Source organism: Polistes canadensis, unplaced genomic scaffold (genome assembly GCF_001313835.1).
Source record: "Polistes canadensis isolate GaletaPanama2010 unplaced genomic scaffold, ASM131383v1 scaffold_20, whole genome shotgun sequence".
In the NCBI taxonomy this organism is placed as follows: Eukaryota; Metazoa; Arthropoda; class Insecta; order Hymenoptera; family Vespidae; genus Polistes; species Polistes canadensis.
This window is the reverse complement of record NW_014569567.1, coordinates 773,305-845,393: the sequence shown is the minus strand read 5'-3', so window position 1 is coordinate 845,393 and position 72,089 is coordinate 773,305. Positions and strand designations below refer to the sequence as shown.

At 30.6% G+C, this 72,089-nt stretch overlaps 6 protein-coding genes across 10 annotated transcripts; 2 read left to right on the top strand and 4 right to left on the bottom strand.

The window, feature by feature from the left end:
* Positions 1-923: 923 nt before the first annotated feature.
* On the bottom strand, positions 924-5,917 carry LOC106793915 (sex peptide receptor-like). Of its 2 annotated transcripts, XM_014761206.1 has the most exons (5): positions 4,484-5,917; positions 3,447-3,476; positions 2,119-2,230; positions 1,819-2,003; positions 924-1,544 (listed from the first exon to the last, which is right to left on the bottom strand). In XM_014761206.1, exons 1-5 carry the CDS (start codon positions 5,056-5,058, stop codon positions 1,130-1,132), a joined length of 1,317 nt encoding a protein of 438 aa, XP_014616692.1. In that variant the 5' UTR covers positions 5,059-5,917; the 3' UTR covers positions 924-1,129. The 2 variants fall into 2 exon arrangements, with proteins under 2 accessions (XP_014616692.1, XP_014616693.1); XM_014761207.1 differs by lacking the exon at positions 3,447-3,476.
* Positions 5,918-32,052: 26,135 nt separating this feature from the next.
* On the top strand, positions 32,053-34,219 carry LOC106793903. Its single transcript, XM_014761185.1, has 2 exons — positions 32,053-32,342; positions 32,514-34,219. Exons 1-2 carry the CDS (start codon positions 32,288-32,290, stop codon positions 33,668-33,670), a joined length of 1,212 nt encoding a protein of 403 aa, XP_014616671.1. The 5' UTR covers positions 32,053-32,287; the 3' UTR covers positions 33,671-34,219.
* On the bottom strand, positions 33,851-37,011 carry LOC106793906 (guanylate kinase). 3 transcript variants are annotated; one of them, XM_014761188.1, is made up of 5 exons: positions 36,936-37,011; positions 36,746-36,793; positions 35,777-36,044; positions 35,468-35,691; positions 33,851-35,360 (listed from the first exon to the last, which is right to left on the bottom strand). In XM_014761188.1, exons 3-5 carry the CDS (start codon positions 36,031-36,033, stop codon positions 35,254-35,256), a joined length of 588 nt encoding a protein of 195 aa, XP_014616674.1. In that variant the 5' UTR covers positions 36,034-36,044; positions 36,746-36,793; positions 36,936-37,011; the 3' UTR covers positions 33,851-35,253. The 3 variants fall into 3 exon arrangements, with proteins under 3 accessions (XP_014616674.1, XP_014616675.1, XP_014616673.1); XM_014761189.1 differs by lacking the exons at positions 36,746-36,793; positions 36,936-37,011 and adding an exon at positions 36,526-36,601; XM_014761187.1 differs by lacking the exons at positions 36,746-36,793; positions 36,936-37,011 and adding an exon at positions 36,180-36,400.
* Positions 37,012-38,966: 1,955 nt separating this feature from the next.
* Positions 38,967-43,047, bottom strand: LOC106793902 (ribosomal protein S6 kinase 2 beta). The gene is made up of 13 exons (XM_014761184.1): positions 42,643-43,047; positions 42,280-42,477; positions 42,118-42,199; positions 41,880-42,040; positions 41,563-41,669; positions 41,289-41,466; positions 41,042-41,207; positions 40,793-40,948; positions 40,409-40,668; positions 40,080-40,328; positions 39,762-40,000; positions 39,418-39,679; positions 38,967-39,314 (listed from the first exon to the last, which is right to left on the bottom strand). The coding sequence occupies exons 1-13, from the start codon at positions 42,694-42,696 to the stop codon at positions 39,189-39,191; spliced, it is 2,238 nt and encodes a 745-aa protein (XP_014616670.1). The 5' UTR covers positions 42,697-43,047; the 3' UTR covers positions 38,967-39,188.
* Positions 43,048-43,641: 594 nt separating this feature from the next.
* LOC106793904 (tumor suppressor candidate 3) lies at positions 43,642-46,153 on the bottom strand. Its single transcript, XM_014761186.1, has 8 exons — positions 45,959-46,153; positions 45,523-45,701; positions 45,343-45,460; positions 45,126-45,266; positions 44,922-45,062; positions 44,700-44,850; positions 44,457-44,622; positions 43,642-44,275 (listed from the first exon to the last, which is right to left on the bottom strand). Exons 1-8 carry the CDS (start codon positions 46,040-46,042, stop codon positions 44,260-44,262), a joined length of 996 nt encoding a protein of 331 aa, XP_014616672.1. The 5' UTR covers positions 46,043-46,153; the 3' UTR covers positions 43,642-44,259.
* A 536-nt stretch (positions 46,154-46,689) lies between these two features.
* Positions 46,690-52,659, top strand: LOC106793901 (hyaluronan mediated motility receptor-like). 2 transcript variants are annotated; one of them, XM_014761182.1, is made up of 14 exons: positions 46,690-46,899; positions 47,915-48,093; positions 48,182-48,481; positions 48,587-48,811; positions 48,898-49,374; positions 49,467-49,649; positions 49,732-49,932; positions 50,159-50,353; positions 50,428-50,561; positions 50,655-51,015; positions 51,102-51,323; positions 51,509-51,615; positions 51,688-51,841; positions 52,148-52,659. In XM_014761182.1, exons 1-14 carry the CDS (start codon positions 46,854-46,856, stop codon positions 52,343-52,345), a joined length of 2,982 nt encoding a protein of 993 aa, XP_014616668.1. In that variant the 5' UTR covers positions 46,690-46,853; the 3' UTR covers positions 52,346-52,659. The 2 variants fall into 2 exon arrangements, with proteins under 2 accessions (XP_014616668.1, XP_014616667.1); XM_014761181.1 differs by lacking the exon at positions 46,690-46,899 and adding an exon at positions 47,398-47,526.
* Positions 52,660-72,089: the final 19,430 nt, after the last annotated feature.

Genomic DNA, 72,089 nt, shown 5'->3' with positions numbered 1-72,089 from the left:
ATATTTATCTTTATATAGAAATCTTGATAATTAGCGAATTAATGAGATTGTTTAGTTTCCGATAGCAAATGCAACGTGTTATAAACATTGAATCTTATCACATTGGATTTTTTTACTCTCGTCGTAAGTTGTCACACACAAATCGATTAGGTTTGAATCTACACACATATACATATACGTATATATTTATATTTAATTTAAATTGAAATAAAAGAAGAAGGAAGATAATTATTGCTTGCAAGTTTATATCGTTAATATCGCGATGGACGTATTTTAATATAATAAGTTGATATTAATGATAAAAGTCTCTTATTTTAACGAGCGATTATATTATATACGTTATATTATCTTGGCAAAAGAAATATTCTTTCATCTTATTTATCTTATTATAGTTTAAACTAACCATGCAGGAAATTTTAATAGATACTTAATTGACTTTACATCCTACTCTTTAAAACTTACTTAGCATTTTAATTTATGTCAATTTTACGCCCCTTTTTCTTTCTTTCTCTTTTTTCATCAAGAACTATCCCGTGTAAACTATTTTGTTAGATTTCATTAAATTTCTTGGACTTGATGCCAAAGTCCAATAAAAATTTAGGAATTAAGTTATCGTAGATAAACAAAAAAATATTTATTTATTATGTTACGATTTGATAACGTTCCTATCTGGAAGAACGATATAAAGAGTATCCCAGAATTCGCTTTAACTAACTGAAAAGTTATAAGTTTATTATCTATTAAAGTTTCCATGTATTGGATGCTTTCGTTTTACAGATTATCGTTAGAATTCTTTTTTCTCGGTAAAATGATATTTGATGTTGATATATTTCGATGTATATATCTCAATAAGAGACATAAGTATATGAGATATAAATGTAGTTCAAATATAGCATTTATATTTATATATATATACGCGACAAATTAAAATTATTAAAAAATACTTACTTCGGAAGAAAACAATTGGCATTTACTTAATTTATCTATTCGGCACATTTGAAATTTTGTTTTTATTTTTAATACATGTCATCGATTTTAAAAAATTTTTATCGAGTCATAATTGATGTCCCGTAATGTAATTATTAAAAATAATTCAGAAACAAGTATCTTTTAAAGGTGGTAATTTACATCATACGTAAGTACTTTGTACGTCGGTTTGTTGAGTAGTCGGTTGCAACTTTTTCATGATTTTTGGTTTAAAAAGTTGTCTGAACGATGTTCGAAATTGTCGAGACATTAAACAATAAAGTATAAAATTAATAGCACCATTTAATAAAGCTAAAATGTCCATTATCTCGCCAAAATTATGATAGCAATTACGGAAGAAGCAATCGCCTAGAATTCCAGACAGAAGGCCTAAAACCCCCTGCGGTATTTCTGTAATTAAAAAAAGGAATAAAACGGCAACGAGCATTCTTGTTGTTCTGTCAGCATGTTTTTCATTCTTGCTTGGCTTTCGTGGTATCACCGAACCATTACTTATCGGTAGGTTCTTCATTAAAGGTTGATTGTAATTCTTTAAAGCCTTTTTCCGATCTTTCGTCCTGAATATTAATTTAAAATTGAACACATTTGTTTAATTAAAGAGATAACAAAAATTCAACTCAAATACGAGATATATAAGATTTTCAAGAAAATGATTATATGTACGCGGGTGATATTATTAAAAATAGAAAAAGAAACAAACAAATTGATATTTAAATAATCAAATTATTTATATTGTAAAATATATATTATTAAAATACAAAATTTGAAAATCTCTCCATTGTCTCATATTTTAAAATTATTATTACTATCAAGTATACTATATGCATATACCTGCAAAGTGTTTTAATTAACCAACATATAATAATGGTAAGTATGACACAGGGCATAAGTTTAACGACAACTCCAAGTATCCAAAAATTAAGTTGGTAGATAAATCCTTTGTCTCGTGAATAATTGGTATCCACATGATACAAGATTTCCTTAGTTCCATTTTCACAAACAATTTGATCCCTTATCTAAGTATCACGTAGTAAAATGATTTGTTAGATATCCTTTGATTTAGATTTCGAAAGCTATGAATCAATGAGAAGTCTATTATAGCTGTATCGATTGTTATGAAAATCTACTCACGCCAAAGACGAAATAGCTTGGTGCACAGGCGATCAGTGGTGCCAAAACGCAACACCATAGAGCTATCTTGCAACGAGTAGGTGTGCACCATGCGTGGTTGTATTGCAGAAACCTGAAACACGTATCAACGGATGATGCATTGTAACAATGAATTTCGAACAATACACGAATTCTCTTCCTCATCCTTATTCTCGTTTCGAGAAATACACGTTTTGTTTTCTCTTTTCAAACGTATAATATAATATAATAAATTTCTCTAGGAAGATCACAATAGATGGATAAAGAAAAAAAAGTTTATTTATTAATATTTCTTTTTAATTTTTTTTTTTTTTATATATTTTTCTCATGAAATTTCATCTCCTTTCTCAATTATTACGCTTCTATATACTGCGAAGCTTTAATAATTAAATTAGAAAAAAATGTTAAAAGAAAGAAAGCAAGAAAGAAAGTAAGAAAGAAAGAAATTTCAAGAGAAGGTCGAGTACGAATTTATATTTCTTTACAATTCCGAGATTTCTTTGCAACACCCATAAGAATCTTATGTCGAGACATATATATATACATACAATAAGTATGTTGCTACAATAAAACGTACATATAACGAGTGTAATTTTTTGATGTTTCTTTATGGTCAAAGCGGAAACATTTTGTTTCCCTTAAGTATACTTCTACTATTTAATAAAAAGGAATTATAAATTACGTATAAAACGAAATGTAATTTGTTATCTCGTTAACAAAGTTTTATCTTTTTATAATATATATTTTTTCTCTTGAAATATTCTACTATTATTTGTACTTTAATTCAAACATTTATTTTTAAATACGTATTAACTACGTGCCAGCCGGATGTAAATTAATTAACATTGTTTAATAACTTCTCATTAGCTGTTTATTGGCTAACAATTTTTCATAGATCTACGTTTCCATTTGACGTTTTCATTTTCTTTTATATATTTTATGCAAAAAATACGTGTAATTACAAGTGTGCGAAAAAAAAGAAACATCATTTATATAATATAATTGTGTATTTTCTGTTGGCAAATAATGTAATAGAAAATCCATAAATATTATTAGTTGTTTCAGACGTCCAAAAATAATAGTAAAAAATAACAACGGATTGCAAGAAGAAAATACTTGTTGGTAAAATATATATTGTTGGCAATACTGTTGCGTAATAAAGTTAACATTTAAGTTGTTACATTCAATTATATTTCAATCGCGAAACACTAATAATAAGTTTGTATCAATTAATAGTCTCTCTCATATGATTCGAGTGATGTATAACAATAAAAGGGTTGACAAGAAACGTGTAGTACCTATTTACTTACATTGGGTTAAATTTTGCTCCCGGAGAATTTCTATATGAACAAAAATAAAGTTCAATGAGTCAAGGCAATATCTTCGAAAGATAGTACGGGCTCTCGTCGTTTCTCTATTATCTTAGAAAATATTTCAAAGTAATTTGACCAAGTAACGTTTATGAAGAATATTTTTCTACGAGGCTCTATAAATTATTCTTATATATATATATATTATAATTTTTTTATTTATTAATTTATATAAAATGACGCATTATAAGAATAAAAAAAAATTAATATGATTTATAAAAATGTTCTCACTTATATACGAGATTACGTTTAATTACAAAATTTGATAACTTTCGATAGCTTAAAGTTTTAAAGTTTAGAGAAATTTCTAACTAAATTGTGACGTGAGTTATTCAGGTAAAAATAAAAGTATTTAAAAAGTTGTCAATGTCGAGAACTTCGAAAGGAAGGTAAAAGAAGATTTATGTGACAGAAGCTTGACAATAATATATTCAAACTTAGAAAGAAGACAAGGGGATGGAATGAGGAGCAAGAACGAAAGAACGAACGAAAGAACGGACGAAAGAACGAATGAACGAACGAACGAAAAAAAAAAAAGAAAAAAAACGTACGGAGATTGTTACAAAGCAATTTATAAGCCGAATCGCGAAAGAAATCCAGATTATGTTCTTAGAAAAAAGAAGCTTATGCAGATTTATATATAATACAAAGGGTACACGCGCGTTATTAGATATTACTTTGCGTCGTCCTAAGAAAACACAATTTTGTATCTCGGTCAGTAGCCGAACGTGCTTTTGAAGTTTTCATCTTACCTTTTATAACTCTTACCCTCTTACCATCTTCAACGTATCTTAACCGTCATAAAGTTGTATTTTTAACATCATTCTATATCGAATAATATTTGTACATACGTTCAAGAGAATTCGAGTTTTAAATATATTTTATTTATACTTTTTTATATATTTACGTTTATATAATTAATCATACATATTAACCCTACGGCAATAAAAAAGTAAAATTATTTGAAATAAATTTACCTCAAAGCGATATATCTCCAAACAGCCAGTGTTAGAGTTAATGCGATGCTGATGGTATGAATGACCTGTGTAAAGTGCATGTGAAATAAAACGAAGACAGCCCATCCGTAAGGGTAGATCTGACGTTTTGGTAGAACGAAATAAACGTAAACGGCAAAGGGTATGTATTCCAACATCACCAACATGTCAGCAAATGCTAATCCCGTTAATATTTTGTTTATCGGTGTTATCATCATATCTTTATGGGTTAGCACAACGATGTTCAACATATTGGCAAAGGTACCAAATATGCATACTATTATTGCTACGTAACCATGATATATTCTATAGCTCATAGCCCAATTTCTGATGGAACCGTTGCAATAACAAAACGTCGTCGATGTTTCCGGAGGAAGACTGAAGTTGTTTACGTAATCAATATCATCTTTCGTAATATTAAATCGAGTAAATATATCGGTGTAATTTGGATGCCAATACATGCTCGATATATTTCGTAGGAGTAACTTTAATTGCAGCAACGAAGAGTTCAAGTATCCTTTGTAATACAAATCCTCACGATTCCAGTGACATAACATCGCATTTTCCACAAAGTCAAAGATTATATCCTTTTATCGATCCAAGTAAATTCTTAGATTTTTTATTCTTATATAATTGATTCTCCAACGAGAGAAATTGTTCTGTTTTCTTAAAATTGTAAATTGACGTTGGTAAAAACATTCGCTTTCGTAGAAAATGTTTGTTAGATTCAACTTGCCAATGTTATTACAGTTGTTGCTGGTGCGGTCTTATTTTCGAAAGAAAATTCGATTCACTCGGGGAAATATCATTTCCACTAATTTACGACGAATTATCGTAGTAAACTTTTCGATGGGTTGAACAATCTTGTTTACGAGAAAGTTCGATGAGGTAATGGCTTTTTTCTTTTTTCTTTTTTATTTTTAAATCTTTAACCAAAATCCCGAAACACTAATTGAATTTAGATTTGTATTATCGTAAAGATAATAGAACAATTAATTCTGATTTTCCTTTAAGAAAGTTAGTAGCCATTAGTCTTTCATTTTAGTATGCTTATTTCACTGCGGTCTTAACTTTATCTAATTCCTAATGAATTCCGCATTTGCAGTTGATTCAGTTTTAAACCGGGTAAAACTCGAAGACAAATATACGATTGTCCAGAACAGGTACTATTTTCTTAAGAAAAGGGGGAAAGTGATGAATTGTTTAGCTGATTGCAAAAGACGTTTTGTTTGTAGAAAAAAAGTTCAATTTAATCGGTTGGAAAATGACGTCTTATATTTCTTTTCCCATTAGATGGAATCGTATAAATGGATGAACTGATTTTTTGACTTTCCCCAATAGATCATCGAATTTAATAATTGCTTGTTGTTTTCTTTTTTTCGACTTTTTTCGAAATTATACATTGTATAATTTTATTCGTTTCTTTTTGGATACAGGATTTCTGAAAAGAAAGAATTGTATTTTGTTAGTGCGAGGTATCAATTGTATTTTCTATGAACAAAATGTATATACATACGTACGTACATATCTATGCGAGATGGATAAAGTATGAAAGAATTGTGTACGTACGTAAAGAATAGAGATAAAAAAAAAAGAAAAACAAAGAAAAAAATGTACGGAAAAATAAATATAACTTTGCGAAGCGCATGATCGAAACGTAAAAAACATTTTGGTGAAATAAAATACAGGAAAATAATACTAGTGAAGCTAAACGGGCTAAATTGTTTATTTGAAACGTGAATAGAATATCAACAACTAGGAATGTTTTGTATGAAGTGAATAACCACACGTATAAACTTGACCTAAAAGATAAACATTTAATTTAGCTAATACGCTTTTTGATTTAACAAAGTGAACTTCGATTCGATAGAACGACGATTATTGATTAGGATTTTATCTTAACCAACCGAATTTTCGAAATATTTATCGAGGAAGAAAGAAATATTACGAGAGTGAAGTTTTGTAATATAAAATAGAAAACAAGAAAGAAAAAAAAAACACATTTTTCCAATGTTTTTTTTTTTATTTTTCTACTACCTTGAGATTCAATCGTAAAAGATATATTTTCTATTTATTGGAGCTTATAGAATATTTTTTGCAAAAAATATATTTACCGCCGTATTACCAAACGTTTTATTTCTTTTCTTTTTCTTTATTATTCATTTATTTATTTAGTTTTATCCTTAAAATGTTTAAATCGCTTATTGATAAATTACGACTTCAACTATTAAGTTCATTTCGAAAAAAAATGAATGTGAAATATAAATTTATTATTTCAACATTATCACATGAAATAAAATCATCCTCCATATATTATATATATAAATGATATTTATTTTCTAAAGAAGAAGTAAGAATTTATTACGTTCACTAGAATTCAGCAAATTCTTCTCGTTGCAGCTTCAAAGAATGCACATTTCTTTATTATTATTTCACGTTATTTGAAACAAACTGATTGTTTTGTGAATTCAATTTGTGAGATTCTGTAAATGTAAACTGAATTACAATTATTATATTAATGAGATATTAAATTGTGCAAATTAGATTGATATATATCAGATATGCATAATAAAAAAATACAAAAGAAAACAAAAAAAAAAGAAAAAGAACAAATAGAAAAAGAGAAAGAGAGAAAAAAGAGATTCTGAAAAATTGTTGTCGTCAAATTAAAGCACATTATTTACACATTCCTATTTTTTGACTTGGAAACATATAATACGTGAAACTCGACAAATGTGTTAGAAGAATTATAAAACAGGATGTTATTTGTCGCGGACGATTTAACATGGCTGTATTTGAAATTTGAATAGATCGTAATACCCCTACTTGAGAAAAAGTGAGAGGGAAAAAGAGAGAGAGAGAGAAAAAAGAGAATAAAAAGAGAAAAGTTTTTAAATGAATAATTTAGTCTAGGATTTCGAAGCGGAATATTTTTTCTCGCAGTTATATTGCAAAAGTCATTTGTATCATTTGGTATAGTTTCGTTCTTGCAAGTAGTAAAAAACAAGAATTAGTCGAACAATCATGTCATCTCATTTTTGTGTGTGTAACATCCTATCAATAGATATTTAAATTAATAAGAATTCTCACGAATGGAGGATTTTTCGATTTACAAGAAATTCCTAACTAAGCAGATTACTCTTCAATAATGAGAGAGAAAGAGAGAGAGAGAGAGAAAAAGCAGAATATAACAAAGAACAAGTCTATATGCATTTTGATAAAAATGTAAAGCTCAACAGTTAACTTATTGATAACCGAATTATGCATGCATATACAAGGCATGTCCAATTATAGGGTTTCTTACTTATAATTACTGTTTTTTGAAAGCTCTTTATTGATCATTTAAATATCATTATTTTAGTATTCTATTAATAAATATAATTAAACGGCGATCATTAAAATTCAATGAGCGTATGCATAAATTGCAGACTACATGCATAATAATATTTGAAATGTTTCATTCCGAATATAGAAGAATATTCAAATAATTTTCCTTGTTTGTTTTTTATTTACGCAGAGATTTTATAAATTTGTTTTTTCTTTTTGCTTTTTCTATTTTTTGCGATACGTCAATCTGCCATTGTTCATATACGTTCAACGAGTTTTCAATCGACACTTTGACGTCATTGTAAAAATGTAAGCATTGATATTGAAATAATGAAAGTTTGTTATGTATCGTTTTAATAAATATAAATATTCGTAAAAAGCTTTGTCACGTACAATTGATAAAATGCGTATCTCGTTATTAAAGAATAAATTTCACTTAATTTCAATGATTTACATTATTACTGTAAAATTATAATGATACTTTCGATGCGTATCGATATATAAAGTTACAGTATGAATATATTATTAAATAAAGTTTTCATTCAACAAGGGAGAACTTTCAGTTTGTTAAAGTAAAGACAAAATACACAGAAGTATCATGAAATGTATTTTATCTCACGGTGATTTTATAATATTAGTGAAAACAATTAATCAAGTCTGATGTACTACTGAAATGGAGCTTACAAAAATGCGAAAACGAATTTTTCTGTTTAAAAACTAAATAATAAGAGCGTAAAGAATGCTCATACTGTATTTCGTTTGAAAATAGATAGTCAACAGGATTGAAGGAAAACTCGTAAAAGTGACGTTAACTCACTTTCACTGTTAAAATTGGCTTACTGGCTGGATAATTTGACGTGAAATGAAATTGTCGAATTTTACTTTTCAATAAATAAAAAACTTGACATAATGTTTTATCCAGAATTTGAACAATACGAAATTCGACAGCTTGTTTCTAAGGATCAAGCTACTTGGTACATATATAGTACAAATTTATTGTATTTTCACTGATAAGTATAATGCATAAAGCAGGTTTATTGGATACTATAATAAATAATAGTAGATTAAAAAGAAACGATTTCTTTTTTGTACTCAAAAATTTCTAATATTTTTCCAACGAATTTTTCTCAAAGATCGAGATTTTCAAGAATCCTTCTTCTACCTTTTTCTACCTTTATAGTTGGCCTTTTTATTTTTCCTTCTCTATGGGTGAATAAGAAAAATATAATATTTTTCTAATGTACGTTTTCCAGATAAAAGAGTTTTTTCTTCGTATTTCGAAGAACATTTACGACATTCACGAGATATACTATTTGCATTTACATCAATAAAATTTAAAATTAGACATGTCAGAGTCATATGCTCCATTTAGTATCTTAATAAACTTGATGGAACGTTCGTATCGTTAAACTCGACATGGGAGAAGTGTCACCGGTCTATAGAAAACTGAATAAATGTTAAAGTTAACTGCATGAACGAATGAAAAATATATTATCGCTATGTTGGATCTTAAAGATCTTTTAAAGAAAAATCAATAAACATTTATATAGCGATTTAGTTATGATCGTTCTGATCATTTCATGGAACTCGTTAAAAAAAGAAGAAAAGAAAAATAAGAAAAATAAAATATAAAAATAAGAAAAATAAAAAAAATAATTCTCGATACTAAAACATTCATTTTCATAGATTTAATCATTGTATTTTTAATTAATTTGCTTATATACTTAAATACCAGTATATTCTTCTGCGGAATTTCCAATAAAAAAAAACGTGAACACGTTAAAAGATTATCACATTATCTTTTATTATATGTATAATATATATATATATATATATTTTATAATTCACATACGTTTAATAATTTAAATAATCGTATAAGTGATTTAATATGTAACAATTACAAAATAGAATCCTAACAAAAACAAGAAATATAAGTTATATATAATAAAAGTAATACGATTTTGATTAAAGTTAATCAATCATATTATTAATAGCACGGATCGTTTCCACGTTAATCGCAAACGTAGAAATGAACATATGTGGTTGCGCATTACATCGATTATAATTTACGCATCGATAAATACACAATCGTGAATTGAATATAACCAAATCCTTTATACTTCTTGTATTCGATAGAAATGATTTCTTTGATCTCTTGATTTCATAGCAATTATATTAAGAAGAAAAACTTTTCCATTTCTGTATATACGTACGCGTAACTTGTAATATCGATGTTATTTTTAACTTAGAGAAAAAACTTTTTAATGGTTATTACCTTTTTTAAAAATGATTTGACATCGGAGTTTTAGAATTTTATGAAAGATCGAAAAAAAAAAAGAACAAATATAAAACAGTTTACCAAAAAGTATTTTGTTTTTTATTTAATAATCGAACGCGTAAAATTGCAAATGTTATTTGGTTAAAAAGTGTATTTTTAAAATCAAATAGAATGGAATAAGAGAATTAGAAAAAGAACAAAATTAACATGACGCATGTTGGTAACTCGATATCCTATGTTCAGTATCGATCACATTTTCCTAATACTAACAGACAATCCGTTGGATGGCAGTGTTAACAATTGTAAGTTAAATACAAGTTAACTAATGAATATTCACGGTTGTTACATATGGTGAGCTATTATTATATAGATACTACTCAAATCTCTCGTCAATTTCCGAGTTATGGAATAACAAATTGAGAATAATCATAACCATATGTAGTAAATATAATCCTTTACGTGGGTATATGCGTTTTTACCTCATACATATTGATGCATACACAAGCAAAGAAAAACTCTTTCTGATCTTAATCTTTCTTTTTTTAAGAAATTACGTTTCGAACGTTAAAATGACTAATTTTTGTAATACCACTTTATTCCTAATGCAAAAATATTAACTGGAAAATTGAGCCGAGGGTCTTTCGTGAAAAATAAAATTAACCGTAAAAAAATATCTTTCCTTCTGCCATCAAGATTAGAGATTTATTAAACACTATGTTTACTACATCGTTCATTAATTCTTGCTTCTTCCTTAGAAAGATTTTTATCGCCGATAATATTCAAACACTATCAACTACTACCACCACTAACCATAAACACCGCTAACACTACTACACATTCTCTATCTTTAATAAAAAAAGTGTCATATTGGAAAATATTACTTTAGAATTTTCTTAAGATAAAAACGAGCATAATAAATAAATGAGAAAGTTCACGTGTAATTAATTTTTTTTTCGTATTTGTTGTAACATAACACGACATACGTTATTCCAATAAATTCACGTATTATAAACCAAAAAATAAAAATATAGAAATAAAAATCGTAGCCCGAATATGAACAACGAATAAGAATATGTGAATAATTAATTAGATTTCCTTTCAAAAGATACATATTTCTAACATAATACGAATATGATTATCTTATACTATTATTCTATATTACATAAAATATATTCATAATTAATATATATATATATATATGTAAATATAATTAAAATTGTAAATATAACGTACCCAGATGCATGGCATAACAAGTAACGTTGATTATTCCTTTTAAGAAACAAATAACGTACAACGTAAATTAAAAATAAAATACGTTGATGCGTTGTTGATCATTGACCCCGATCATCAATAATTCGTTTAATGTTTGTTTCTTGATTTGTTTGTTTGTTATTTTAGAAAATAATCAATATATAAATTCGATCGATACAACGAATAATTAAATAATGATGAAAAGCCAGTTGTTTTTTTTTAGGGCTACGATAAAAATGATTATTATATACGCGACGCGCACGTTAATGAGGGAAATATTTTAGTTGAAATAGCAATTTCCCTAATATATGATATATATTAATTATCAGGTCAACATATGTTACATCTTATAATTCGATAAGATGATTATCATCAACATCATCATTATCATCATTATCATCAATATGATAGACACTGATCAACGTATGATGAACTTTAGTTGCGGGTAGTCGCGGCGGTACTACTGTTGAAAATTCACGAGGATCTCCACCTCACTCCCTCTTTTCCTAGTTTTCCTCTCTTCTCTTGCTACCAAGGAGTCTGCGCGACATTCAAGGAAGATCCACGACGAAAACAGGAAAAATCTTTCTCTCTCTCTCTCTCTCTCTCTCTCTCTCTCTGTCTGTCTTTCTCTTTGTCTCTCTCTCTCTCTCTTCAAGTTGTTTCTTCTCTGATATTTTTTATAAAACAAAAATTTCATACTCCGTATGCACGCAGAGCGGAGTTTCTTTCCCTTCTTTTTTTTTTACATTTCGATTAATGCACGTAATTTTTTTTAAATATATGACAGAATCATCTATCCGATGATTCTATCTTTTTTTTCTTTTTTTTTTAAAGTTATTCTTCTTTTACGTTTCATTTTTCCACTTGTTAACGAGTTTAATAGAGATGAAATTCAATGGATGAAATTAATTAAGTTAGAATTTACTTGAGACTTTTTGTTTAGATTTCTTTTTATTTTATTATTTTACTTTCTTTTCTCCCTTTCTTTTTCCCTTTTCCCTTTTTTTTTTTTTATTTTTTACATTTTGTCCCGCATTTTACGTCGTCCGTGCTAAGAATTCCAGGGTTATAAATGAAATACGATGAAAATTATGCAATGATCTTTCTCCCATAGGTAGTCAAAGGAAAGATGAACCTTTATTCCACAGAGATGCTATTTCCTTCACGCTTTCATCTCTTTCTATAATGCTTTGACATGTTCATGTAAAACGTATATGTATTATATATACACATATGTGCATATAACATCTTTGCAGGTACATTATTTTCCTTTTTTTCCTCCTCCTCGCAAATTTACAAAATCCGAATAGATAGGTATCAGTGAGTGCTCTTTTGTGAACACATTTTCCCATGATATATGATATTCCCTGACATTTAGCGTGAAAACGACTAAATAAAATCATTTATATTCATTTTCGAAACCATTAAATTCATTTTTCTTCCTGTCACCTTGTTTCTTTGCTTTTCTTTGTCACTGATAGATAAACCAGAAAATTGTCTTTTTGTCTTCTTTATGTACACATCTCTCTCTCTCCCTCTCTCTCATTAACATATTTTTTTTCCCTTTTTTTTTCTATCTAGGCGAATATTTTAACCGAATGAAATGGTTACAAATTGCATTTGTAAATCGTATCGTAGAAGTTGGCACAACAATATATTGTAAAACCGTACGAAGATATATATGTGCAAATAGAGAACAAAAAGAAAAAAAAAAGAAAAGAAAAGAAAAAAGAAGAGAGAGAGAGAGAGAGAGAGAGAGAGAAATAGAATAAAATAGTGGAACGTGGTTGAAAGTGAAGGAGTGAGAAAAAGTGAAAAAGGGTAGGGGTGTATAAACTACCCTTCGCATTCAGAGCCGCAAAAGGGGTGACTTTGCTTCACGTAAACTTCCAGATGGCGAGTAGAACCTTTATCACGTCGCTAGGAAACGTAATTTGAGGAGACCCTTAGGTATAACCGATAATAGCAACACGTTGTATGCCGTAATAAACATCGCATAGGAACAGGAATAGAAAACAGGAGAGAGAGAGAGAGAGAGAGAGAGAGAGAGAGAAAGAGATAGGAAGGCTTACCAGTTAAATCAAATTTTGTTTTTTCTTTTTCTTTTGTGATAACACGTGCCTCCGGTATTTACCTTGATACATCCTCAAATCATTTTTTATTACATTACTTATCTTTCTCAGATTTTCATATAAATTCTAAATATTACCTTTTTGTTCACGATTGTTTCTTGTAAATTATATAAAACTTTCGTATACTCTGTATACGTTTAATTAATTAATATTTAATTATATCGTTAAAATACGTGATGAATATTTGAATTCGTTGAAAATATCGTAGGATGCAAATATACGGCATTTTCATCTAATTATCGTATATCATAATTGAGATACGATAAAAATTTAAAAAGAAATTTGTGTCTTATGGATAGTGATTATCTTTTTTAACGCTAAATTTTTCTCGACATTTCTTGTATACCTATTCTTATCGTGTACTGTCAAAATGACCGATCCTTTAAAAAAAATTATTGCATTTGTAATTAAAACGTAGATGAATATATGTTATTAAATGAATTAATAACTTCTATCATTGATTTAACTTGGATTAATTATCGTTATAATGTTACAAATAAGCTTTGTTTCTTTGTTTTTGATTGTTGAAAAATGATCTTCTTTTCGTATTAATTTATTTTCGTATTATTTTTTGATTTATTTTCATTTTCTTTTTTTTTTTTCCTTTTTTATAACTCGCAACAAAATCAATAATTGATATATACATAAAGCAAGTAAAACGTTCAACTTCATGTCATTTCATTTGATCAAACAAAATGATAGCGAACTGTTCGAAAACAACCGAATTTAATTACACGTATAGAAAAAAGTATATTTGTAAATTCGTGTTTAAATTAAAAACGACTTTATCGTTACGAAAATTTACTTTCCACATACATTGAATCATAAAAAAATGTAATATATTTCGTTTAAAAAGAGATATTGTATTTAATATACGAATGTACAATATATGATACTTTCATTTTTCATATATTAAATCTATATATTTAATTTTAGAAAAGTTAGAACAAAATATAATCATGAATAAATGCGTATAAAATATTGTTTAACGAATTAAAATTTTAACATGAGACACTATATGTATTTAATATATCAATTAGATAAAAAATATTAATGATTAAATCATTCATAGAGTTGAAAATTGTTTTCTTAAAACTTTACCTTTGTTCGTTAGTTCGTGTCGGTGAATTTAAAATCGATCAATCATTTTCACAGTTTTGTTTGTACTTTCTTAGTAAACGGAGAGATAGCAAGGAAAGGAGTAAACATTACGCTTAATTAGAATTTACTCATGGAATAAGTCGAAAGTGTTTTATTAGAAACTCAAGTCGATTAAATTAATATTATTTTTATAATAAAAAAATGGACTTTTTATCACAATAATCAAACAATCTCTTTTGCCGCTTATAGTATTATTGTATATTACCTTTTATATATTTTCTTATTATTTTTTTTTACATTCTTATTATATATCCTTTTTAATTAAATAATTTTATCGTAATATACAGATAATTACTACAGTTTCGCTCGTATTTATATAGATAATTGATATCTTTTTTTCGCAAAAGCAAAATCGAACGCAAATGCATATTGAAGTATCGAGTTAACTGTAATATTTATACCAATTTACCTTAACCATAAAATCTCGATATTTATTTAATTAATACTATCGTATGCGGGACTAAAAAGAATATCAAAAGGTTTATTTTTATTATTTAAAAAAAGGAGAAAAAAGAAAACAGAGAAATGAATATACGATATTTAGCAATTATGTGGGTTGATGGAATAATCTGACACAGGATATTTCATTTAATAAAAATTTAAATGATATATTTTTTGTAAGATTTTTCCTAGAAATTAATGTATACAAAAGAAAATAATTTTAAGGTACGGTTTTTTTTTAAAAACCCAGTTAAATTAATATTTCCATGAATTATTTATGTCATATATGTTCTAGTATAAAATTATAGAGAATTATATGCTTATAATAAATGTAATAAATTTTCTTCTACAAAAAGAGATTAAGTTTATTTATCTTACATTAGAACCGTATAAGCTGGTATAAATCTTAATTTTGATAAAACAACGATATATTATCGAGCCCAAAGGTATTATATACCATATATATATATATATAAATATATATGTATGTATTTATGTACATAAATCACCGAGCTTGTTATCCGTTTGACAGAGGGTCTAGTCACAATCCATCGATTTTTTCAAATAGACACGTATTATCAATACCCTTAACAAATATGATTTTTATTATAAAATTATTTTACCGTTCAGAAAGATAAAAATAAAAAATAAAAAAGAACAAGAAAATTATCTTCCAGTTAAGCTGAAAATAATAATTTGCAAAAGTAGATTAACTATTTTGTTAGAGTTACATTTTTAATATTTAAATTAGCTTCTTTGTTAGAAACGTACTAACATCAGTTTAAAATTCTAACTTCTTTCTTTTTCTTTTTTGAGCAAAGAAGTAAAGCCTTTAATATCATTCGCAAAGACGAAGTAATTAAGGAGTGCGACAAATCCAAAAAGAGAAAGAAAGAAAGAAAGAGAGAGAGAGAGAGAGAAATAGATAGAAAAAGCGAGTGGAAAGAGAGACATTTTCTAATTTTTCTTTTTTTTTTTTTTTAATTATACGATCAACATCATTTCTTCCACCTTGATAATGCGACAAATTTTCCATTTCCGTTTTTTTTTCTTTTTATTGAGAATCATTTCGGTAAACATTTAATCAATGAAAGAAAGAGAGAGACCGACAGACAGACAGAAATTATGAATAAAAAAATAAAATTAAAATATTTATACTCTTACTTATATACTTACTTTAAAAGTTTGTTATCGATTAAAAGATTTGAAATAAATTTTATCGTTGGATCGATAGAAGATATTTTATTTAAAACTCACATTCATTAAAGTCAAGCTAATCGTAAAGCCGAAATTTGTACACGTCCTAGAGTTAGGTCTTTACTTAGAAAAGTTGATTTTCGAACGATCCTTTACCCTTTAATGAAATTCCTTGATTTATTTCGGTCATACAATTAAATCATTATCGTCGTAGGGTTTGTTTGATCCGATGTATTTTCTTGAAATACCAATTCGCCATTAGTTATTACGTGAGATGTAAGAACAAAATGAGAAAATAAATATTAAAAAGAATTCTTACTTCATGATAAGATTTAATGTCGGAGGTTAAACGGCAAACTGACACCGATTGACTTTCATTTAAGAGTTATAAAACACCATTTCATCGTTTTCTCTTACAAGAACGCAATCAAATGTTTTGCTTTCATTATTTTGATCATTTTATTCCGTTATTTTGTGTTCTTTTTTTTTCTCTAGAGTGAATGAAGAATATAAATACATACGTATATACGTATACGCATATATTTATGTAATATTTTGTCTTTTTTCATATTTATATGGACGATGAATATATCGATAAGAGAGAAAAAAAAGAATAAACAAGAATTCTCCATAATAATTTTATCTCGTTACATTTATTATGAGAGTTGATCGTTCATCTTATTAATATTTTATTATAATTAATCATTTATTTTATAAAATACTCTGATCAAAAATTTACGACGATTTTGTATGATTTTATTCTCAAGTTTTGTTTTCTTTCCAGATAATATCATTAAATTGATAATTACGATATTATGTTTCATTTATAAACATTATCACGTAATTTTTATATTTCGTCGATGTTTGTGATAATCTCATGACGATCGGTTGATATTATTGCGAGGATGTATACGCATGTGTTCACAAAGATTGATCGTCCTTTCTGATGAGAATCTCAAAAGGGGATAATAGAGATTCTGTAGGATGCTTTCAAGGACAAACGTACGCTCTGATCTGATATTTCGATCACGTTGATCACTAATATAGCATCAGAGAATAGATGTTTCGTTAAAGATAGAAAATAGAAAAGTATTATTAGGTATCTATATATATATATAATTAGAAAAATGATATATTTAAAATAAGTTATATATTTTCATTAATTGTTCTATCGATAAAAACACAAAGAAATTCTTTGTTTGTTAAAAGCAAACTGTATCCTAATGGGTAAGAGAACATTAAGAGGAGTAAAGATTATCTATAGTTTGCAAACAGAACGTAGCAAGAGAAACTTCTTTGGAAACTAAAGAAGATTTACAATGTCGAAGAGTCTGATTAGTTATTGACTCGAACTATAATATACAGGATGGATTAAAATTTATCCTAAACCATCTACAAAATTAATCACTTTATTTCTAGACATTTTAGACGTATAATTGGATTAATTAGGTCAACAACTAGTCAATCTTCCAATCAAAATAAACTGACAAAAGATCAATGTTTGTTTTTAAAATTGTTTATAGATAATAATTAATTTAATGGATGATAATCGTTGATAAAATTTATATCCATCTCGTATTTCGTATTTTTACCTAGTATCCCTTAGATATAGTCATTTGCTTTTATAGAATCCTTAGTCTCAAAGCTTGATGTTCTACCATAAAGTCATAGAAACTTAAAATTTCTCGGAAAAGAGAGAGAGAGAGAGGAATATTTTCATCGTCAAACTTTGTAAAGAACACAAAGAATTTCGAGGAGAATCAGAAATTCTGTCGATTCTTTAACCCACAAAAAGGAATACTTCGTCAACTTAGTATTACTCACGATATAATATAAACGTTATCCTGTTTCTTCGTTGACTCAAGCAAATGCTTTCAGTTTGACAAACATAAATGGTATCTATCATCGATTATTTTTCTGATACTATGGTTTTATGACTATGAATCATCTAGTCTTTTCAACGATCAATTCGTTTTTATTGTTTCATAACCCCTTCATAAATTAGGGAAACTTTGAATTGACAAGTAATTTTTTTGTTTCCCCCCCCCTCCCGATATCTAAATTCTTGATGACGATTTTGATCTTAACGATGAGATCATAACTTTTGATATTTTTTCCTCGTTCGATATCTTTCTATCTCTCACTCTCTATTTTTCATTTACGTGAAATTGACTTTGAACGATCGTTCAAGCAGAGAAGCACTTCAGCATTTCCAAGTGCTATAACCCTTCCATTGAATGGTTCCTTCAATCGATCGAGCCTTTAGATTGTGTTCGATATAATTTAATGTATCACCCATGTGAAATTACACTTGAGAGATGCACTAGCTTACGCACATATATAAAGAGAGAGAGAGAGAGAGAGAGAGAGAGAGAGAGGAAGTGTGTACACTGTCAAAATAATTAAACGAAAATTTCCTTTAATTGGGATAATTAAATATTTTAAATTATTAGCCTAACGTTGAGATAAACAACACTAATATATTTCTAAATATTTATTTTAAGATAAATGATAGTTTCTTCTTGAATTTGTTTTTCTTGTATTTTTAGATTTTCATTTTTTATTCGTACACAAATATTGATATCAAAATTAATTAACTACTTTTAAACGTCTCATTTAATTTAAATGAACTCACGTCGAATTAATATACTCTCTATATCTAATAAAATTCTTACTGTTTTATTTCTTTTTGATTTGTTTTTTTTTTTTTTCTTAAATAAGTGTACTTCTTATCTGAAAATATATTACTATGTCTATAACTTCCTGTCTTTCAAAAGAGAATCTTTCTTTTTATTCTTTTTTGTGTTGCCAAATGTACATTTCTAACTAGATAACGTTGTACTCGGTACACAACGTTTTCCACATAGACTACTCGTGTGTGTGTGTGTGTGTGTTACGATACACAAACTACATACATACTTACTTACATTTTCTAAGAAAGTTTCCGATTACTTTAAACGTTTGAAGTTACTTATTTTAAAATAAAAACTTTGCGAACATAAATATATATATATATATATTACATAGATTAAGCTTTTTTAAGACTCTTTTTTGTTTCGATATAATGAATATTAATTGTGAGAATGATCAAAACGTAAATTGTCACTTTAAGAAGATAGAACGAATTACGTTAGAAATATAAGTCTGACAATGAGATATTTTATCGATAACTTACGTCATAGTAAGCCTTTATTAAAAAACTAGTTGAGTAATAGGATTTTCATCGTTGATATTATTTTCAACATCTAAGAAAAAGAAAACGAGGAACGAAAAAATATTTATCTTGTTCAAGATAAGTTACTATGAAAGCAAATAATATATATATATTTATATCTTTCATTTCTAACGTATACGAACAATCAAGAGAAAATGAACAAATCAAAATTGTCTTTTTCTTGTTTTAATTTCAAGAAAATGTTTCTCTTCCAATAATCAACGAGATTACATGATTTTTCTTTTCCACGAAAATGTTTTAAAGCAATATTTTCAAAACAATTGTGAGTACGTACAAGAAAATATAGTGCTTTGAAATAAAACGATACTACTTGTTAATAATTAGTTAATAACTTCGTAAAAATATAAAAACTTCCTACTGATTCGATTTTGTTTTATCACGTTAAGTCTTCCTTTTATCGTAAAATTAACGTTACTCAAGTCAATTTATGTGAATAATACACGATCGATATATGAAACATAGTTTCAAAAAAAAAAGAATAACATTTATGACGATTATATAAACTAGATGTCTACCAAAAATTTAAATCTACTATCGAGGTTCAAAATTGAAATATATATTTTGTCTCGACTGTCGTTTTATAATAGAATAATATTGTTATTAATTGTTTTTATGTAGTTTTATATCCAGTTAATAATGATTTAATTTAATAATTAAATAGTAAATAACATTATATTAATTTTCTAAAATATGTGTGTGTTCATTTAATTTATATTTCGATAAAATAAATGAAATCTAAAACGTGGTCGAATACAAGTTTAATTATATTTTTTTCTTCATACATGAAATTCTTGCATATGTACTAATAAAATTGGTACAAATTTAAAAAGAAATAAGATTTGTTTAACAAATACAAGATTCTTAAGCCTTCATACATCTTGATATCTCATAGGTCTCACCTATAAAAGGATTGCTTTTAGTTTTACCTTGATTTAAACTTTCCTTCAAACTTCGAACTCGCCTCATTTCACTCTTTGCAAGCATAATGACGTTCTCATGGATACGCAGGCCTTAAAAAGATTGTTATTTTTCAATCAAGTCATATTGAAATATAAAAGCACCACTTTTACTTCCGTTAAAACTCTCTCGAGAGAAAGAGATGCACGTTTTATAATTTCCAAGGCCAAGACAAGGTTGAAGATTCTTCAATTTTTTAACTTGCTATCATAGAATATTTTAAAACAGTCCTTCACGGGAATATTAAACCTTAACCATATTTCATGGTTTATAATCATCAACTTTGTATATATAATTTATGATTTAATATAGTAATTTATATTGTTTTGTATTTTTAATAATTTTGTTGATAACTCAACAGGTTATACATTATATTGATATTGCACGTAAAAGTATGAATAATAATCTAATCAAAATATAATATAACAATATATATTATATATAAAAATGTGAATGTGATATAATCAAAACATAATATATATATATGGACATTTTTTCTTTTCCTTTTGTTTAAATTTAACCACGTAATATCGCTATGTATTACAAAAGGTAAAAAAAAAAAAAAAAAACAAGCAAACAAAAATAAAAAGAATATACGAGCGAGACGTTACAGTTATAAAGGTGAATATCGCTTACTTTTATTTAGCAGAAATACGGGAGTCGAAGAAATGAGCTACGTGCTCGGTATTCTCAATTTTCTAAAAGCTAGAAGGGAAGTGCTTATCCTTTTCATTGAACAGATCGTTTAATTATCGAACGTCTAATGTAAGATAAAGAAAGATTTGACGAGAGAAAACCTACACAATATTCTCTCATCGATGATTCTATCCTCTTTAATAACAATCAATTAACGCAGAACGCGAATCATTCGTTCGAATATTCGTTCGGTCGATTTGAATTTACAAAAATATTTACACACCTCCCTTTCCCGCTGCAAAAAAAAAACAAATTAAATAAATATAATAATTGTATTAAATAATACAGAAACAATACGCATTTTGAACCATGATTAACAGTTATATGTATATCGAAATAAAATTGGAAAACTTTCTTTCCTATTTTCAACGAATTTTATTTAATATCTGTGCTTGAATTTGCGTAGTTGCACACGTCACATGTATCAAATGTGAAACGTTTCGTGAAAATACAAAAATATTCATAAAAATAAATAAAAACGAGTGGGATCGGTTAGTTGGAGAAGAGGAGAAAAAAAGTGGGGAAGGAAATCTGTCGAAAATTGGATCATTTACAAAATACAAAGAGCACACACTCATATCCACGCATTTATAATAACATATGTTGAGAATATTCATTAATGTAATATCCAATAAGTAAATAGGGTCTCATGAGAGATTAGTTTGCTGTTTGTGGCAAATTCCATATCAGTTATCATGTCACCTTTCTGACCTATGCTCGAAATGAGGTATATAAAGCGAGCTCTGCTAACTTAAAGAAGATCCTATCGAGAATCTATCCTATCGAAGAACTCTTGGAAATATCTATTGGTGTTTGAAGTTTCAATTTAGTAAGTGTTAAAACAAATTAATCAAATCGATATGAAGATCTTTCACTTTATTTATTTGTTCCTCGTCATTTTGGCCTACATTTCTTTCACAAATGCGGGTAAGTACTAATTATTTCTCTATCTTTCTTCTTTCCTTTTCTTTATTTATTTTGATTTGCACACAATAAAAACGTACGGAATAATATTATTGTTCTACGATAATCGATTGCACGTCGTTGCATTGGTTTTTCAATCTATTACTTTTCCAACCGTCACTCATGAATTTCCCATTTCTCTTCGTAATCTATTGTAATGCGATAAAAAAATAAAATGAAAATAAAGTAAAATAAAAATATATGAATTTACATAAAGGAAAAATCTTTAAATTCAACAATGAATTTCCTCTATTCGTTGTTGTAAGTAAATCCAATTTTTCTGTAGAATAAAAATGCGCGAGTTGATTAATTGAAAATAAAGAAAGTTAATTTGCTTTGTGTTTCCTATAACGAGACGTTGAATAGAATTAATAGGAATCTTTTGCAGCTTGCACGGAAGATGAATGCAAAGCCGCTTGCAAACACGTTGGAAATATTCCCGGTGGAAAAGGTGGCAAGTACTGTGTCGATGGTGCTTGCAAATGTGCTATGGTGCATCCATAATGATTCAAAGTCCTGTTTTTTAACGACGATGCTTATCAATGTATATCAATATTCGGGATGATCAAACGATACCCCAGTCGTTTGTCATCGAAAACGTCGTACTATGTAAATAAATAATTTAAAACGTAATATCAAATAGATTTAATCATTCTCAACAGCTGTATTAACTCGCAACATTGGAAAAAAAAAAAAGAAAACAATTATTATCAAATAAACAATTTATATGAAATTGAAAATGTATAAATTGGATAAAAATATATTTGCACGCGTTGTTTACTTCGAGCAAACTCTCTTAATTAAAATATATAATAATAATTAATAATAAGACAAATCTTTCAGTAGATTTTACTAATTATAACAGAATATACGTTGACGAAGAAATTTTGTTATTCGCGTTATTAAACAAAGGTATAAATGAAATGAAAAAGAAAAATTCTAACAGCCAAAACGCGCAACTCAGTAAACAGAAAAAAAAAAGAAGATATTATACAATTTGTTAATGATTTTTTTTGTTGTAATTTTTAACACCTTCTACATCTCGCGTAATGAATTTCAGCCAAAAATACGAGGAAACATCCAATTAGGCCAATAAACAGTCCGAGAAACGTTAACGAGTAATGTTCCAAAGTGAGTTTTTTCTTTCTCTCGCTCAATTGCAATTTCATTTTGGCATCCTCGACGAATAAAGGATGTGTCATTTCCTCGTACCAAAAGTTAGTAAACCCAAATTGTTGCATCCTCAGCAGCAAAGTATTGATCCTCTCGGTGTAAGGTGAATTAAGTTTAATCACGTATGAAAGGGTATAAGTCATTGGACACTCTTCGACAACGTGGATTAATTTGTTGCCATCATCGTCGTAATAAACCGAGTAATTTTCCAATTTAATCGAAGTAAATCGACCGAGTGCAATAAAACTTCGATCGAACGCTACGAAGTAATTCGTTGGTTTATCCGAATTTAGAACATTAGTTTTATTTCTAAGTTTTCTGTACAATGGCTCGTCACCGATGAACGTGTCCTCTTTCAAGTTTAAATATTTCGTAACTATCGTGTAATTCGAATCGGCGACATCCTCGATCGTATTTATTTCTGGATATTTCAAAGGTTTGCTAAGTGTCCACATGAGCCAATTGTTATATAATCCAGCGATTACAAGTCCGAATAATAATGAACTACAAAGGAATACTCTAAGTGCCGGTGTATATGCTCTTTCGAATGGATAACAAAATAATATCATCAATTCCGTGCAACCTATCACGTATGGATGAATCTCCGGCGGTGATGGTTTTTCTTTGATATTTATCGAACGACAATAATCGTTCTTTTTCGAAATAATATCTTGCGATAATTTTTCTTTACGGATATCCCAAAAATCTTGTCCTAGGGGACAAGTGATTGGTTTGTCATTACGAATGGAATTACTCAAATATCTCAGTATAACCCAGAATATCGTAACAAAAATATTATAGAATATTAATAGGATCCATAATTCTTTTGTAAATGGTAAAAATGGCATGTAAGATTTTGGTAAGTATCCTCTGGTTGGTGCGATAAAACAAAGCTTGTCTACTTCGATGCCAACCGTAAACTCATATAAAAAGGAATCATTGTAAATTTTAATAAAAAGACTGGTTAGAACGATCTCGCTCTTATTATCTTCGATGTTTCGTAAGGACTCGTGAAAGGGATCAACGTCGTCCATTTTGTACAATACAGTGACAATAAAATTAGCGTTCATGCTATTCTCCAAAGTTTTCATCACTTTGGCGTCCAATTTGGTGTAATGGATCACTTTGTTTTCGTCTACTTTAATGTCCATCATCATTGAAGGAAAAACAGTTATTTTTATCGGATAACCATTCATATTTTCAAAATTTTCGAAAAGATTTACATTTTCGGATAAAACGGAAATTACCGAGTTCGTTTTATTTCGCGTATTATATTCTTCAACATCGTCGAAACATAATTTATGTACTTTACCAAAACCATTTGGGATTGGGTCGAAAGGATGATAACTTAAAAAACATTTGAAATTATCGGTAATCGATGTAACAAGCATTCGATAAACATGAAATTTTAACCAGAGTTCTTGAAAAATTGTTCTCCAGGTTTTTCTCGATGTTTCTTCTTCGCCAAGGAAAATAATCAAATATTGATTTTTCGGTTTCCATAACTTTTCGTTTAAGAAATTTTGAAGATCACGAAGATCATCGATAGGTAAAATCCAAGTAAGTTGAATTTGATCCTTCCAAGTGCATTTTGAGACAAAATCATTGGCATTTATTCGATAACCTTGAATAAAATCGATCGCTATTTGATGCAAGAGAGACTCAAGTATGTTCGATTTTGTATCGAACAAAAGCAATGAGACCATAAATGGTTGAAATTCTTTGGAATTATGCACGTAATTCAATATACGTTTGAAATTCTCCGTTCTTTGAATAGTCAATAACGATGTGAGTTCAGCCACGTTACTGCTTTGAATATTGTCAAATTTTGATTGTATTTTATTCGGTATAATTATCAAGCAAATGATCAGTCCAATATAAAGATACATCATATTTAATCAGAATTAAAGATGACATATAACTCGTTCGCGGTTATTCGTATATTTTTTATCTCTAAAAATCGAATTTATCGTACGCATGTTCTTCCGTGTTGTTTAGTTTTAATCCTTTGACTGTTCACCTGTGTATAAAATAAAAAGAGAATATAAAATACTAAAAAAAAAAAGAAAAAAGATTTTTTTCATCAATTCTCAGTTAATGTAGGTCAGCAAGAAAAAAAACCCACGCGTGTATACATATATATATATAAACGCACAAAAACACGTGGTTTAGAAATTTGTTAACAAAAGTTACTTTGATTGGAAATATCCTTTTATAATGTCATTCGATACGAAGAATAACAAGATTTTAAATTATTTTTAGAAGAAATTTTTGTTAGAAAGTAAGTATAAATAAAAATATGTAATATATAACGTGAAAACAAACAAAATATATATATATATTACTAGAAGAACAAACAAACCGCGCGGTCTGCAATTGTAAGAGGAAGATCTTTACGATTTGTCAAATAATTCTAAATAAATATTTGACCGATATTTTTACTACTATGATAATAACGTCACGTAAATGCACATACTTTAGTATGACAAGTAGTATTTGTGGAGTACAATTTTCGTGGTTTACTTCGTCCTTCTTCTAAGACTTTTTATCGAGTTTTGCACTGTTTGCACGTGTCCCTATACTCGAACGTAATTTCGAACTGACTCGAGTGACTTGTTAACTTCAAAAGAAAAAGAAAAAAGGAAAATATGGAATGAGTAAAAAAAAAAAAGAAATGAAAGAAAATAAACAGGAAAGAAAGAATGAAAGAAAGAAGGTAAGTAAGTAAGAATCCGTTTATGAATCGTCAAAGTAAATGGGCAAACACGACTATTGACATTGGTTCACTTTTATTTGACGTCTCGTAACACGTCAAAAAAGATATTCGTCTTCCGGTAAACTCGAGCTCGGATTAAACCGTAAAGAGCTCGACTATCCGAACGGGATAATGATCGTATATTTATACGAGTAGGGAAATAAATAAATAAATAAATGAGGGGATCGATTTTAAAAAGTCAACCCTAAAGCACATATTTATTTAGATCGTTTTATCGAGATTATATGGATGAAGTTAATGAAAAATACTCCTTTCGTTTTATTTGCATCTGGATAAATAATACATCAATTATACGAACTAAACGATAGTACGGATCTTATCTTACATAGACATTAACATTATAAGTTCAAGGACAATTCCGAGTACGATACGTGTAATCATAGTCGGTTAGAAAAAAAAAAAAATCATTCGATAAAAATCTTTGATTTTTCTTCCACTCTTCTTATTCTATTTTAAAGTCATATTTATTATATATATAAAAAAGAAAGAAAAAAATTATGATTGTATTGGATTATATTGCAACGATACAATTAAATTGAATTTACTCGAACGATCAGATGACTCTCTCTCTCTCTTTTAGAAGTATCTTTAAATTAAATATAAGAAAAATAATGAAATCCTCGCTAAAGTTTTGCAACCAATATTATTGATCTTAATTGTTCAAATTGATCTCGTTTATTTGATTCCCATATCGAGTAGCATATTTCTTTAACGTAATTATACGATACTACAAACCGTGGAAAATAAGTATTTAAAATAGTTAATTACGATGATGATTGGGAAAAATCGTGAATATTGTTATCTGAGGCTTCTTAATTCGATAATTCTCGGTAGAATAATCTCAGTAAGAAACAAGTAGATTCTCCATCATTGAATTCAAGAATTCAATTAACGATGATACGATGGAACGGACTCTAACTAGATTAAAGTCTCGCTAAAACTATAATTATACTCTAGCGTATCGTGAATTTCGAAGAAAGGTAGAGAGAATGATAGAAACAAGTAGAAACAGGAGAAGAAAGTTAGCAAATGGAAAGGCTTTAAACAATTTGATTAATCAAGCTTTCCTTTGTTTAAAGAAAGTTCGTTTTTAATCTTCATAAAAAGGAGGGATATAAAATCATCCTGTTTGTAGAAAGTATATATGATAAAGTTCTTTAAACGAATTTTACACTTATCGTTTTTCCCCATAAAGAATTCTAAAAAAAAAAAAAATAGACGTTCTTTTTTCCCGAGCGCTAGAAATGGCGTTAACCCTTAATTAAACTAAGTGGATGTTCGAATGAAAAACGTCTGATAGATTGCACGTAACACCCTTTAATTTTGATTCCCTTTTCGAAAATGCACTTGTTCCATTATCTATTTATTTCGACAAATCGACATATTTATTAAAATACTTGTTCTTTTTGATGAATGGAAAAAGATTATTTATTTTTTATTAGCTAAAGATAATTACTAAAGGTAAGTATATATAAATGTATGTATGTATGCATGTAAATATTTTTTCTCGGTACCATTTATAATTATTTAGTATTTTAAATAGACGATCAATATTTGAAATATTGGCGTTAATTTAGAGTTACAAATATAGATACAGAATATATATTGATATTTTATTTAAAATACAAACAGTTTCTGTATTAATCAGAGTATGATACTTATATTAAATTCTAATATTTATTACAAATAATAATTATTTATTTAAAATATTGACCTAATAAAAACCTTATAAATAATTTTTCTTTTACGTACCAAATGTGTATGCTCATCGTAACGCAAAATTAACATAATTTTTTTTTTCACATGTCCACGTACTAACTCGTCGTAACAGAAAATTGTTATTTTTGTCACAAAGAATATCCTTACAATACATAAATAATTGATGAAAAAATATTGTAATGCATTTATCATTGAATTTTGCTTATCAACGGAAATGAGAAGTGAAATAAATAATCAAGCGATAATTTAACCTAAATAATCTTTCGATCTCCTATAAGAAACATTTATTTCTGATGACAATATTCCCAGTGTGAAATCCTCGATAAAAATAATGTTTCAATGTAATGACAAGGTAGATGGTACTTCAGGATTTGATCGAAGAGGAGAAACGTGGGGCTTAACGAGGGAGGGTTGAAGAGTCAATAAAAGTGACGGTGTGCAAAATAAGCACACATCGAGTCGAGCTTTCGTAGTGTAATAACGAAGGAAAAGAAAGTGTCTTAAAGGATATATCTTCCTTTAGTAAACATAGGAGAAAGAAAAGAAAAGAAAAGAAAAGAAAAGATAATACGGAGTACGCGAAATTTCATTTATAAAAAGATAAAGATAACAAATGACGATAAAGATCTAACGGAAAAAATATACGCTAATATTAAATTATTATCCTAGGATGTACAAAATAATTATTCTTACGATTATAATTTTACGAGTGAAAATTGATCAAGGTTATAAAATATTTCACGAAGAAAAACATGAAAATATGAAGTTTTGGATAGACGCGTTGTGTCATACGCGAACGATCAAATTTGTTCACATATTAGGAATATTAACCAACGATTCGTCTAACCATTATCTAAATCTTTTTTTAAACGGTCTCGTAAGTGGTATAAATCAAAATAAATGCGAAACTACGATATTTTTAAACAAGTATTATATCGATGATAATCCTTGGAACAAAAATAATTATAGACGGAACGATAAGATCGATCTTTTAACGTTCGAAAAAGTTTCATCGAAGAATTCGCTTGGAACTAACAGCTTGAAAGTTCTCAACGACTTAGGCAATAAAAAAAGAAAAAGAACAAGCGGAGGAAGAAGAGATAATAGTATAGAAACGATGACAAAAAAGAATTTCAACCTATGGTCGTTGCACGTGATACTGATAAAGGACGAACGTTCGATGGAGCGAATTTTGAATGGAAAAGAGTCAGCCCACTGGATGTCTCGGTTACACTTCATCGTACTTATAATCTCAGATGACGGTTCAATCGAAGATAATAAATTCAAGGTGACGATCGAACGCACATTAAAAATGTTTTGGTTAAGACGTCAGATATTAAACGTCCTGGTTTTCTTACCCTTATCAGAAAAGGATCAAAATTTCACCTACGCTTACAATCCTTTCGTATTAAACAACGACACTGGTACGAATCGAGGAAAATTTGTCTAATAATATTTTTTATTTCTAACACATATCTTTTCAACAAACAGTTCTTTTTCTTTTTTTCTCTCATTATCGTAGTTATTTCAGAACGAGGTAAACTCGAGTCCATTAACTTTTTATCAAAGGAAGACATATTTCAATGTTTATCAACGTTAAATCATCATCGTACGAATAATTTGTATGGATACAAATTAAACGTAGGTCTCTTTCAACAATATCAAACATTAATGAAAACTACAGAGAAACCATTAAAGGGCTCGATTTATGAATATTCTCTGGGATATAAGGGTACCGATGCAATGATCATGGGAACAATCGTTAAATATATGAATTTCACGGCGAATGAGATCAATCCGAACGATAGAATTAAATTTGGACACGAGTTACCAAATGGGACTTTAGTTGGAACGTTAGGTAAGAGGAAATGAAATAATATCATAAACTTTTATTCATTTGGTCAATATTTGTAAATATTTCTAATCAGTATTTCGAATGAATGATCAAAATTACATACAGGATTCATATACAAAAATTGTAATTTGATATTAAAATTTATATATATTCTAGTAATTTATTTTACAAAATATTGATCATCGATTAAATACAAATATTGATCAAATATAAATATACCCCAGAAGAGTAAAATAAAATATACAAATTTTTAAATATATAAATGAGAAAATATAAAATATGAAAAAATAAAGAAGAATCCTTTTTTATTTCTCAAATTGGATTCGTCTTTTATTATATAAGGATAAACTTACTTACTCAGGTATTTGGTTTTTGTCAGGTGATATTGCCTATGGCAGAGCGGATGTAACATTTGCGTCTTTCTTCGTCAAACCCTATAGCAAGAATAAACATAATTTTGAATTTACCAGCCAGACGGGATATGACAGCATCTGCGTGTTCGTACCGAAAGCTCGGAAAATACCGAAATGGCTTCGAATACATCACATGTTTGAGCCCCCTATCTGGCTTTGCTCAATAATTTCACCAATTATTGTCTACCTAATGTGCTATGTGCTACTGTTATTTACGAGCCAAAGGTAATGACATGCTCAGTTAGATCCTATCTCACTTTATACAAGAGAAACTTTTAAAACACAAACAAATAAAATATATACAGTATTTATCTATTGGAAAAAAATACCATAGAAATACTAATCCGAAGGTGTTTGATATTTTACAAAAAAAAGAAAAAAGAAAAAAAAAAGAAAATAAAAGGAAAAATATATAAAATCGAAAATCGCGTTAAGCAAAGCATTGATTCTTCTTTTATGTATATATAAAATATCCTTGATATAAATGAGAGATCCATCGTCGTTAACATTAAGGACATATGTGATTGTAACCCACGATAAATACTGATCATTACTCATTACCGATATAAATACTTAATAAGAATTTGATAAATTGGACAGTCCCCTCTCTTTATGAATTTTTATACATCAATTTATCTCATTTATTTGCACACCTTGTAATTTTTCTCTTTTATATTTTTTTATTTTATCCTCGTTTTTCTCTTTTTAGAGCAAAAAAGTTCGAACGAATAAAGCTCGCTTACAAAGTATTCCAATTCACCGTTGGATTCCCAACAAAATTACCATGTTCCTGTCCGGAAAGAATACTTTTATCTACTCTCTCAATCACAAACGTTACCATAGCTGGATTGTTTGGTGGACTATTGTACAAAAGTTTAACTAATGATATATATTACAAAGATATCGATTTATTATCTGAATTAGATGCTTCTGGATTACCAATAGTATTTTTGAAATACAATTTAATAGACGCATTTGATGACGAATCTACGGGATCACCTGTATTCAATAATCTGAGAAAAAAATTTAAATACGGCATGAGAGCGTTACACGATGCGTCATTTTTTCGAAATGCAAGCGGATTAATCAGGAAGAAACATTATTATTTAACCGAACAAAATTTGCTGAACGATGATCTATCACCTAAATTACATTTGGTTAATGAGTGTCCACGTAATTAATTAATTTTATTAGCTTGATCCAATTATTATCGGCTAATAATTTTGATAATGTTGGTAATGCATTCTTTTCTTTTCTTTTTTCTTTTTCTTTTTTCAGGTAATTATTACTTAGCATATCCAATACGAAAGAATTCGTATTTGCTCGAAAAGATTGATCTTCTAATTGGCAGATTACATCAAGCAGGTTTAGTGACATTGTGGAACAATCGTACCGTAATGGATTTAATTTACCAAGGAAGAAAAGTTTCATCGAGAACGCAAGCACATGCGGGCAACAAATTTGTTCCGTTTAATTTGGAAGACATGCAGACATCATTCTATTTGCTAATAGTCGGTCTATTACTGTCATCAATCGTATTCTGCGATGAGAAGGGATGGTTGAGACTATTCGTCAAAGATACAAAAATACGGCCAATTTTATATAGTAAAAGAAAGAAAGATTCGTTCTTCGAGAAATTACATTTTTTACGATTTTTTCTTCCGTCCAAAAAAAATATCAAAGACTAATTTCCAACGTAATAACGAACAACACTTCTTATTTGATCTGTTTAATTTATTGATCGAATTTCTGACGATACCCTTTCACGCTCTTAAACATGAAATGTGCATCGTAAATCCAATAAATTATATTCTAACTTTGAAATTATTGAACACATATATAACTTGCGGTGATTTGTATATGCTCGACGTAAATTTCATAATTGTAAATGATTCTATGTGTAATTGAATTGTAAGATAAGGTATTATTTGTTTCATCTCTATAAAATTATTAATTAAATCAAATTAAATTGAAAGAAAAGTGTTCTGTTATAAAGCGTCAACGATACTGTAGAATGGGTCAACATATACCATAAGTTTTCCAAAAGTTTTGCGATTTTCCAGCTTGTCCACGCATAAGTGCAGTTTCATTCGGCAACAAAAGTACAAGGAAATGGGGATTTATTTTAAGATGATCTTAAAATACTCTCAACACTATTTCTCTCGGAGACGGTAGCCAGTTGAGTGTTGTTGGTCGTTGATGAGTTATCATGGTACTTCTCACGAGTCATATATTTACTATTTTGGCGATAATAAGTTTGATATGTAAGTATATCGATTATTAAATATTTATCTAACTTTATTTTATATCTCTAACGGGGTAAATAAATTGAAAAAGAAATATTATTTAACAAAAAGAAAAGAAAAAGAAGCAGCATAATCGTGTAAATATATATATATATATATAGAAGAAATGTTTTGTATTTTTGTTATCAGGGATATCACCTATTTGGACATGGAACTTGAACGATCGTCGATACGATGGATATGATCTTGAAAGAGGTCCAGTCTTTTACGAAGCTTACTATCCGGAAAATAACGATAACAATCCAAGCGAATATCAAGAAAAACGTTATTTCGATCGGGATCCAGTAATAGAGAGAACCTTTCAAATACCAACTGACAGAAAAGAATACATGGAAGATAGATCAAAGAACGAATATCTCGATCGTTTAGAATATTTAAGATACGATAATTCTTATAATCCCGACACGAAATTATCAAGAATACAAAATTATCCAAAAACAGAATCATCGAGGAATTATGAAATCTCACGTAAATTTTACGACGTTAATTCTCTTTCTCCGAATTATATCAAATTAATTCGAAATATTCCGGAAGATTCGTTGACTTCGAAAAATCTGGACAATTGGAATACGTTGGGCAATTATTATTTACGCTTTGATCCGAATTTTGACAAAAGTGACATTAATAGTAGATCAAACTTTCGAGGAATACCAGATCGAGGTTTTTTAAATGAAGAAAATATGTTTGAGAAGAGAAACGACGAGAAAAAAACTGAATCTATTCGGGATATTCGACAGAATTTGTCTGCTGCATCACCACGAGCTATTCAACCTTTAGAAATACCTAAGGAATTTGATTCGATAAGGAGACTGTCACCGAGAGATTTACAAAATCATAATTCGTTCGATACAATAAATTCTATTAATTATATAAGATATCCGCGACAAGAGTACAACTATTTTGGAAATAGAAATGACCCAGAATCTGAAAAGTGGATTCCTCAAAATCTTTCGAACGAACAGATGGAAGGAATTCCAAGAAATGTTAATTCGTTACCCTCGGAAAATATATTTGCTCCGAGACCTCAAGTGATCAATTATGTATTTTCAAAGGATTCCTCGATCGAACAAACCGAGAAACCAATTACAACGATCAAGGAAATAACAAATAACGATGAACCACGTAAATACGGGGACAATCTTTTGCAAGAGGAATTAAATAAGGAGGAAGAGAGCAAAGATAAAAATACAAAAGTTACGTCGATTGAAATCAGTGAAGTACCCAGACATAAAATACGTCATCATCACGGAGAATGGCTACGTAATTTTTCTCGTGGGCAAAAGTAATCCCTGATATCAAGTGTTAATTAAGTTCAAAACAAAGAGAAAAAAAAAGAAAAATAACTTTAAACGAGATTTTATTTACAATAGGATTTTCAATTCGATCATCGCTTTTTAAATATAATATTAAGATCGTATGCGTTATGCCCGGTAAGTTGATCTTTAAAAACCATCCACTTCGAACAGCATATTTATTATTACATATCTTTTTTATAATTATACAATTTTCTTTATAACAGTGTAGAATATAATCTCGCTATAAGGAGACATTGTCCCGTGATAATCATGATTAAATATCGAAAATACACTTCTCATAAATGGAGATTAATTGATTGCATAAAGAAAAAAAAAAAGAAAAGAAAATAGTTATCATATAAAATTATTACTGTGACAGTAATACAAAAGAGAAAGTAATTATAAAATACGATAAAATCAATTACGATAGAGAGATTATCTTCTATTTATGATAAGTGTGTACATTTAATGTAATGATTTATTTCAATGTAAGTACCAATGAGTAAGCCAAACGATAGATTAAATTTAAGCACAACAAACTTATAATTAATAATAATCTATTAAAATACTTTGAAATCTAATCACTGATCAATCATTTTTTTTCGAGATTTCTTATTTTTTGAATGCTACATAGAAATATTAAACAGATTAAAAATACTTGGTAACTAAAAATTCTACAACTAAAAATAGAGAAAGAAAATTATTTCTAAAATGAGTACAATGAAAACACGATAGTTTATGTCAATGAATATAAATATCTAAGAATGATAGATGGTCCAATCTTAAAGTAGATAAAAATAAAAAGTATATTCTACTTTGGCACCTTCAACATCTACCAATAGTAATCCCTTAAACTTAAAAGGGAATGTTTGTACTATTTTAATAACTAATGAATAATTATCTTTTGATACATTTAGATAAAAGATAAATAATTATGTTTGTATTAACATAAAATATCGTTCATCAAAATGCTATAAAAGATACATGATTTTAGATGTAAAGGCAAGTACAAGACAAAGCCAGAAGTACTTCGCAAGTAACCTACACTATTGGAACACAACTTCATTTGGTGAATAATCTCAGTTAGCTATATCTAGATTGTTACATTTTATTCACAAAGTTCTCTCTATGCATTCTTGCCTATTTAAAGATACTATTATTTCATAAAAATTTAATCCAAACATAAATGCTATTTATTTTTAATTGCATTTGTACGAGACATTTAAACTTGTTTCGGTGAAAAATATATATAACTGTTTAATAGTTCTTTCTTTTTAAATCTTTCTCACAACTATATTATAAATCATAGTCCTTAATATTTATACGTGGGCACTATTATCAGGTAAATATTCTGGTGAATTTCTTGAAATCTTAACAAGTTAATTAGTGTCTCTTTGTCTCTATCTCTCTCTCTCTCTCTCTTTCTTTCAATGACTCTCTCATTTTGTTTTATCTATTTATGCTATAAATATTTTCGTTACATATCCTTTTTATCTATTATGATAAACATTATTTAAACTGTTTTATATAACATAATAGGCGATTATTTTAAATGGGAGACTCTAATACCTATTTTATGCACTGATATTCCATTTGTAGGAGATAAATTCACGCAACTTTTCATAAGCTTTACCAAGATTATCATTCTCTATCACAATGTCAAAATTTCCTGGTTGTTCACCTGTAATGAATATAAATATAAATTACAAAATAAAATTTTAATTGTATTCTTAATTTCTATTTATGTGAACAATGCGAGAAGAACTTCTGTATCAACTTATTACATACCATATTCCAATTCAATCTTAGCAGTATTTAATCTTCGTTGCAAAGATTCATCTGTTTCTGTTTTCCTTTTCTTTAATCGTTGTTCAAGTTCTTCCAAAGATGGTGGTTTTACAAAGATATATATAGCATTTAGAGAACTATTTTTAATTTGTTTAACCCCTTCTATTTCAATATCTAATATACATATTTTTCCTGTTCGTTGAACATTTTCTACAGCAAGTTTACTAACAAAAAATATAAATATAATACTTATTGTTAACGTATATAAATAATATGGTACATTTATTCAAAATATTTAAAATTCCTTACCTGGTTCCATATAAGTTTCCGCTATATGTAGCAGTCTCAATGAATTCACCATTATCTATTTGTTTCTGCATTACTTCTTTATTTGTAAAATAATAATGTTTGCCATTCTCTTCACCAGATCTTGGAGCTCTAGTTGTATGCGATACAGAGAATCCAAATTTATCTGGAAACTCCTCGAATAGACGATTTAACAAAGTACTTTTCCCACTTCCAGAAGGTCCTGCTATTACTAACGGACAACAATCTTTTTGCAGCATGGTACAAAGTCCTATAAAAGAATATAATAATAACAATCGCACTAACTAATGATTTTATAAAATTTTATAATATCACAAATTAAACAAATGAATAATATAATTAAATCAATTGTTGACTGTATTATATAGAGTCTAAATCTGCATACCTATTTTATGAATGTTTAACAATTTCATGCAATATGATGTCATTGTATATTGTGGTACGGAAAAAAATCTTAATGCAAGGCGAATCATATTTTTTTGTAATACTACAATATATTCTTCACTTTTTTCTATAACACCAACAACACAATTAATTTTTACCAAATCACTAATAAATTTGTCATGCATGAACAAAATAGAACCTTATTCACTCAGTTCATAATATTACACAACATAGCAAATGTAAATACAAATAAAATACGGAATATCAACGCGAGTCTAATGTGAAAATAAAATAAAGATTTAATAACAATTAAAATTTTTATAAAAAATTGAAACCGAAATAATTACACCACGTGATGATCTCGAACAATGATAAATTCAATTTTTTTTCCTTTAAGGAATGCAATATGTTGAAAGATTTCACGCAGTGTTGTCAACGTAACGAAAATATAATTCATATATTTGTAAATACACAATACATATTATAAAATAAAGATCATTAAGGTTCGTCCTTATATTTGATTATTTCTTATGATCTAATTAAATGACAAATAATGTTTCAACTTACTGTGAACTTGCAGGCTTTCGTTTAACAAATAACCAGGATGTATCTAACCTATAGAAAAATAATAAATTTGAATTTTTCTAATTATATAAAATTATATAATTTTGTTACATTAACAAAAAGAATCAACGAATTAAAAATAATTCAAGTCATTCTTTCTTTTTCTTTTCGTTAAAAAATATTGGTCCAGTACCGGTTGTTTGTCACACCATCACAGTATTGGTACGACGCAGTATTAGATCAACGAAAATGGTTATGCGCATGCGCATTTATTTACCGCAAATCAAAGGATTACCTGCGATTCATTTATCGATTATTTTTGCGATCGTACGTATACCTGCGATTATGAATGACATAATTTAAATATTTTAAAATATTATGAACTTGCTCTCTCTTTTATATTCGTTATTTTAAAACTTCGTATCAATTACGAAGCAAAATGCTATAGTATCGATAGGATGTTTTTATATAGTGAAAACTAACCTATTTAACAAAAGCAAGGTAGAAACATATAGAATGTTTTCTAAAAATTAGGTTATACGATAATATAATTTTTAATATTTTAAGTTATATTTCAAGAAATTATATTATCTCTCAAATTGAAGGAAAAACAAATATACGGTAATTAAATACGTTGTTTTTAAATATACAAGAACAGTAAATATTTTAATTTTTATCTATTTTCCTCAGTCATATTTATTTCTGACGAAAGTTTATAAACAGTAACTTACTCAAATGAAATCTAATCTAATCTAATCTTTGTATTTAACTCTTTGCTTTATATTATTTGTAACTGAATATATATTATATATGTTAAAGAACAAGTTCGACCATTCTGTTTACAACTAATTTACAATCATTTGTAAATATGTAATATTTTATCTTTTCATACGAAAATGATATATATTAGATTACAAATATTAATTGATTGGCAAAATTATAACGTGGAGATTGCTACTTCTAAAAGAAAAACTTTAATTAATATTAATATATGTAAACGTTTATACGATACAGACGACGATTTGCACTCGATGAAATCCAACAGAAGACCGACTCAATAAATGCTAAAATATTCACTTTCTTATAATGTTTTTAAGTACTTAATTCAGTTTCTCTTATAATAAATCCACATTTTTTTATACTTATGGAATATAAATAAAAGATGAACTTTGTTCATCCTTTACGATCCTTTGTTAAAACCAGAGGTAGACAAGCAACAACTTTTTCTTTCCATTGTTAAAATATCACATAAAAGACATTGTTGGAGAAGTACAGTACAGTAAATCGCGTATGGAGAATTCTCGCATTTAAGGGATTTCAAGTTAAAAGATTTGATTTGCAAAAAAGACAAAAATTAGATAGAAATATAACCAAGAGGTGAGTAGTTAAATTATAAGATTTAATCCTAAGTATGAGAAAAATATTCTTTCAATACCTGCCTATATACTACACTGAAAATTAAAAAAAATAAAATAAAATAAATGCTAATAATGAATACTTATAGATCTTTTCTTGTTTCTGTCCTTTGAAAACAGATTTTCTGTGAGTCGTACTGTTCTATCGACTTTGAACGTACCCATGCTTTAATTAGTCGTTTTTTATGATTTCATAAATAACATCGTTATTTTTTAAAACTACTAATCTTAGTGTATAATAAAATACTTTTTATACATATATAATATAATGCTGACATATATACATATAATTGTAAGCATTGATTTACATAGATATTAAAGACTTTTTGGAACAATTTTATTAATATTGAAATATTCTACATAATATTAAAGCTGATGAGAGACTGTAAATGAATAATTTGTTCTACACTATAGATGTTTAAAAAGCTTATGAAGAAAAATTATAATTTATAATAGAACGTTTATATACCTAATTTTCAACATTGCACGAATAATACTATAGATTCATATCAATAAAATATAATCTTCTGTTATATTTAGATTTACATTTTCACTTATAGACTTATGTGTGTGTGTATATATATATATAGTCTTATTTAGCAAGATTGACGTAGGAAATATATTTTAAAAAGATTGTTTTTTCTTTGTTTGTTTAAGAATATAGGAATCTTTGACTAAAACTTAAAGAATTAGGCATTAATATTAGATAATTTTAAAATGTCTATATATGGCAATATGTATACGTACATGAAAGTACGCAAAGGTACTAAATGAAAATGAAAAGTATAAATAAGTATCACATTAAGTTCACTGTCACTGATTTGTAAACGCGTCTTACATATTTTGTACATAATTAATTTAATAATAACAGTGATAGTGCCAATAGAAACATTTAGCTTCTCTTTTCTTGTACTTTAAATTATCTGGCTTGTACATGTCAAAATTTCCTCTTTAAAATTCTTTTAGGTAATCTGTAATTCCTTCTTTTTTCTTCTCTTTTTGTTTCATCTAACTTACTTTATAATTGAATTTTAAATCTCTGTAGGACCTGGTTTAGCTTGTGTTCTACGACGTGCTAATTCTGATAAAACTACAGGCCCGATATGAGGTGATCTTGGACTACTTGACATTGCTCTGTATGTTGCTGCAACTGCCATCTATAGAATTTAAATATATGAAACAAAATGAATAATGATTATACACAGTAATAAATATTAAAATAAAGTACAATTTGTGTGTGTGTTGATTTTAAGAAAATACCTTTAAACTACGTGGATCTGTATTGATGTCAGGTAACATTTTTTGTGGAAGATGATGACGATTTGCAACCCAAGGATATTTTAAAATAAGAGCTGCTGTAGGCCTACGATTAGGGTCGACATGTAACATTCTCTTGACCAATTCTTTGGCTTCCACTGATATTTGACACCAGACACCGCTTTCTACATCTATATATCCAGGTCCAATGTGATTAAGTATATCTGTTGCACTATCCCCTGGACTATTTCGGAAAGGAGTGTATCTATAACAAAATATTATATTTAATGAATTTGCTTTTATATTTTATTATGTGTTAAATCTTTTTAAATTAATAAGTTTCATACCCAGCAAGCATAATATATAATAAGACACCTAAAGACCAGATATCACAAGCAGTATCATATCCTTGCCGTTTTAATACTTCAGGTGCAACAAAATTGGCTGTATAACATGGTGTCATTAATAAACCATTTTCTGCACGTAACTGTTTAGCAAATCCAAGATCACATATGCACAATGTACTTGGATCGCCACCAGGTTTTGAAAATAATATATTTGACGGTTTCAAGTCACGATGGACTACCTAAAATATTCGATATTTAGATTAGGGATATATATTATTAATAGAAATAATTAATTAAAATAATGAGATAAATACTTACTCCATTATCATGTAAATAATGAACTACACTAGTAATTGTGTATATCACTTCGGCAGCTTCCTTTTCTGTAAAATTACGTCTTTGTAATAATCGATCAAGAAGTTCCCCACCTCGCAAAAGTTCTAACACAAGATAAACTCGTCTATCGTCTTCGTGAACAGTTCTTAGAGTTACGATATGTGGATGCCTTCCATATCGTAACAGTATTTCTATTTCCTCTGATGGATCTCGTTTTGCTTTTTCAATCACCTATTGTAAAATCATTTTTAATTATATGCAATAAGTATAAATTTAAATAATTTTATATATATTAAATACAAATAAATTACCTTAATAGCATATTCAGTTCTAGTTGCCTTATGAACCGCTAAATAAACGGTACTATAAGTTCCTTTACCTATTTCATGTTTAAATTCATATTCGTCTGTTACTAAAATAGGATTGACATAAGCAGGGACAGTATTATTAATACTATCACAGTTTTTGTACTCTGGAGGTTTTGTATGATCTTCTAGCAAACAGGGTGCAACGAAACTAAATCCACGAAACAATTCATGAGCATTTGCACTAGGAGGTACACCGGGAGAATCTAGAAAAAAAATATATATATATATATATATAATATTTTATTTTAAATAAGAATATATACTTATTATGTTAACCAATTCTTCTTCAATTTATCAACAAATTAAAAACAGATTGTATATTATTACCTTTAGGAGTTTTACATGTAAATTCACTATCAAAATAAAATGTATCATCCTCTCGACTAACAGCTGGTTTGAACGGGGGTCTTATCTCTTTCCTATAAAGAGCATCCCAATCAATTGTTCCAAAAAATATATGGTTTTTAATTTCTTCTACACCACCTAAGTGAACGTATAAAAACTAATGAAATCAAATATTTACATAAGATATAGATATGATATAGTTAAAATAGAAAATAAATTTCTCGACATTACCAAATCCAAGTCTATTAGCTGGATTTCTTTTAAACAATACTCGTAACAATGCTCGGGCTTCCAGTGATATATTAGAAGGCATGGTAAGTTTAGCTTTTAATATTTGATTCATAGTTTCTTTTCTATTAACACCTTGGAATGGTAGTGCACCCGTTAACATCTCAAACTGAAAATTACTATTTACTTAAAAGAAATAAAATATACATAAATTTAAATGATTTTTAAAATATTTTTTATAATAACTAACCATGAGGATACCAAAGCTCCACCAATCTGCAGCATAAGAATGCCCTTTTCCTTTAACTATTTCTGGCGCCATATATTCGATAGTACCGCAAAATGAATATGTTTTAGAATTATCCAACGATTGCTTACTTAAGCCAAAATCAGTTAAAGAGATATGCCCTTCAGTATCCAATAAAATACTATGACAAATAAAATAAGCAATAGATGAAATGATATTATCTAAACATGTTAATGAATTAAAATCATTTTAATTTAATTTATAATGAAATACAAACTTTTCTGGTTTCAAATCGCGATATATTATACCAAGATTATGTATGTGATCCAATGCAAGTGCAAGTTCAGCAAGATAAAATTTAGCATCTTCTTCTGTAAACATGACCTGTAAAATTATTTTTAGAATAATACTGATTCTAGTTTCTATTACAAAACATAATATTGAATAATATATATATCATAATTGCTACCAATTAATATTTGAGATATTTATCATTCTTAAATGTGTATTTACAATTGGACAGATTTTGCAACAATATGAAAATTAAAAGAAAAATAATCATACAAATGGTATTTAGTTAGCTTGTTCAATAACCTCTTTGGATAGTCTTGTAAAAAGATCACCACCCCTTAAGAAGTCTAAGATCAAGTACAGTTTGCCCTCTGTCTGGAATGCATAGTGTAGTCGAACAATGAATGGATGCTCCACATCAACCAATATATTTCTTTCCATTTTTGTTCTTACTCTGTCTCTGACTAAGATACCATGATCATAATTAGAGTGAACAATAGTGAAAGAAATATTCAATTGTTATAATAACAAATAAAAATACCTTTTAAAGTCGCCTTTTTAAGAACCTTCATGGCATATAGCGTGCCACTATCCTTTCCTACAACTTTACGTACTAAAAATACCTGAAACACATAATCAATCATAAAAAGAAATAAAGAAATATAATTAAAAATAATAGATTAAAGTTTAAATTATTTTTTACCTTGCCAAAAGAACCTTGACAAAGTACTTTTAATAGTTCAAAGTGAGATGGATCAGCCTTTTCATGACCTTCTCGAACTACCTCACGTACTTCAATTTCATGGGACTCCGAACACCCATTTGAACGTGACTCAATAATATTTCCTTGAGTAATCATTGTTTCTTCCTGATTCTCATCAGACAGAATTTCTAATCCTTGCTAAAAAACAAAGAACCAAATTAAAATTAATTGTAATATAATTTTAAGAAGAAAAATTGTTCTTAAACACACAATTACATATATATATATATTAATTGTAAAGTAATTGAATGAAAATCTGATGAATAGTTAAAGTTAATTGAGTAATAAAGCGAATAATCTTACCTTTTCATTTACATGTTGTTCTGTCCAAGGAACCGTCAGATTCGCTAACGGCATTATATTCACATTTACTTCCAAGGTCGTATAAGATTAAGGAAAATAGTTATGGTACTGTCACTTCACTATAACGTTGCCACATCTAGTTAATACTAAAAAATATTCTGTCTGGTCCATATATAATATCTGTATATAAACAATTAAAAAAAGTACTTCCGTACATTCGCGGTTAAACCTAAGAAACGCATGTATAATTTATGCGATAAGTATCGACCACAGATAACGAATGAATGCGAACGCTTTTAGACGGGATCCTCCATTTAAACCGGAAGCTTGGTCTAGAGAAAAAGCGATAATGAGAGCGCATGTTTTAAATACAATCATCTACCATCCGTTTGTTAGTATTCATTAAACACATCCGCTAATTACTTAACATAAAATGATTATTCTTCATTGTTACAAACGGACCCTTACCCTCCCATTCCCCCTTTACAACTACTATCAATAATGAATTGTCTTTAAACGATGTGTTTTTCAAGTGACCAAAAATTGTAACGACATATATAGTCCGAGACTATTTAAATATTTATTATTATTATATTTTAATAATTGTTTTTACTCGAAAAAAAAACATATATAACACGTAAAATTCATTCTTTTAGGAAATAAATATCATCCTGATAAATTAGAACTCGTTTTAATCACTTATTTCTGGATTATTAACATTGCTACAGCTGGCGCCATATTTTATATGAAATTAATTTGACAGCAGCGCCACATAGTGTGAGAATAAACAATCAAACTCGATAATATATTAAAATATATTTAAATTTAAATAGTATATGTGTGACTGACAATTTCGTTCGATATAAAATTAATGAATTAATTAATTATGGATTTAGAAGGGTAGATATTTAAATTTTTTTATTATGAGTCAAGGGTTAATATCAAAAGGTATAAAAATATTTTTAAGAATTACCCCAAAAAAAAATCAAAAAGTTTTCATTTCTTTTAATGTTTTTGACTTTTGAAGTTTTAATTTCCTTTTGAATACAATTAGTATCCTTACATGTGTTATTTACATAAATTTTATTCTATCGATTCAACTTCTGCCACATTTGTTCACAATGATTTTTCTTCTCTTAATTTTTTTTTTACTTTACCTGTATAGATTTGGAAGAACTCATAAATGATATAATTTAAGTAATTAAATTTCAGTTAAAGGCAGTTGAAATTTCCAGTAATTTTTTTATATCAAAGTCTGTAAATAAGTAATGTTTTTTTTATACTGATTATCTCTAGTTTAAAAAATTTTTTATGACCGTCAAGAGTCATGTATTATTTAACATATTTTTACAATACATAAAAATGTATGAATTTGATAATTGTCGTACAACATTGATAGAAATGGTTGAAGGCTAAGATACATCATTCTTTTGTAACAACTTTTTAGCCTTAGAACGTGTGCAAAAATTCAACAATAAATCATGTATCGTATCTTTATCTTCAATATAACTCGTGTGCCGTAATATACATTTGTGAGGCCAATGAGATCATGGCAAGATTAAAATTCTCACAAAGATGGGACTTATACGAACCTTATTTTTTCTGTAAAGAATTTTTTCATTTAAACAGCAACCTGTAACACATCAATTATTCTTCACTGGGGTGGGGTTAAAAGTAAATACTTTGAAATATTTAATATGGAGTATGATAGTAAATCGTCATATATTATGGAAACATACTATCATACTCCACAAAAACATGATATGTGTTAAATCTAAAATTAAAACTATAAAATTGATAAGTATCTGACAAACCTATATGGATATCCTTGAGCCTTGTTCTTGAATATGGACAAAAGTAAGCTAAAGAAAATAGCAACTAATCCAAAGCCTATCACAGCAAATATTCTTCGTTTTTTAACATCACCTTTCCTTGTTGCAGCTTCGGTCATTAGAATCATTCCTAATACCACTGCCCCATCTTATTACTTTCGTTAAGGTATATTATGTATATATTTGTAACATTCAATTTATTAGATCTAATAAATAAAAGGATACTCAAAACCATAACAATATATGTTTCTAACACAAATTGTCCTTGGGAGGACCCATGGATATATGCCATATTTCCATTAGGTGATTTGTGGACTAATGGAGGTCCTCTGATATGATTCCACATTTGTCCTGATATCATTATAAGAGTGAAAAACTACAACAAGATTAATTTCAATCAAATAATTCGTTCTATTAGAGATAAAAAAAAAATAAAATTTTGCTTACCAATGCACCGAGGGCCCAAATTGTTTTATTATAAATTAAATCTAGATTATTACGTCTAACATATAGGAATACTCCGATCAGAACAGAGAACATTATCAAAGTTACCGTACCAGAGTAGTTTGGTGGCCTGAATATGTTTATCTGTAAGAAATAAATATTTGTAATAAATATTTTATTATGCAAAGCTTAGAAAAACATATTTACCTGAATATCGGTACGTTCTGATATCCATTTTGCTATTGCTTCTGCGGCAAAACCAACTCTCTGTATATCCATAGTATCTGCTGCTTTTGGTTTACCTTTCGATGGAAAATGCATGTACACCGGGGCAGTATTTAATCTCATCTAAACAAAGAGATTATTTTTCATTTTTATATTTCATATTTAGAAATTGATTACTGTATATATATATATTTAATACCATTTGAAAAACATCTGATCCTTCATCAAAATCTACAGATGCAAAGAACAACTTATTTGAATAAGACTGAGAATATCGGAATGAATTAGCGACTATTGTGAATTCGTCATTTGCATGTCTGGAAAAAATATAATCGTTAAAAAAAAGCCTTTAATAAATAAATTATTATTATTTTTTTACCTGCAAATTTGACACTGCCTTTGAGGCGCCATAGCGGTAAACATTACAATAACAGAATAATTTCTTGGGGTATTTTTCACAAATTCCTTAAATTTTGCACCGTTAAATTTAATTACTGGTCTCCTAATGGCCATTTCTGTTAATTGTTGTACACGTTCGGCTAACGAGGAACTTTGACTCTAAATAGGATATGTAATTTACACAGTTTAGAGGTTATGAAGATGGTGATACTATTAGTATATATAATCACACTTAATTTATCTTATAATTTCTCATATTAAAATAAAATAGACAATTAAATTTAAAGGACAGTTAATAAAAGTAAAATGAAATTTCATTTAAATGACGTCAATAATTAGAATAAGATTTAAATATGACATGAATATGACATTTGAAAATAGGATAATATTTATAATAATAATTCTTTACTTCTTACATTTTTCGTTCTGTATTGACAATTGACATAAGTTAAACTTATTAGCACAATCCCGAGGAATGTAATATAATATTTCGACATCATTTTAATAGATTTTGACAAGATAATCTATCAGAAAAAGCAGTAACAGCTATGACAATCACGGCACGCTAATAAAGTAACTATACATATGACACGCTGCTCCAAAAACCGATTGGTCTGAACGTTGCTACGTGGCACTACGTGTCACCCCTTTTTCTTAAATTTATAACATTATTACAAAATTAAATAATAATGTAACAATCGTTAGAAAAAGTATAACACACATATATAAAGTGTTAAAAAAAAAAAACAAAACGAAAATTTATAATATAAATAAAAATATTTTTCTATATTTTATCTAAAAAATGAGAAACATTTTGTTCAGATATTTCAATTAATTTATCAAAGTAATACAATACAAATTTTATTAATATTAATATTTAAGATTAATATAGTATTTTATATACAAAAATGAAAGTAATTGAAAAAGATTCAATCTGAAAATGTTAGTGGCAATAAATCATATGCACACATCCCTGCATATTTGTGACCCCTTCACGTCTCGTCGCTGATTGGACGCCGGTCGAATAACTAGACGCTGATTGGTCAATAACGTAACCGTCTTTTCGAATGTGATAAAAACCGGTAAACTGACCCGCGCAAAGAAACGTTGAGAGAAAAGAACGTTGTATAAGACTCGTGCAACTTCATATAAGCCATAGTTTTCAAGGGGGATGGACGTCTTCATGGAGGAACGTATAGTGTTTTTAATAATCAATAACTGTGTATATTTGAATAAACATTAGTTCGTTAACCCGCGTTATATATTTTTAATCTTTTTATAAACAATTATTTTATCAAATATTATAGTGATATGTCGTTCGCAAAAGCTAGAATTCAACGGTTCAATGATCTTACAAGTAAGTTATTATCGTATATATATAATCGTTGACTTTTTTAAAAAATATTTAAAACAATTTAACAATTAATGTCATCGCGTCTTAATAAATAACGATCATTATTGCGCATCACAATTAAATTCATGTACATTAATTCTGCAAATTAAATATTTGAAATAGAAGCTATATTATGGCGGGAAAATTGAATACTTTTCTTTACAATATAGTATAATACTTTTTATTGATTTCTTTGTTTAATTAGATTGCTATATGTATAGGTAGAGTTTCTATAAATTATTGAAACAATTAACATTAATGCATAAACAATTTGTATACACGTGTTAGAATCATTTTATATAAAATATACATTATTATAATTTATTTAAATTCTATTATATTTTGTTAATATTATTTGTTCTTTGTTACCTCATATTATTTTATTTTATAAAATTTTCTAAAAATACAATAAAAAAAGTACATTATGCAATAGTGATACTACCAATCGTTATATTTTTTAGACCATAAAAAAATGTATTCTTCTAATTTTTACAATTAATATTCCCCATTATTACAATACGTACGTTCTGCGATAAATGTTGATCTTTAAATGTTTAAAAACGGAGTGGTGGTTTACTAGGGGGAAGGAGGGTGTAAGTAACGACAAAAGAAAGTATTTTATCGTAACGACAAGAAGGGCCGGTCGAATGTTACACCTGGTACCTTCATGGCTCAACTACTACTTAGATATCCCTCTAATACAAACATACAGCTGTCTCCCATTTGGAGACTCCCCTTGCGAAGATGCGTCAGGAGGAAATCCTTTTGATTCCACCCTCCAATCTTAGTTTTAACGTGTTTCGTTAAAAGAATAGGATACCGACCCTTTGTCAGTGCAACGAGTATGATGTCATTATAACTATTTAAATGTCTTTCCTCCTTTTAAATATAAATTATAAATAAAAATTCTGCAATCAATGTTATTGTTTTTCTTATTTAAATGTGGAAATTGAAAATATTTATAAATGAATTGTTACAGATAAGGTACCACCACCTGGTGCATATGATCCAAAGTTTGGCCCAAAAGTAAAAGGGCTTGCAATAGAGAAAAAAGAAAGATTTCAGGATAATATAAGTACAACGAGCAATAGCACGGAATCGAGTTTAAATTTTTTCAGTAAGAGCACTAGACAACAACTGCCTGGAAAATTTATTGCTGTGAGGAAATATATTATTTTATTAATATATTATAAACTACATTTTTTTAAATAATATAATCTGCATAAGTATATTTTTTTTTTTATAGCCACAATGTGTCCGAAAACGTGTTGTAGTCAAACCGATGAATATAAATTGTATGAAGGGAAAATTGAAGTCCACGAACCAGACTAACAGTAAAAGTGTTAATAAACAGCAGTATAATTCAACGGATCAGTTGTTGGAGTTACAAGTTGAGTGTGAAAATAAAAATAGAACTATACAGGAACATGAGAAACAGATAGAAGAAATGAAAGAAGAAATGTGCAAACTTGAAGTGCAAATAGAGGAATTACATAAAAAACAAATTGAAGTCGAGGAACAACACAAGAAAGATATAGAAACTATGGTAAGCAAATAGTAATTTATTTTTTCTTTTCTTTTCTTTTTTTCTTTACATTTGTATTTCTTAAGCTTCTACATATAATTTTGTTAAATTTTTGTTGTTTTATAGGCTAAATTACAACAGGAAGTTTTAGATAATCATGATGAAAGACATCAAGCTGAAGTAAACGGACTTCGTTCTAAGTTATTAGATATTTCGAGAGAAAAAGAAGAAGAAATATTTGCTAGAAGAACAGTGGAAAGTGATTTGAGAAAACGTGTGGCTGAGTTGTCGGAAAAAATATTACATTTAGAATCAGAGATGGCCAAAAAGGCAGAAACAAATCAAATAATGGTAATTAATGTCGAATGTTTTAATACGATAACAAACTTATTATGCACTATTAATATATCAAATGATAAATATTTTTTTTTAAATAGATACAAACATTAGAGACCAAAACTGAAGAATTATTGTCCAAATTAAAAGCACTGGAAGAAGAACGTAACATTCAAATTGATTTATTAGAAAAAGAAAAATTACAGTGTACATTGGATGTAAATGATTTGACAGAGAACAAGTGTGAGCTTGAAGCTAAATTAGAGAAGAGGCAGAATGTTATTTTAGAACTTCAAGGGCAATTATCCGCTCTTCAATGTGAGTTAGACGAATTAAGAGCAGAATACGACAAACTCATAGACGATTCCATGATGCAAAAGAGTCAACTTGTTAAGAAGCATAATAAAGAAAAGGAAACATCAATGGATTGGTTTTTGAAAGAAAAGCAAAAACTTGAACAGGAACACGAAAAGACAAAAGTGACAGTAGTCAAATTAGAAAGCGATTTAGAAAAAGTGACTGAAACTAAAACCTGTCTACAACATGAATTACAAGACATGAAAAGACTTTATACAGATGTGAATATTTCATTATAGCAGTATTTTTAATTTGATTTTAGTTTAGCACTTTTAACTAAATTAGATTTTTTCTTTTTTTTTTCCTATAACAGGTAAGTCAACAGTTGACGCAAGCTCATAAGGAATTAGAAATTGCAGAAGAAAAACATGAGCGTCTCTTAAAAGTACATAAGACTGAAATAGAGGCTTTAAAAAAGAAACACCATGAAGAGAACTTAGAATTAACACAGCTATTAAAAGAAACTAAAGAAAATTACTTAAATGAAATAGAAAGTGTAAGTTATTGACAAAGTAATTTTTTTGTTTAAATTTCTTTGGATAATTATTATGACATTTATAATGTTTTTGTTCATATAGTTGTCTATAGCGAAAGATAAAGAAATGACTGATTATAAAAAAACGAGTCAACAAATTAAGGAAGAAAATAAACAAATTACGGAAAATACTAACAACTTCGTTGAAAGTACTAATATTTTTACGAAAGAAGATAATTTAGAATCTTGTCATCATCATAGTGAAAAAAAGGTTAAAGAAACTATCGCCGAATGTGACGTAAAAGTAAGCGTAAATGTTAAATATCACCTGACTTAGTATTTTATTTTAGAATTTCTTAAAATTTTTATTTATTTCTTTTTTCTAAAGAAATTTTTACAAAACTGAAATATTATATGACTTATTAGCATTTTCGTTTTGTCTTGATTTGCTGTGATCTTTGAATAATCAATTTTTATTAATGTGAATTTAATTGTTCTTATCAATACTTATTTATATAATAATAATCTAGATAAATACAATGATCAAACAAGCTACATCTGAAATCGAAGAAGAAATGCGTCTCAATGATGAGAAATATAAAGCATGCTTAGCAAGAATAGAGAGTGAACGCGTTGCATTAGAAAATAAGTTAGCATTAAGAGATGCGGAAATAGCAAAACTTTCCTCGATAATTGAGGAATTGAAATCGTCTGCTGTAATTCAGGTATTTATTTTAATTGAAAATATTAATTCCACGTATACATTTCTTGTACTTAAATTTTATGATACATATTTCAGATAAATTTAAGTCATAGTCTGCAGGTAGAATTAGATAAAGCAGAAACTGAATTGGGAGATAAAAAAGCAGAGCTTAGAGCATTGAAAGACCAAATACGTTCGGAAGCTGCAGAATTGGTGTCTAGAAGAAAGAGGTATGTAATACAAAAATGACTCTTAACATGTTATATATATATATAAATATATGTAAAGTAAATGTCTATATAAATTGTATATCATATATACAGGTTTGAAATAATTATGACTGAAAATAAAGCAGCATTTGCTGCAGTTTCGGAACATTTAGTACAGAGTAACGCTGAGGTAGAAAGATTGCAATATGAATTGAGATGTGCAGAAGATTGTTTACGGGAACATCGAGATTTACTTATTTCTATATGTAGTAATACTCAAATGGTACAAAATTATACAAAACAATTAGATGTTAACAGACAAATCATTAATCAAATCGAAGCAGACAGTATATTCGAGTGTGAATCTATGAAGAAATGTTACGAATTAAAGATCGACGAATTTAAACAAATGGCGACCAAAGAAATTAACCTACTTCGTGAAACAGTGAAAAAAAAATCCAGCGAAAGTGCAGAGGTATTGTTCTATCTCTTTATGAGATTAAATTAACATACGTATGATTATCATGAGATTAAGTTTATTTTTTTATTTATTTATTTTAGATGAAGAAACAGCTAGATGAAATGGCTGGTTCTTTGTGCACTACACGAGATATGTTATTATCTTTAGAACAAATAAACGATGAACGGGAAATTTCAATTTCCCGATTAGAACTCGATAATAGTAAACTTCACGAACAATTAAAAAATCAAAAAAAGCTCAGCGAAGAATACGTGGAACTTTTGTCAAAGTTATCTGCGACATGTAATCCTATCGTCGAAGAAGTAAATATATTTAAATTAAACATATATATATACTACTATTAAGGGAATGAATATATCTAATCTAGATTGTCCTGTTTTTAGACGAATTGTCATATTTTAGTACAGTCAAAGAAAGAGAGATTAGAAGATAATAAAAATTATTTTATTTGATAATAGAAATTCATAATCGATTATGTGTGTTTCAGAACAAACATTTATTAATCGAAAAGGAAAAAGAAGAATGTCGAGCTCGCGAGGAGAAGCTTCTAAGAGCTTTAACTGCGGAAAGAATACGTCGTAAAGGCGTTGAAATGTAAGATGATTATTATGATTATCAATACTTTGTAGGGAAACAAACAAATAATTATTATATTTTATAATATAGAAAATTCAAGCTGTTAGCTAAAAGTAATGATCTACTTAAAAAGGAGTACGAAGAAATAAATGAAAAATATGCCCATGTACTTGGCCACCAGAATCACCAACAAAGAATCATGCATGTTTCATTCCTAAAAGAAAAAATCTCTCGACTGGAACAGGTGGGTTCATTCATTATTGTCGTTTGTTGGAATCATCTTTCCAAATTTATTTGCTTTGTAATTTTTACATTATTTCGTTTTTTTTTTTTAATATTAAGATACTTTATAAATTTTGTTATGAACAAAATCTATGTTCAATGAAATAAAAATGTTTCTAATATGAATGATTTTGTGTACTATCTTGTTTTGCCTGCTATATTTATTATCATTCGCATTAGTATTCGTTTTTGTTATTTAAATTATATATAAGTATATATTATATCTAAGGAAATTGTACAACAATAAGTAGATGAATTTATTTTTTAGGAATTACAGTCTAAATGTAAGCAACTGGAACACCAACAACAAAACGTTACAGCGGAAAAGGTAAAAACTCAACAAAAGCGTTCACAAACTAAAGGGAAAGAAAACGTGATAGGAGGAGGAATTTCGAGAAGTAGTCACACCACACCCACATCTTCGCCGCATAAATCATTGACGCCTCTTCGAGATAGAAACGAATAATTAAGTTAAAGATTATGACCAAAAAAAAACAGACTTTGTCAAAATAACACGTGTAAAAATAGTTTCAGCACGTTCCTCCTCTCCCTCCTCCCCCACAATACAAGAAGATTTTGACGTTAACCGTTAATGTACGATATTTGATGTTTTAATGTTTTATTTTCCTTTTTTTTTTTGTTTTTATTATCAAAAAGAAATGATCGATAATTATTTAACGTAAAAATGAATAATATTTAAAAAATATCAAGAAAGTATCCCATAGATCCTTGTTCTCATCAGCGTCGATTATGTTTATTTTCATAATATATATTTTATACGACTCGTACTATTACTAAAGCATATTCATTTTTATATACGTGAAATTAAATAAAGTTTTATTTACGCTACCAATTTGTTTATATTTGCAACAAAAAATTAATATTGAAAATGACTGAAAAGAAACACTAATTAATAAGAAAAAGTAATAAAAAAATAAAGTTACATTAGGAGAAAGAACAATAAATTGGAATCCTGCGAATTTGAGGATAATAATAAAGTCGACCTAAGTTACTAACATAAGAAAAGGAGCCATCCAATTCATTAGAGTTTATTATGCCTAGTCGCGTATCTTGCAGCTTTAACACAGAGAGGCCAGCACGTTATGCATTCTCTCTCTCTCCGTAGTCTTCTTGACACCGAAGTAATCATTATACTCTCTTCTAAGATACTTTGAACCTACTCTAAGGTCAACAAGCGCATGAATTTTAAACGTCATGATCCAATCATGTTTCTAAGACTTTCGAATACCCAGCCGCCCACACCATAAAGAAGAAGGTGTAATAATATTCTATACTTAATACCTGCTGTTAAATAACATCCTTTGTAATTGTAAGGAAAAAGGAATATTATAAACTATACATGATATGTACTTGGAGATACGAACATATAGGTATACTATGAAGAAGATAATTAACAATCGAACGGGATTCATAGAATTTTTGTGGATGCAAGCTCATGATGATGGTACCGATTCTAATGAAAAATCGATCTTGTCTGCTGCGAGTGACCCTACTTTCACAGTTGACCCCATTCCATGCTCCGTATCCGAGTAACGCAGTCTACTCTAGAAGGGCCCTGTCTATCTCTATTCTTCGCGACGTCGAGCGAAGCACCCCTATACGTCCGGGTGAAGAAGAAGAGGGAGGTAGAAAGGGGGTTGAGAGAGAGAAAAAAAGAGAAAGAGAGAGAGAGAGAGAAAGAGTGGAGCACACCGAGGAGCTGTGCAAGAAGAGATTTCTGCAGAACTATTACCGGTTATTGCTGAAGTTTCCGAGCCAATGGAGAGTCGATGGAAGGCTGATGCAGGACCACCTTAAGAGGCTACATGTATACAATATATATATATATATGTAAGTAATAGGTACGTAAGTGTCTGCTACTGCTGTTGCTGCGTGACGTGACCAAGTGCGAACGAGAAAGGGTTTGAGCGTGAGAGCTTTCTTCGAAGAACGATAATTACCCCCAGCGGTCAGTCGGAACTGAACTGGCTACGGGAATACGAGCTCCCCTTTCGACATACCAGTATCTTGCATTCTCCGGGCTTGCATTAATGATACCATGTATGGTAGATTTTCCGAAAATCGATATCACTAATCCCATGAAACCCGCGGTCAACGTTACTCTGTCCGTCTACCTCTTTTCGCGCCTTTCCACGCCATACATAATTAGATCATCAAGTAAATGCTACTATATCGTTAGTCTATCTATTGTAACATGTATCATATGATTGATTATATAAAATTGAATATCAACCTTTATCTATTATCATTTAATTAATATTCATATAAGATTAATAGTTAAATATATGCGTGAATGTGAATGTGTGTGTGTAGATAGGTAGGTATGTAGAAGTATTATGTGTAGGTTGAATAAAAGAGTGGATAATAGCATTGAAAAATTTCTTTTGAAATCTTACAAACACGTCCACTTACAGCCTACGCTTACAGAAACGTAAGAAGGATGAAACGAAGAAAGGAAATAAAGAGAGGAGTCGTCAATTCGATCTTACTGCGATCAGGAATGGCAAATTTAATAAAGAGTAGGGGATGATCTCTCTCGAGGAAAAACCTTTACCCTGTGTTCTCCAAGGAAGATCCCAAGTCAATCGAAGTAATTCAGGACCCTCTCTCTCTCTTTTTTTCTTGCTCTTTCTTTTTTATTGTTTTTTTTTTTTTTATTCGGCAAATACCTTTCCGTTTTTTATCGTAAATATCGTGCAACGTATTAAAGTGACAAGATTGGCTCTAAGAGTAGAAATAGGAAGGAGGAGAAGGAGGAGGAAGAGGCACGAGACGGTTTGAAACTCTGCCGGTGGCTGCAAATGAGTTAGTCGAAAATCAGGATTAAGTGCGTGGGAAGTTTGAGTAAATCCCGCGTACTTTACTCGAGGCGTCTTTGCGAATGCAACAAAGAGAAAGAAAGAGAGAGAGAGAGAGAGAGAGAGAGAGAGAGAGAGAGAGAGGGAGAGAGGTGGAAGCTGAGGGATGAAGTAGAAAGAGAAGGGCTCCTAGTAATCCTACACGTGTGACACTGTAATTAAATATTTGTACAACGTCGAGGGTTCTGGCATAAGTTTGTGTACTAGTTAATTAAAGGGGCAATTAACCTAATCGTATTATATGCCTTCTTCGTTAGGAATACATCTAAACTACGAAGACGAGGATGACTAGGTCCGATCGTCGTTTATATCATTAATTTTACTAATGAATATAGAAATAGGTACATATACCTACTTACAATTAGATATATCTTCATAAACGACACTTTGAATTGATGCCGATCTTTCGAATTAGTAAATGTTGTTCTCTCTCTCTCTTTCTCTCTCTCTCTCCTTTTACAAATGGAATATCTTTCCTTTCGACGATGACTCGTTGCGTGCAGAAGGAAAAAAAAAAGGTTCTGAAGTTGACAGGTAATCCGATAGCACAAGGGTAACTTCATCTCACGATCAATCAATCGGATTACCTCTGACAAAGTAAGATAAAAATGAATTTTACGTATCTCTTGTCGTTCTTATATATTTTAATCTATTAATCGCAATTATTTTTTGATTTATTTTTATTATTAATTATAAGATAGATGTGAAGTTCTCTATATATATATTATATGTGTACCTAACCGACTATAAAACTATTCTTGAGAATGATTTAGAAAAGAAACCTAATGCAACACGTTGCGCACACATACACATGGATACAGGAACGGTATTGTTCACGCTTAGAACGTTGACCTTGCTTCGTAATGGCCTTGAAACGGTCGTATTCTTATTTATCGAGATGGAAAATCTCAGACTATTTGAAAGATCTAATAAGTAAAACCTTGTTGCAATACTAAAAACTTGGTGGACAAAAAAAAACCTTTAAATATTAATGATAATTAATTTTATTTATATATGTGTATATATGTACATATATTTATTTTTAAATAGTTAACAAATAAATTGATCAAACTATTTGCCATATTTTTATGTAGGACATGTAATTCTATTAAAGAAATAATAAAGGCAAAAAATAAAAATGCGTTTAAAAAAAGAAAAAAAGCGACTAAGGAAATAAATCGTGTACCAATTTTCTCAAAGTTCATCGCAGTCAGTGTGGGAGGAAAAGCAAATGTGAAAAGAGGAGAAAGAGAAGATGGAGCCGTTATTTCTATGTACTAGCAAGATTGTGGCTCTTATCCAAAATGGACCGTACAAGAAGAGCGTATAGCGTTAATTTACGTGTAAAATGGATACACCTTAGTCTACGTAGAGAGATACGCGAATTCTCCTTCGTTTCCTTCCGTTTTCTCTACGCGGTTGCTACAAGTCGAGCAAGAAAAGCAAGACCCATTGCAGATTAAACGATCGGCGAGATCTAAGACCACAAACATACACATATACCTAACATAAAACACGTATACACATTCTATATGGTACGCGTGTAACTTGTACTTAAACCATGTTAATATTTGTCTATTCTATTTTTGTATATTACAGATAGAATATTTTGAAGAAAATTGAAAATGTTTGCTAGGCTAACACGATTAGGCCTAGTAGCATTGTTTAAATATTGGATCTTATTTCTTATTGCACGGTATACGGTCCTAACGGATTCCTATAATTGTGTAATATTACAAGAATTTTATTGTCCCTTGTAAATTAATTAGATATATATAAAACAAATAATAAAGAATTCGAAAGATTCATCGGTGAATATACTGCTATAATATCCTAAATCGAGTTGGAAAGAAATGACGTCTTAATCTTCTAAATTAATCACCGTGTGCTTTCGTAACCAGTGGATTTAGCGTCCTTTATCCTCTACGAAAGCGACTCCGTTCGTAGAGAGTTTACCCTCTCTCGGGTGTCACGTTACGATTTTATCGTCGCTCGATTTCTCCTCCGACGATGCTCGTAAATCGAAAGACAAAGAAGCAGAAGAAGCAAAATAAGAGGAAGAGAAAGAAGTCAAGAGATTAGAATTGAAGAATAGAAAGAAAGAACAATAGCGTTATGCTATTACCTTTCTACTCGAATAATTTGAATTTGTTCTAATACCAATGTTCTAGATGAAATTAGAAAATTCCTTGAACACGTTCGGTATGACAAAAATCTGCTTGCTTTTATGCTGAATTCGGTTGAATTAAAATAGGAAAAGTTTTTAGTAAACATCTCGTATCTCAGGATACGATTTTCGAGGTACGTTAAGTCGATGAAGAAAAAGGTAAATGGAAAGGGAAGATAGTGGGCGGCCGAGACTTCTCAAAGCTATTCGTAGTATGGACCGAACAAGAATTATAGGAGCACGAGGGCGAATCGAGGAGAAGAAATGAAGTGGGGACGGATAGATAGAGAGAGAGAGAAAGAGAGGGGGGGAAAAAGATAGACAGAAAGAGTACGAGAGAGAGAGAGAGAAGAGAGAGAGAGAGAGAGATGGGAGAAGAAATAAGCGGAATGAGTTCATCTCGGTTAATGCAACGAGCTAAGTTAACTCGTACATCCTTCTTAACGTGCGTATCGCGATTATGCGAGCAATGTTACCGATCAAACGTGTATTACATTTAACAAAGAAAGAAAGAAAAAAGAAAAAGATCAGCTTTTCATCTCGCATGGAAAAAGGGAATAAGTTTCGTAACAAAAATTTAACTAATAATATTATCATTGGAAAAACAATTGTATCGATCAATTTCAATTCCAATTTCGACCAATAAATAATTGATTTATTTTTCTATTATTTTATTATTCAAATATTGTGTCTTTTAACTGGAACACACAATTTTACATTACTTAAAACTAGCGTAAGAACAACGACAATAACAAACCTATATAGCAAATATTATATTACCATTATAATAAATAAAATCTTATTTGAATGTGTGAGGGGTTTTTTTTTTTTATCTGTGTCGCAATATCGCGAATTCGACCAATAAATAATTGATTTATTTCTCTATTATCTTATTATTAAAATATTGTGTCTTTTAACTAGAACACACAATTTTACATTACTTAAAACTAGCGTAACAACAATGACAATAACAAACCTATATAGCAAATATTATATTACCATTATAATAAATAAAATCTTATTTGAATGTGTGAGGGGTTTTTTTTTTTTATCTCTGTGTCGCAATATCGCAAATTCCATCGTCAAAGTAAAATTTCTTTCAGCTTTTAAGTACACGGAGAAGAATCCGAAAGGAAAGATCCGGCTCGCCTCTTTGTTCCTCGTAATAGGCTATTTTTCATATCGGACAGATAAATGGAGAGTCGGCAATATACTTCGTCGTCGTCTTGGTCGTCGTCATTGTCGGTTGTTCGAACTCGAATACCATTCGAGAGATGAAGGCCCCTCTGCTCTTGTGTCCATGGTCCACGTTTTCTCGAACACTCATTCTCTGCTCGCGAGATTCGCATATTCGTTCGTGAAAGGCAAACCTCGAAGGAGGAGGGATTATGCGCGTGCAACCATTATGCGAATACGTAATCCGGTCTCGCGTTCGTTGCTTGTTACGTCATCGAAATATTTTGGATGATGCTGGAACGAAGCCGGTCTCTTGACGCCCACGCTTTCGATCCTGGAAAAAAGAATAAACCAAACGTATTATATGTACACGTTTACATAACATATATATATGTATAGATGTATATATGTATATGTTTATGTATATATTTGACGCTTCTCGCTTTTAAATTCACCGCATCGTTTTATCGCTTCGTTCTCTGGACCCTGGAATTCGCTCTGGAATTTTTATTATTTCGCATAAATAACTTTCTATTTCTCGCCAAAGACAAAAACGACTATGAGACTTTGCCATCTTCTTTTTTCTTCTTATTTCTTTCGATTTTTATTTTTTCTTTCTTTTTTTTTTTTTTTATCTTTAGGTCGTTTTTCTCATATTCGTGAATTTGCGTGTTCTCGTCAGAAGGGAATAAATTAATATACGATTCCGACGTGTAAAATGATCGTACGGAGAAAATAATTATGAGAGTTTGATGTTTTCTTCTCTTTTTTTTTTTTTTTTTCGTTTTACAGTTATTTTCCTTATACCGGTAGGGGGTTTACGTTTATTAAAAAAATAAATGAATATTTTATTCGATATATTATTATAAGATCATTAATAAGATTATTTCATTATTACACACAAAATGAGTATTTTTGAAAATGAACTTTCATTTTGCCGATGGGTTTTATTGAAAAATAAAATTAATATCCAATTCGATATAGTTATCGATTCGTAGAATAATAGAAACGTAATTCGTTGTTTACGTAGAGAAAAACAAGAACGAATGTCTACGAATGCAGGAAAGGGGGTTCAATATTGTCAAACCGATGGTATCTCTTTCTCTCTTCAATGAATATCACCATCGGGATAATATAACTGTTTATACAGTGATCGTAGAAAAAGTATGTCTGATGATAAAAAAGCCGAGCCGAGTCGAGTCGAGTTGAATCGAGTCAAGAACAAAAGATGAAAGAGCTTAGTAAACGTTTCATGAAAATATAATAATTTCATTTCTCATCTATGGTTATTTAGTTATATTATATCGACTCGAGTAATATGAATAGAGAAGAAGGTACGCAACACGTACACATATTAAGGATAGGTAAACACATAGAAGGGAGAGGCATATACAGATAGATATGTATATAGATAAGTCCTTTGAATTTTTGGCCTGGGAGCGTCTAAATCCGGTAACAAACGCTGCGATTCATAACCGTTGTTTACGAGGGACTATAAAGATTCTTGGGTAGGAAGCTGACGCTACTACTATGATGAGGGAAGAAGAGTGGTAGTAGTAGTAGTAGGAGTAGTAGAAAGAGGAGGAGGAGGAGGAGGAGGAGGAGGGAATAGGAGATGGAAGAGGACGCAGTGGAGAGGATCGAGCGGAAGAACGGAGACTCTTGAGCGAGTAGAAGTCTCCTTCTGGAGTGGCTCGCGCGTTCTAAACAATTCCGTGATGCTACTGCGGCAGGGTTTGCTGGTGGTGCTTACTACTGGTGCTGCGGTTGCCGTTGCACGTTGCACGTACCCGTTCCCGTTCTTGCGGGAATAGTAAAGCTCCTAACATCGATGGAGAAGATGAGTGTGTACTAGTATGTATATAGTATATACGTATGTATGTAAGTATGTAAGCATGTATGTATGTGCTGAGGCGTACCTACTTCGCCGAAGAGTCGAGTTGAGAGAAGAAGAAGAAGAAGAAGAAGAAGAAGAAGAAGAAGAAGAAGGTCGCACAATAGGAAGGAAACATGCCAGGACGATTTATCGACGTGCTACTATCAAAATTCCTTTGAAAATTTCAACCTCAACCCTCGAGCATTCTCTCTCTCTCTCTCTCTATCTTTCTTTTTCTTTCTGTCTGCCTCGTGTTCGCTCGAAATTTTGTATCCCGGTGTTTTCCATTTCATTCAAGTAAAGGACGAAACTTGCAAAGAAATGAGGTCCGAGGTGGGTCGATCACAAAAAGAAGGGGGGGTGGTAGATGGGTGGAGAATCGTTTCACCCGTTATTGATCGGAAACGTGGGATGAGAGAAAAAAGAAAGAGAGAGAGAGAGAGAGAGAGAGTGAGGAGAGAAGGCATTAGGAATCGTTTGGCGCCGATAGGATGATTTCGTAAATCGTACGTCTGACTATGCCGTTACGCGAATTCACGGAATTACCGGCGGGAGTCCGTTAGCATTTTATTCTATCCGGAACGGGATCGAGCACATCCGAGAGAACTAGAACGTTTTTCGCAGAATCAATGGGGAAAGAGAATAAGAGAGAGAAAGAGAGAGAGAGAGAGAGGTGGAGATGAAGAGGGATAAAGTAGAGAAGGGGTGGCTTTAGTCAGAGGTTTTTCCATGAAACTTTCGTCGTCGCGTTACAAACGACGCTTTCCGATGTCCAATCCGTCCAATCCGGATTTGCCGGCAATTTGTTTCGTTTTAACGCATTAAAGATTAATTCTGCTACGTCCTTTCTTTTTTCTTTTTTTTTTCTTCTCTCCTTTTTTTCTCTCTCTCTTCTATTTTTTAGGAAACAAACGTCTGTTCGATTCGTAGACGATAATTCGCTCGTTACAAGTAAAACAATCCCTTTTTACGGTTGATATACGACGTGTGTGCGTTCGCGCGAACACGTTATTATTATCGGATAGAACCTGTTAGAAAATCTGTTCTATACCCTCTCACGTATTTTATTATATATATATATTTCTATATATCTCTTTCTCTTTCTCTCTCTTTCCCTCGATTTTTCAAATAGGAAGAGAATTTTGTAATGGACACTGATTTTCTTCTTTACAACGAGCCCGATATGTTCGTTGATTTGAGTAGGGAATGGAAACGAATGAGAATAAATACTTGTTAGATGTATATGTTTATTACACGTATATATAGGAGTATTGAAATCGATTTTAAAAAAAAAATATCCATGAAAAATGTTGTAACTCGTAATACGTATTTTGTAACGTTCTATAAAATAATCTGTCTTTCATTTAAATTTAACCATTCAAGTATATAAATGCATTTTATATATTCCTCGTGAAAAAATAATTAAATAACGACAAGAAGAGAAATATAAGTTTAAGTAAAGAAAAGAGATAAAGGTCGGAAAGACAAAAGGCTTGAAGAAGGTGTAAACGATCGCGTAGAAGTTTGGAAGCTGCTCTTGGATAGGAGCCATTTCGTAATTGCATAATCTTTCTGGCGTCTAGCCTGACAAAGGTCTGATAGTTCTAATAGACTCTACACGTTCCTGGATATACACGCTTCCAGTGTCTGTGTCCAGCATCCTTTGGCTTACCTGTATACGCGAACATATACGGTGCGGCCAGCAACCCTTAATGGCTTTAGCAAATGCACGCGTATCAATAGTATACCGTTCTGTGTTTGCATGGATCGTTCGGTATATACATGTCGATACATATATATATATATATATGTATATACATATATATACAGTGGGTGAGAGAGAGAAAGAGAAATAGAGAAAGACAAGAGAATGTATGCGTACAAAGAACATGATGCAGCGTGAAACGACAGCTATCACCGAAATAGAGCCGAAAACCATACTAAATCCTTTCATCTATCTCTCTACCATCGTGCTTTGCATTGATCCCTAAATCTGTCTTTGGAAATTTGCTTTTTGCACGTCGATCAATTGGAAACGCGCGCCGGAACAAAACATCGTATAGTGATAGAAGCGATAGACTGTATACATCCTTTAAATTATTTCTCGGTAAAAATATTCAAGGATGGTTGGGGAACGAAATAATTACGTTAGAAAAGAAATATCTTTATAATTCTCTGCTAACAATGTTCGTAATTATTTATATCCCGTTTTTCTTACGTATATAAGAAACGTTAACGAGAAAAGAATAATAAATTTAACGTAGGAGTAGCATTTCCTTATACATTGAAATTAAAATTCTCGGTATGCTCAAAGCCAGCTCGTTTCTACTCCCCCGCGATAACATAAATTTTCACCGGGCCGAATATTATCCACGGCTGACGCATCGGAGCACGTGAAATACTGTGAAAAAGAGAGAGAGACACACACACACATACATCCTATATATATACATACTAAATCTATGTATATGTCTACATTTATTCGTATTAGAAAGTTAAAGTATATACGTATATATGCATATAAATACACATTTACTCGAATCATTCGTCGTGTAGACGGAAATATTATTAAGGAGAGACGTGGGTAACTCGTCGATATCGTGCATGCACAGTCCCATCGAAGAAATAAATTTAACAAGCTTGCCAGGTGGTAACCGCGCGGTCTTCGACCTACCAACTCACCTCTTTCGACTTCGATGATAGGATACGACCTATGCATGTATGTATATACGTATGTGGGGTTAAATGCCGTGCAGCCTTGCAACCTGCAGCTCGATGAACAAAAAATATGGGGAGAGGGGTGGTAAGCCGTGCACGAAATAAGGGATGCCTGTCCTTTGCACAGTGCAAGAAAGCAAACTAGCTGCAGACTTTTTTTTCCGCAAGCCTTCAAATAGAAAGGAAGAAAGGAAGAAAGAAAGAAGGAGAGTTAGATAACCGGATCGAAAAGATCGACGTTGAGACTGGTCATGGTTTTCTCTTATTTGAACAGGAATTCGCGACCTGGTGCCAAGTTCGAGGGCATAGACCGGACACAACACACATAATAGACACGGCTCGTGCGTGTCCGGAACAACTCCAAACAGCAGCTCTCTCTCTGTCTCTCTCTCTCTCTTTTCTAGCTTTTATTTCTTTTCCGCTACATGGCTCATTCCCCGTGAGAGCAGGATTATGATCTCGAGAAAGAGGGAAATAGAAGAGAAAGGAGAAAGAAAGATATAGAACTAGCTAGAAACGTGTGAACGATTTATGTTGGCTCCTTGGAACTAGGCGCAGCTTTAGGATGCTTAGTTCTCGAGATAAACGATGAGACATTCGAGAATATTTTCCCCCGAAAAGTCCGACACCATTTTTGTTATCCAAAAGAATGTAGAGGTATGATCGAGCAGATGCGCATTTGCTATACGCTACCGATCATTTTTCTTTCCTACCTGCCTTCCTTATTCGTTTTCATCGTTCTTCAAAGAAATAGTTTAAATATATTACTATATTTTCATTTTTTGTTTATATTCTATTCCTCGTTACGTAGACTTTCCTATGTAAAATTCAATATCGCCTGAAGTTTCTCTCTTCGAATATGTATTATGCATCCTCTTTGATATTTGAACTAAGCGATTTATAAATGACATATCTATTCGTGGAAACGTTATCCCGGTGGGGGCTTCTGCTGTCGCGATCCTACGATTTTGCGTTCTTTTTTCGTTTAACGAGATACTTCTAACGGAATAAGCCTCGTGTATATTTATTGTACACTTGTATCCAGCTGCTTCCCTCTCTCTCTCTTTCTCTCTCTCTTCCTCTTCCTCTTCCTCTTTCTTTCTATCTGCGTTGGAAAGTGTTCCGTCGGTAAATGCATCTGGATAAGCGCCAAACGGATACACGTGTGTAATATTATTGTGCATTGATTTTCCGCCATCCAGTCGTCGTTTAGTCAAATTTCTTCTTCGTGGATGGCTTGTAAGCTGTTTGCTGGTGAACGCTCGCGCACAAACCTGCATTTCAATGTGTTACTCTTTGATGACTCCTCGAGTACTAAGCACAAGCTTCATCCTTGAAACTACGATGACTCTTCGTAAGCTTCCCAAGTGTACAAAGAGACTGAGAGAGAGAGAGAGAGAGAGAAAGAGTTGACAATCTAGAGATGGTGCAAAGTTTATTTTGTTCAAGTTTATTTCTAATATTGATAACACTTTCGCGTATTAAATCAATACATTACATAGGAGAGATTGTTAAATTCTACTTTACGTGGATCGTTCTAAATCGAATTCGTATTCTTCGTATGGGATGATACTTGTTTACTATCTACAATACGATTCCTTCGAGTCATCAACTCGAACGAGATCTTTTGTATGCCGACGAACTAGAAGTAGAAGTAGAAAAGAGAGAGAGAGAGAGGGGGAGAGAAAGAGAGAAAAAAAATAAGAAATCATAAATAAGAGAAACATGATGTAGAAAAATCTATGAATTGGTAAGTATACATGTCTGTGTACTGCAGCTATTATTTTTCCGGTTTATATAACGTACGATGATAATGTACAAATTCTTTCGAAAACTATGAAACGTCGACCAACAGTCGCGCCGGTTATTCTCATGCTTTGATACAAAACGATCGATCAGAATTTATTTCGATTTTGTAAAGAATTACGATGAACGATTGAAATCAGAACAATCGTTGGTGCAGACAGGGTGAAGGAGGAGGAGACAGGAGGAGGAGGAGGAGGAGGAAGAGAAAGGGTTAAAATGTTTAGTATACTACTTTGAAAGGATTTGACTGTAGATTTGATGCTGTTATCGTATTGGAAACATACGAACGATCTGAAACATGGTAGTTCTCGATATAATCCTTGGAAGGGATATAGGGGGCAAACGGAATATCGACACTCGAATGGACCACAAAGGGACGGTAATCTACGACGACAGGACGATATCTATCAGGCATTTCCTTCGATGACCAAATGCGACTTTGTGCGACAAACACGTTTACGCGATGCATACGTACGTGTATATACACTATCGGTCAAAAGTCAATTCCTAACTAAATTCATATATAAACGGGATACTTATATAAGAAACAAATTTATCCCTTCGTTGAGATTTATTTGTCAATCAAATTTTATTATAATAGTTATGTTTTATATTTTCTATTATATTTTTCTATTTATTATCAATAAATATTAATGAATAAACTTTTTGTTAATTCGTCGATGATTTTTTGTTTTTTTTTTTTTTTTTTTTTATAAAAGTTCGTAAATACGTACCAGGAGGAAAATTAATGCCGAACATTGAGTTTATTTGAGCGTATAAGTTAGCATAAGAGTATTATCGTAATTAAATTTGTTGATATTTGATAATTATCTATATCAAATAGAAATATATCGTAATATATTCGATTTGTCGGTTGTACGAAAGCAAGTGATTTCAAACTTTTGTCGGATAGTGTATATACGTAAGCATATACATATGTAGATTGTATAACGTATGTAGTAACTACACCGTACAGTAGGTGGTTATATACGGCATCCATTGGATAAAATCCATGACGAAGTTCGAAAGCGATTCTAAGAAGCCGCCTCGTATCACGTGGGGTGGTTCTTGGTAGTTTAGCCCCGCGATTAGTCACCCCCTCTGCCCGAACTATACCTACCCTATATCTTTCCTCCTTCGCGTTCCGTATTCTACGTAAGTATGTATGCATGCATATAAGTAAGTAAGTATATATGTATATATATGTATGTATGTATATGGCGTAGGAGCTCCCTCTTCTTTCGTGACTCACTGACGGAAATTACGATCGATCGTAGGAACGAAGGAAGGAAAGAAGGAAGGTTGGTAGACAGGCCAGTAAAAACGGGGTTGAAGGGGCTGGCTTGTCTTACGTGGTGGAAGGGGTTGCTGGGCTCTAGGGGAAGGGGAATTGGTGTAAAGCGTTAGACGTTGGAGTTTCGAGGGATAGCAAGCGAAAATAAGGTGTCCTCCTACTATCGTAAATGCGTTTACGAACCCGATGACACTGGATGACGCGGAGCTTCCTACCGCGAAAATTTATTCTCACCACGCGTTCTCCTACCCGTTGATCTCGTTAGATCCTTCGAAGATGGGCGTTGATCGTTCCGTCTATCTCTATATTTTTCTCTATTTCTTTTTCTTTTTCTTTCTCTTATCTCGTTTTACCAAAGAAAGCGTGAACACGAGTCGATACTTATCTTGAAAGTTTTTCGGCCAATACCGAGATAGGAATCTTTGAGAAAGGATTGATCCAATGAAAATCACCGTGACACGACGTCCTTGTTTCCTACGACATTTTGCGTCCATTTCTTTCCTTTTTATTTCTTCTTGTGTTTTTTGTTCTCTCTCTCTCTCTCTTTTTTTCTGTCTTTTTCTCTCTTTCCTTCGGTTTTGCGCTCTCTTTCGTATGCCGCGACGCGAAAAGAAAGACGAAGAATTCTTGTTTCTCGTGCAAGACGCGTCCTTGGTCGTTTGAATCTAGTCTTTGCTCGAAATGATGATAAAGTGAGAGAATGGTGCTGGAATATTTACGCGAATGTTTCCGCCCTAGCCCAGCGGGTCTCGTTTAACGCCAAAGGAGACATTTTCTAAAATGCTACACCTTTTCTTCTTCGTGGTGTTTCCTTTCTCTTTCTCCCATCTTATTTATATATCCCCAACGTTTATTAATGTTCTATTAACTTTCAAAAATCTTATCTTTTATGTACATCTGATAATTGGATAATCAAATAAACACATATAAAATGATGATAAATATAAGTTATTTTACGGGAGATTGTTTTTATTCGATAATATTCGGCCGAGTTCTTAGAAAAATATTGAAGATGATTTTGCTGGAGACTCGTAATATTAGGTTGAACGAATAAACAAGAAAAGTCACTAACGCAAAGTAGGATATGTGTAAGGATATATATATATATAAGGATTTATTTTCTGAAAATTGTTCTCTCTTTCTTTCTCTTTCACTCTCTCTCTTATCCAGAGAGCGAGAACTCACCTCATTGCCAAACTAAACATCACGTTCGAGCCTGAATTCAGCTATAGCCCCGTCTCTTCTTTTTCTTCTTCTTCCTTCAGCTCGTTTTCGATGACAGGAGTAATTACATTTTTATGTTGTTCCGACACAGGATAGTACGTGACTCTAGCGAGATCAATTTGTCCCGTAACCCCCTCGCGTTTCCAATGGTAAATGTTATTTACTCGGAATAAAGTCGGACGAGAGAAAGAAAAGAAGAAAAGAGGGAAAGGTGGATGGGGAGAATGAAAGAAAGAAAGAAATAACCGTAGAGATGAAATAACGAAATGCAATTGTACCGATAGAGACGATGCGTACACGAACCTATCATCTTCTTCTTATTATTCTTATTCTTATTCTTTGCTCTTTCTATCCTGCCTTTTTTTTTATTTCAATATAATATTCGAATCAATATTCCATCAATAAGTCATCTTTATCTTTTGGTATTACGATCCTTTAAACAATTAACACACAATTCCACGTTCGTTAAAAATAATTTACCGACTTTTACGCTGAACTTTTGAATATGCATGAATCTGCTGTAACATACGTGAGAGAGAGAGGAATCATTCCCGGCAAAACCTTTGCGCGGATTTATTTTTATTTATTTTACCTTTTTTTATACATATATATATATATTTTTTTTTTACAATTTTCAAACGACCTTAATTATATTCGCAAGATAAATTTGTTCTAATATATTTATACAAAAAAAAAGAAAGAATAATTACAGTTAAAACTTGGCATATAATATATATATATATGTGGTAGTTTTAATTTTGATGTTTAAAACGGTGAAAGATTTAGATTAAATATTTGTATACTAACGTCGATATGAATTAGTATAGTCAGTATGAGCGCATTCTGTCGAATTCGGATTTCGGAAACGATAATCGGCTGCCATGGGAGGGTTTCGCAATCGACTACGCGTACTATACTGTCAGAGTTGTGTGTACATACTTACTTATATCAGAGTTATGGTTAACAGTAGTCGGATCGATCGATGCAACGACGACCGATCGATCGATCGATCACTTTGGACGTACCTAAGTCCGTAAGACCTTAAGTGGATCGTTCATAATCCGAGAAAGGTCCGAGAATCGAGTGATTTAGCGTAAGATATCTCTCGGTACATCAGAACTCCCAACGTCCTAGATGATTTTCCAATCGAATCAGGCCTGATATTATTATCGATTCCCTAATGATTCGGGCTACTTTAAAGGAAAAAAATAAAACCTCGTGGGAACACAAAAAGAGAATAAAATTTGTGGAAGATCTTTGTTAAAAGCTTAACGCTAAAGAAGAATCGTGTTAAGTACTATACTTACTTACTTACTTACTTACTTACTTACTCTTAACCATTAATGAAGATGAACGGTACCGTCGTTATTAATTACCCTCGACCACCTCGTCGCGATGTAATAGTAATTATAACTAATGCACCAAGTGAAATTAATAAAATGCGTGCGAACTTCGTACATTCATTTAAGTCTTCGGTGGTATCGCCGGGTCTCAGGCGCGCAAGCCGAACAAATTAATTTCCACTCTTCACGTAACTATCTACGTTAACGTATAGTATGCTTCATTAAACGAATTTTTCGTTGTTAAGAAACGTTCTACGTTAAGATTCGATAAAAATATTCTAATGTAATATGAATTTAATAATAATATTAAACAAAAATGTCTTATTTAGATTCATATTAATATGCATATATGTATATAATACATATTTGTATCATAAGGCCGATCAGCTATTATTCAATGTAAACTTTCTCTCTCTCTCTCTCTTTCTTAAGAAAAAGAGAAAGAGAAAGAAGAGAATTATCTTCGTAGTATACCAAGAGATATAGTTGGACTATGAGAAGCGTGAAAGGTAGAGAACTCTAAGCGCGAAATCTTCCTTTCTCTTGTGCAAAGAGAAAGAAAGAGAGAGAGGGAGATAAAGATATAGATTAGGGTGTTCCTGTGGCGAAAGAGACGTGAATATAACCAAGCAAGAGAAGAAGAAGGTGTACAGTCAAGAGATAGTAGGATTCGTGCGAAGAGGAAGAGGAAGAGAAAGAGGAAGAAGAAGAAGAAGAAGAAGAAGAAGGGAGAAGGAATATTCGCGTATGGCGAGCATTTGCTTGCGTTGAGTAGCGTCTTGAGTTATTCAAGAAAGTCAGCTTAGCGTGGCCGGTTCCATCCTCTTTGCGTATGAAGCTGAGCTTGTTATCTTGTGTGTTGTATTCTTGCTACAGTAGTAACTATATATCTCTCCCCTTTATTTCCTTCTCTCATTTTAGATAAAAAGATTTTCCTTATTTTTCTCCGCCACCTTCTCCTCTTCGTCATTTATATGACCTTTTCTCAATGATATTTAAGAAAAACCGGTGATTCTTCTCTACATTCGTTTGTCAAAGGAGAAGAAGAAGAAAAAGAAAAAGAAAAAGAAGAAGAAGAAAAGAAAAGAAAAGAAAAGGCATTCCCCTTCGAACACATTGCTTACTTCCCTTAACTTAAAATAGTCTACTCGCCGGCATGCATCGTTCTTCCCCTTCACTCTCCCTTTTACATTCTTCTCCTTTCACCATCCACACGATCTCCTCTTCCCTTTTTTATTATACTTGTATATATATATATATATATATATAACTTCTTTTCTTATGACCTTCCCGTCGCCTTGTCGAACTTCCGACCGAGAAAGAGAGTACCAGTTGCAATACTGACACCTACGCACACGTTTACACATATATGTGTATATAATTTATTCTACGACTAAATACAATCTTTTAATTATTCTTTTCAATAGACATTTCTATTCGTCTTAATCACGATATATTACGTGTAGATATGAATTCAGTAATGTCTTGGTCATCGTGCTAATGATACTAATGACTAAAAATAACTTTTCTTACGAGATAGTAGACGTAAGCGTATCATTTAACAAAATCTTTTCCTCTATTCTCTACACGGAGTATCCTTATTTAAACTAGAAATGCATCGAAGGTGGAGATCCTACCTTGTCTTATGATATAAACATAGTGGTATCGCGTGTAAATTTTCACGCGAAAGATACACACCCAACTCTCATCCCTTTAGCTTTAGCCCTCCCTCTCTTTGCTTTTTCATCCAGTTTCTCTCACTCTTTCTCTCTCTCTCTCTCATTCTCTCATTCTCTCGTCCACTCATCCCATCCCATGGCCTTTATATTCCCTCTCGGTCCATCCGGCACCGGCTACTCTCGCATTTACTCGTAGAAGTAGCAGCAACGGTGTCAACGGAGTAACCGAACCACTCGGTTTGCTTGTGAAGAGGAGTGAAAGAGAGAAAAATATAGTAGTGGTGGTAGATGGGTGATGGTGGTGATGGTGGTGGTGGTAGTGGTAGGAAATAGGAGGGGGGGGGGAAATAGAAAGGGAAGGAGAGACGACAACGAGGCTGCACGCGCAAAAGAGATGAATAGATAGATCGTGCGAGAAAGGGAGAGAAGAAACGGCAGATAGTATAGAATAAAGAGAGACAAGGATGGAAAAAGAGGAGAGGAAAGGAGACGAGAGGAGAGGAGACGAGACGAACCGTCTTCATTATGCTAATGCCGTGCAACTACAGCTGACCGTGGCCAAAAATAGATGTAGATATCGTGGGATGCTGAGTCGAAACCTCGAGGGGGTTTTTAACCGTCCTTCTCTCTTGCACTATCTCTTCTCTTCTGCCTCCTGTTCGTTCGTTCTCTGGTTCGTTCGCTGGTTCGTTCGTTCGTTGGTTGGTTGGTTGGTTGGTTCGTTCGCGCGCGCGGCGTTACGTCTGTTTCTCGATTCGAGAGATTCCCCGGTACAATCCTGGAATGAAATGGTTCCGAGGGTGAAGATCGAATCGCTTTTTCCCTATTCGTGCTTTACACCGTTGAAAATTTCTCTCTTTTTCTTTCTCTTTCTCCCTGCTCAACCCCACGACCACCCCCCCCCCCTCCATCTCGCTACTCTCCTCTATCTATCTATCTATCTAACTATCTTTTTTATTTATTTTTTTTTTTTTGGTTAACTTTCTTTTTCCCCTATACCTTCTATTCTCCACTTCTATATCATTCTCTCTCTCTCTCTCTCTCTCTCTCTCTTTCTTTCTCTTTCTCTCTCTCTCTTTATCTATCTCTCTCTCATTTTCTCATTTCTCTCCGACGTTTTTTCCTTTATAGAAGACGCGCTCATTAGCCTCACCTTTGCATCGACCGCAACGATTTCAAGGGAAAGCTTTTTTCCCGAGGAGGATGAGGAAGGAGGAAGAGGAGGAGAGGATCGAGATGCCGACTGGTTTTACTGAAAATCGTGTAATATGATTTCCGTCGCGGTCGAAGGAAAACCGAGTAGTTTTCCCTCGAGTATTTCGGATATCGTAGACCTACGTATATATATATATATATATATATGTATATAATATGTGCCCGTGTAAGAAATAATGTATACGAGCGCGCTTATCCGCGTCGTCTGTGAATACACGTAGGAGAGTCCAATGGCTGATAATTAAGGTTTTCGGCGATTTCAATGACAATAGAGTATAACAGCGAATGCTTTCCCATATTAAGGTGGCATCCCACAGAGAAGATATCACGATAATGCCATTCGTTTGATACGCCGTGTACATATTACGTATAAAAGGTTAGGATTACCGTAAAACGTTTTTACTCAATACGCCCGCCCTGGCCGTACCCGTTCCGTTAGCTCCATTCGGGATTTGGCCTCGTTTGCTTTCAATGGCGAATATGTTAATTACACTTTAAACGTGAACAGGAAACGTTGCATAATATTACCCGCTAACTGAACGGGAGTATGTACGCTGAATCTCACTACGTTTCATCATTTTGGGATCTTATTCATAATATTACTGGCGAATGAAGCTAAATGTATATATATATATATATATATATGTACGTTATGTATATGTGTATATTTATGTATGTATATATGCACGAGAGCAGGCCATTTTCGGTGGTAGACTCCTGGAATCCGGTTTGTGAAAAACGATGAGTATTCCATCGCGGTATGCCGCGACTATAATCATAAAAATTCATCTGCGTTTAAATCGGATAAAAATGAGAGAGATAGAGAGAGAGAG

Bases quoted from the DNA above. Each gene is read 5' to 3' on its own strand.
- LOC106793904 (XM_014761186.1), bottom strand. From the start codon at position 46,042: ATGATGTCGAAATATTATATTACATTCCTCGGGATTGTGCTAATAAGT. The intron at 45,461-45,522 runs GTAAAAAAATAA...TATTTTTTCCAG, and splicing joins AGGCAGTGTCAAATTTGCAG to ACATGCAAATGACGAATTCA. The intron at 44,851-44,921 runs GTAAGCAAAATT...ATCTTGTTGTAG, and splicing joins TTTGGGCCCTCGGTGCATTG to TTTTTCACTCTTATAATGAT.
- LOC106793915 (XM_014761206.1), bottom strand. From the start codon at position 5,058: ATGTTATGTCACTGGAATCGTGAGGATTTGTATTACAAAGGATACTTG. The intron at 3,477-4,483 runs GTAAATTTATTT...TTGTTCATATAG, and splicing joins TGGAGATATATCGCTTTGAG to AAATTCTCCGGGAGCAAAAT. The intron at 2,004-2,118 runs GTGAGTAGATTT...CGTGATACTTAG, and splicing joins CAAGCTATTTCGTCTTTGGC to ATAAGGGATCAAATTGTTTG.
- LOC106793902 (XM_014761184.1), bottom strand. From the start codon at position 42,696: ATGCCGTTAGCGAATCTGACGGTTCCTTGGACAGAACAACATGTAAAT. The intron at 42,200-42,279 runs GTAAAAAATAAT...TATGTGTTTCAG, and splicing joins GTCAAGGTTCTTTTGGCAAG to GTATTTTTAGTACGTAAAGT. The intron at 41,208-41,288 runs GTTAGTTATTAT...AGTAATTTTCAG, and splicing joins GGAGCTTTGGTATCCTCATG to TTTGAGATGTTAACGGGTGC.
- LOC106793901 (XM_014761181.1), top strand. From the start codon at position 47,472: ATGTTGATCTTTAAATGTTTAAAAACGGAGTGGTGGTTTACTAGGGGG. The intron at 50,354-50,427 runs GTATTTATTTTA...TACATATTTCAG, and splicing joins AATCGTCTGCTGTAATTCAG to ATAAATTTAAGTCATAGTCT. The intron at 51,016-51,101 runs GTATTGTTCTAT...TATTTATTTTAG, and splicing joins AATCCAGCGAAAGTGCAGAG to ATGAAGAAACAGCTAGATGA.
- LOC106793906 (XM_014761187.1), bottom strand. From the start codon at position 36,363: ATGCATGACAAATTTATTAGTGATTTGGTAAAAATTAATTGTGTTGTT. The intron at 35,692-35,776 runs GTAAGGAATTTT...ATTTTTTGTTAG, and splicing joins GGAAACTTATATGGAACCAG to TAAACTTGCTGTAGAAAATG. The intron at 35,361-35,467 runs GTATGTAATAAG...TATTCATTACAG, and splicing joins TAAGATTGAATTGGAATATG to GTGAACAACCAGGAAATTTT.
- LOC106793903 (XM_014761185.1), top strand. From the start codon at position 32,288: ATGGTACTTCTCACGAGTCATATATTTACTATTTTGGCGATAATAAGT. The intron at 32,343-32,513 runs GTAAGTATATCG...TTTTGTTATCAG, and splicing joins GGCGATAATAAGTTTGATAT to GGATATCACCTATTTGGACA.